The sequence below is a fragment of the Ptychodera flava genome, unplaced genomic scaffold (assembly GCF_041260155.1).
Source record: "Ptychodera flava strain L36383 unplaced genomic scaffold, AS_Pfla_20210202 Scaffold_113__1_contigs__length_234537_pilon, whole genome shotgun sequence".
Lineage (NCBI taxonomy): Eukaryota > Metazoa > Hemichordata > Enteropneusta > Ptychoderidae > Ptychodera > Ptychodera flava.
The window spans coordinates 9,931-82,019 of record NW_027248295.1 but is presented as its reverse complement, the minus strand read 5'-3'; the positions used below and the strand labels follow the sequence as shown (position 1 = coordinate 82,019).

General features: G+C 36.5%; 1 protein-coding gene and 1 long non-coding RNA gene across 2 annotated transcripts; both read right to left on the bottom strand.

Annotated features, from left to right (window-relative positions):
• Window positions 1–20,816: 20,816 nt before the first annotated feature.
• LOC139126645 (uncharacterized) lies at window positions 20,817–32,916 on the bottom strand. Its single transcript, XM_070692706.1, has 13 exons — window positions 32,848–32,916; window positions 31,451–31,487; window positions 30,522–30,911; window positions 28,939–29,169; window positions 27,659–27,898; window positions 26,613–26,674; window positions 26,105–26,195; window positions 24,483–24,808; window positions 23,353–23,449; window positions 22,764–22,891; window positions 22,340–22,571; window positions 21,321–21,412; window positions 20,817–21,136 (listed from the first exon to the last, which is right to left on the bottom strand). The coding sequence occupies exons 1-13, from the start codon at window positions 32,914–32,916 to the stop codon at window positions 21,059–21,061; spliced, it is 2,073 nt and encodes a 690-aa protein (XP_070548807.1). The 3' UTR covers window positions 20,817–21,058.
• A 9,214-nt stretch (window positions 32,917–42,130) lies between these two features.
• On the bottom strand, window positions 42,131–66,596 carry LOC139126648 (uncharacterized). The gene is made up of 3 exons (XR_011550669.1): window positions 66,462–66,596; window positions 42,977–43,081; window positions 42,131–42,505 (listed from the first exon to the last, which is right to left on the bottom strand). It is a non-coding gene; the product is annotated as an uncharacterized lncRNA (long non-coding RNA).
• Window positions 66,597–72,089: the final 5,493 nt, after the last annotated feature.

Below are 72,089 nucleotides of genomic sequence, written 5' to 3'. Positions count from 1 at the left end.
TCACATGACATTTTGTCAATAAAATTGTTTTGCTAAGTTATCCCTATATACCAAAAATCAGACCTCTAGCTCTATTGGCTCGCTCAAAATTAGATATGTGCATAATTAATGAGGTACAATATGTGGCGTCATAAGGGGTCCCATCATACAAAATATGAAGGGTGAAGCACTTGTGGTTTCTGAGTTATGGACAAATATGTATATTTGAGGTCAAAGGTCATTGAGGTCACGTGACACATTGTCAAAAAATTGTATTGCTAAGTTATCCCTACATACTAAAAATCACACCTCTAGCTCTATTGGCTGGCTCAGAATTAGTCAAAGGTCATTGAGGTCATATGACATTTTGTCAAAAAAATGTTTTGCTAAGTTATCCCTATATACCAAAAATCAGACATCTAGCTCTATTGGCTCGCTCAAAATAAGATATGTGCATTATTAATGAGGTAAAAATATGATGCGTCATAAGGGATCCCATCATACCAAATATGAAGGGTGAAGCACTTGTGGTTACTGAGTTATGGACAAATATGTATATTTGAGGTCAAAGGTCATTGAGGTCACGTGACACATTGTCAAAAAATTGTATTGCTAAGTTATCCCTACATACTAAAAATCACACCTCTAGCTCTATTGGCTAGCTCTAAATTAGATATGCGCATAATTAATGAGGTAAAATATGTTGCGTCATGAGGGATCCCATCATACCAAATATGAAGGGTGAAGCACTTTTGGTTACTGAGTTATGGACAATATGTATATTTTAGGTCAAAGGTCACCGAGGTCACGTGAAACTGTCAAAAAATTGTATTGCTAAGTTATCCTATATACCAAAAATCAGACCTCTAGCTCTATTGGCTCGCTCAAAATTAGATATGCGCATAATTAATGAGGTACAATATATGGGGCCATAAGGTTTCCCATCATACCATATATGAAAAGTTTGGCACTTGTGGTTACTGAGTTGTGGACAAATATGTATATTTGAGGTCAAAGGTCACCAAGGTCACATTACATTTTGTCAAAGTGTCTCAGATATCGGATGGACTCACAGATGGACTCACGGACGGACATGTCCGAATCTATAAGCCCCCTGGACCTTATTTGTGGGGTCTAAAAACTGTGTCGCTGCATCCCTTTTGCAATATGAATACGATGAGAAACTAAATTTTTATTTTTCTAGGCCTTATACATTTGAATCTATGGAGAGCTGCCTTATACATGGGAGTCTATTGAGATGTAAACTAAAATGTCCTCTAACACGTCCAAATTTGATCGTATTGTTAAACAAATCGACGTGCATCTGTATGGGGTAGGGTACTATTCTTTAGCAAAATTTGAAAGAAATTGACCAGGGCATCTCTGAGATGTCTGCGTGAACGGACGGACGGACGCACGCAAGGACATAACCAAACCTATAAGTCCCCCGGACGCTGTCCTTAGGGACTAATAAACAAACAAGAAATGCCCGTAAAACCCTTCATAGCTGAGTGATGACGTCATAAGCGTATCGCAATGCATTTTGGGTAACGAAGGTAAAATTGTACATAGCATGTTCTATGGTAGTAATACGAGAGAAAGAAAGAAAGAAAAAAAGAAAGAAAGAAAGAAAGAAAGTAAGAAGGAAGGAAAGTGAGCAAAAACTAACTGTTCCAGAGCTGGTTTCTGGAACTAATAAGGTAATGTACGTAAATGAAATGCGCTGTATCGGTTACAGATGAGAAAAAAACGCAAGAACGAAATAAAGATTGGCATTAGTATGAGTCTCTCATGTAATAGCGTTTACATTTATCATACATTGAGTAATTAGCAAAGCCTGATCTAAATATTCAACTTGGTTCAAGAAATAGCACGAAATAGCCTGAATAAACCTAGAATAAAAGTCTTTAATATACAAAGGATTTCAATTGTCGATTTTTAATGAGGTTTTTAATATGATATTTTTATGCAAATTGAAAATTCAAATAGCTCACTAAATTGCACAAAAGATTTACTTACAATATGATTTTCTTCGCTTCCTTATTTACGTTTTTACGTATTTCATGTCATTAAAATAATTATGTTCGGGTTGTTGTTTCTTAGATAACGAAAATATTTGATTATAAGTTTCATGCTCAAGTTAACTAAATTATATTGTAATGTCTAAGGAAATGCCGTGGTTATATTTGATATGTTTATTAATGGAAAGACAAACAATAAAGCTGCAGCCGAAATCGTATTTTAACAAAACATAAAGTACACACTTATTGTACTGCGTATTAATATGTTTCAATGTCAAAACAAAATAGTTTGAGAGAACGTTTTATTATTCATTGAAATGACTGTGCTATTAGCAAAATTTGGCAATGTTTGAATATAAATTACATGTTAAAAATTATCATTTTCAAGTCTTGCAAATTGTTTATCATATGTCGTATCTGCGACAAATTGTGTTTAGATAGTCAATAATTATTCACAAATCGATAACACGGCACCGACAAACAAACTAAGAAATATCATAAAAAAGACCAATGTGCCATATGACCTTTATAAAAATGATCCACTTTGTCCTTACCTTTTACAGTAACATTAAACCAACACGAAGCCGTGTTACCATAGGGATCTTCAGCTTTATAAGAAATTGTTGTTACGCCGATGGTAAAATTACTCCCTGGTTCATGGCTACCAGAGGTATAGACTGTACCAGAATTATCAGAGGCATTCGGAAGTGTCCATGTCAACAGAACAGTAGGCATATCGTAAAGTACCTCCGTTTCAATATTTGATGGACATATTATATTTGGTTTCTCTGTGTCTGGAAACAGGAATAGGAACTGATAAGGTAATACACTTAAATGAGATATAAGCTGTGTCGGTTATAGAAGACGAAAAGAAAAGGTCTGAACGAAAGATATTAACTAACATAAGTATGAGCCATATATATAATAGCGTTAATATTTATCATATTTGGAGTAAGAAAGAAACCTTGAACAAGAGTTTCAACTTGGTTAAAGAAAGATTTGTTGGAAGACTGGATTTACTTTTCATGAGCGTCTTTTAAATAAAAAGGGTTGTAATTATCCGTTTTGAATTTGATATGATATTAATATGCAAGTTGGAAACCGTATAGTTTATTAAACTGCCCTAAATATATAGTAATGAATATGATTTTTGTTCGCTTTCAAGTGGAACGTTTCACTTATTACATATCATTAATGTATTTAATGTTTGAAGTTCATGAGAAAAAACCTTAGCAGTAACTCTGTTGCTGGACACTCATTAAAATGGCAATACAGAAGTGTAGACAATGTTTGCTATCCAATAAACAGTCTATGTTTTGGTAGATAGACAAGTATGCCTACAAACTTGAACAGGGGGAGTGATAACAGCCAGAGTAACTAATAAGAGTGCATTTAATCGTATGTGGAATTGTGGTTCTGGCTTCTGTTGGTACACATGCCCCTCTGAGTGTCTCTGCACTACAAATATGTGGGGCTTGAAAAAATGACACATGTAGGACTTTAACCCACGTACCCCTACTTCAGTTCGGATGCTCTACCAACTTAGCTAACGGATCAGTTCAGGTTGGTTTGACGTACACTGTCCTGTTTGCCTTTTTTCTTCCCTGAAAGAGACCTTAGATTCACACTGGTTATTCTCGCGAAGGAGTTGTTGTAAGGAAACGTAAATATGTAACCAGAAACGTGTTTTTGAAACATGACAGGCTCCCCAGTGTTGTGTAGCGTGGAAATTTAATGTAGAAACTAATTAGAAAAATCACCTATGGGTCATTTTTTCTAGCCTTAAATATTTGCTGTGCAGAGACACTCAGATGTAGTTGTGTGATTCTTTTAATTAGTTTATAATATATATATATATATATATATATATATATATATATATATATATATATATATATATATATATATATATATATATATATATATATATTATATATATATATATATATATATATATATATATATATATATATATGTATATATATGTGCTTGAACTGTGGATAAAGGTACAGATATCGTTAGTTACAGTTTATTTACAGTTTATATCTTGCGGACGAGGTTAAGGAACCCAGTCATCATGCTTTGATAACCAACCTTCAAGATGAACATGGGTGTTCACGTCATCGGTGATTAAGTAGCCAGCTACCAGATCCTTGGTAGAAAGCTTTGCAAAGTGAGTCGCATGGTGATTTCATTATGGAAAGTGGCCAAAACTGTTGATGTTCCATTTTCAATCCCTATGCCGGCCGGCGGCCGGATCTACCATGTGATTAACACCTTCAGGTGAACGTCAACGAAAACACCGTAGCCTCTGGTCCCATTATAAGGTAAAGTTTTATGTTTTCATCTAGCTGTCAAAAAGTATGTAAATTTATCCGCTGTTTCTTCTGGAGTTCTCACAATCAAGAAATGTCCATATAAACGCTCCGCACCACAGCATGTTACTAAATAAAAACTGAGATCCATTGGCCACGAATATATCCATTGCACCGCCAGAAAAAGAGACGAAAGGCTCGAAAGGCACCATTTCCAAAGCACTGGCTTTGGCCGGGGTCAAACCTGCAAGGGAGACCCACCCTTACCCCGCTGGTTTTATAACTGTGGACGCATTAACTGTATCAATTCTGTTACAAAGTGATAGTACATACCTAAATTGTATAACAGTTTAAAACTGCATGATGACAATTAATAACGTACATTTACTAGGAAATAAAATAATGATGGGCTCGCACAATTATAAAGCACTTCAGTCGCTTGTTTTCCGAAATACGCTGACCGGCCGTGCTGACGAAAACATCGTCTTTACTACACTATGGCCGCAATCCGGCTGACATGTATCACGTAGTTTACTGCAGCATGGCCAGCCAGCGTGTATCGTAAAGCAAGCCACTGAGTAACGCACCAAATATTTCGCCACGCATAACATAACACACAAGGAGCTGACGATGAGCGATAGGTGAATACGGAAAAAGTTGGCATTGACATGGAGCCATGGTATTGAATTGTTTATTCTTTTGGCGGCATTTGGTTGCCACAAAATTGCTATCCATTAACGAGTATCCTTCATCGTTGTGTCGTTTTTCCCTTTATCGACACGCGTAGAACATACCATCATTTTGTGACACGTGCCGCGCATCCGATTAAACATATTGTCACGTAGCGTGGTTGTGATATAGCTATCGTCGGATACGTACACTCTGTGGTGTGGGACGTCAGGCAGTAGAGACGTGTAAGAGACGGCAACGATTCACCAAAATATACTCTAAGTCGTAGCACTTTATTCAGCTGAGTAACACAAGTTACCCGTTAAAACTTCTATGTCTCACACTAGTCTAATAATAGGCGTCGGTCACGGTCAGTGTCGTCTCGAGTGTCACAACAGGTTTTCAACAGCTTCTACTTTAACACACTAAAATGCAGAGTTTATATTGGGTGAATATCTTGCTTTGTCATGACTTTGGTATGCGTCTATCATTATCTAAAGAATTAACTAACGGCAGTCGGCATACGTGCAAAGGACAGGAAGGTCGCTGCCATTAGTACATCTGTTAACATAACGCAGGAGGTCTAGCTTAAGTGTCCGGTCGGTGTTAATGACTTAAGCTGTTGTTAAAACAATACGTTCACTAAAGACGGATGAACGGTTTCATCAAAAGAGTCTCAAAGATAAACAGGGAATCATTCTCACGATGCACCACATGCAGAAGGGGTTACTATAGGTCACAGTCATCGTCAGTCATACAACTAAATTCAAGTCATATCGAATGGCTACTCACACCTCCCAACCAAGATCGAAAGGCGTCCTCGCTCGATCTACAAATCAAAAATTAACAAAACAATAAACAAAACAAAAATCAACAAAGTCCAAAATCATAAGAATACAACAGAAAGCAATCAATGAAAACAAGTGTTACAAAACACTGTGAACTAGAGTTCACTTAAGTTGCAATCATTTCTCAGAGTTCGTAAAAAAATCGATGAATATTGGCTTTTAAATTCGATGCTGTCAATACTCTCAAATGATGATTAAAATTAAATATAACAGAGTCCGTTCGTAAAGATTAATTACAGAGTCATTAATGATGGTTCCAGTGTAATTATATCTCATGTGCACATGGGTTGCACTCGCTGCTAATAGTTCACTGGCAAGCAGGTAGTTACATGATACAGGAGTTGGATTGTCAAGTGGGTTAATTCTCGTATTGTCACTACAATATTACACGTGTCCGTTTTCTTTTATCTTCGTAAATGTCCGTAAAAACGTCGTAATCTACACAGAGGTCATCCAGCTGTCCTGTCTACTCGGCAGACACATATGTCGTCTCACACAGATTCACGCGGCTCCTCGAATTACCTTTCGGGCAACACCTCATCTGGGCCGGTTGCCAGTAATTCGCCTGGGTCGCAATTTCATCTGTTCTCGATAAGGCACGTCTACCTAGAACCAGCATTCATTGGATGATCATCATTATTACACACATCGTCATTTTCAGCACCAAAATTTGATACACAAACAATAACATCATCGTCGTCAGAAACTTCAAAACACATCTCCTCGGCATTACAAATTACCTTCGGGTCAACGCCTCCTGTGGCCGGTTGACAGTAATAAGCCTCTGCCGGAACGTCGGTCTTCGTCCAATGTAGACCGGAACGTGGGCTGATGATCTTCTCCGCACGCTGGAATCATCACCCGGCTACTACAGCTACTGTCGTCTACTGCTACACGCGCCATAGTCGTCGTCGTCGTCGGTGACAATGTGAATTACATCAACAGTTCATTTACAGGTTTACATTCATATGTCTCTCCGTAATAAGCACAGATTCTCAGATCGTTCAAGTCATTCAAAAAGTCGGCTTCAAATTCTCGTAGATAGGCAGGCAATAGGCCAATTTCAACGTCGTCACCAAGTCTTCAATAAAATCTTGATGGAGTTACAACAGTTCGGGCTTTGGTATATCCGGCCATATCAGGATATCTTGAAACAGAGGTGTCGATCGATCGTTGTCTACGGCCTGGCATTATAAGACAAGCAATGTTCGAGCAACACAAATGTACGTACCAATCCTTTGAAAGATGAGCGGCACCAAAATGTCACGTCGAGAAGAAGGCGCTGGCTTGAGTCGATCCAAACCGCTGCACACTAAATATTTCACGTAGCGTGGTTGTGATGTGGCTATTGTCGGGTGTGTACACTCTGTGGCAGGGAACGTCAGGCAGTAGACGTATAAGAGACGGCAACGGTACGCAGAAATATACTCTAAGTCGTAGCACTTTATTCAGCTGAGTAACACAAGTTACCCGTAAAACTTTTATGTCTCACACTAGTCTAATAATAGGCGTCGGTCACGGTCTATAGTGTCCAATCCATGCCAAAATTACTACTTTGATTTTACAACACAACATGCCATTCCGAATTCTATTTTACAATTCAACATGCTATTTCACAACACAACATGCCATTCCAAATCCTATTTTACAACTCAACATGCTATTTCACAACACAACATGCCATTCCAAATCCTATTTTACAACTCAACATGCTATTTCACAACACAACATGCCATTCCAAATCCTATTTTACAACTCAACATGCTATTTCACAACACAACATGCCATTCCAAATCCTATTTTACAACTCAACATGCTCTTCCCAATTTCAATTGACAACACATCATACACTTCCGAATCCTATTTTACAACTCAACATGCTCTTCCCATTTCGTTTGACAACACATCATGCACTTCAAAATCCTATTTTACAACTCAACATGCTGTTCCCAATTTCATTTGACAACACATCATGCACTTCCAAATCCTATTTTACAACTCAACATGCTCTTCTCAATTTCATTTGACAACACATCATGCACTTCCAAATCCTATTTTACAACTCAACATGCTCTTCCCAATTTCATTCATAAGATAATGTAAAATCATATCTGTGATATCGATTGTTAACAACTGTATTGTGGGTCTTTACACTATGATTAATTAGCAAGAATCCAACAATTCAGCAGCTTGCATCGGTACATAAAATGGGAAATATTCACCAGTTAAACATTACAAATCCGTATTTTTCTTTTCAAAATTTCATTTGTGCACTTGTCTTGACGGTTGAATACCGTGAAATGTGAAATGCAATAGTGCAGAAGAATACGGATAGCGACATTACAGCGACCTCTATCGGTTGCTATCCACACAGTCTTTCTCTCGAAGTCCGTTCCAACAGAGCTTTGACCCTTGTCTGGCCCCATATTCGTATTTTACATCTCCGCTTGCTGAGGCTTAGTTGTCAGTTGTCATGGCTGCTCGCTACTTATGATAATCATTGAAATGAATCGATATCACAGATATGATTTTTACATTATCTTATATCTCGAATTAGTTTACGATGCCAAACTTCAGTGAAAGATAAAATATGATAAACAGAACAAAAAGTTATAAAATAAAAAAGTTACTTCATTTACTGGCCACGATTATACCCTTCAGATCTCCCCTCCCCCCCCCCTTGGCCAAAGAATCATAGTATAGGCCTATCTGATGCAGACTAAAATAAAATGTTTCAGAAAGTAACTTTTGACGGATTTTTTTCCTTTCACCTAAGTGCGTCATCTGTTTTTCTCAAGTTTCTTTGGCTGATTATTTTTATTGAAATTTGTGGGGAATTTTTTTTTTCGAAAATTTTTCACTCCCAATGGTCCACCCCTTGCCGGCTAAAGGCCTCCCATCACAGCCCTGCTGACTGCCATAGGCAAAACCAACCACTGGTTGCAACGCGCAGTTTCTCCACCGAAAACAATCGGTTTTTTCACCCAAAATCGTGATCGATCTCCTATTTTGAGCACGCTCAACTTGTCTAGATGCACGATGAGCTAAGCTGTGCTTTTGAACTTACACAAAGCCTATTTTCATCTCTCTATGCGATGGGACCATATCCGTATCAGATGCGCCATATAGTAAATCTCGGTCTTTCACGATAAGCCTCCCACGCACGGTGCACAATAGACAAAACTGCTGATTGCAGCGCGCAGTTTCTTTTCCAAAAACAGCCAATTTTTATCTATAATCGTGATCGATCCTTGTTTTCGAGCACGCTCATTTGTTTAGATACACAATGTGCTAAGCTGCGTTTTTAGACTTGTGCAAAGTTCGCATTTCTCTCTCTGTGCGAGGGGACCATTTCGCGTCCGCCATTTTGAATCTTGTTCGATAGCCAGTAACACTGCCCTGCTCTGCAGAGCTAGCTTTAGAATGGGATGTTGAGTTGTAAAATAGGATTTGGAAGTGCATGATGTGTTGTCAAATGAAATTGGGAAGAGCATGTTGAGTTGTAAAATAGGATTTGGAAGTGCATGATGTGTTGTCAAATGAAATTGGGAAGAGCATGTTGAGTTGTAAAATAGGATTTGGAAGTGCATGATGTGTTGTCAAATGAAATTGGGAAGAGCATGCTGAGTTGTAAAATAGGATTTTGAAGTGCATGATGTGTTGTCAAATGAAATTGGGAAGAGCATGTTGAGTTGTAAAATAGGATTTGGAAGTGCATGATGTGTTGTCAAATGAAATTGGGAAGAGCATGTTGAGTTGTAAAATAGGATTTGGAATGGCATGTTGTGTTGTGAAATAGCATGTTGAATTGTAAGATAGGATTTGGAATGGCATGTTGTGTTGTGAAATAGCATGTTGAATTGTAAAATAGAATTCGGAATGGCATGTTGTGTTGTAAAATCAAAGTAGTAATTTTGGCATGGATTGGACACCATACACGGTCAGTGTTGTCTCGAGCGTCGCAACAGGTTTTCAACAGCTTCTACTTTAACACACTAAAATGCAGAGTTTATATTGGGTGAATATCTGGCTTTGTCATGACTTTGGTATGCGTCTATCATTATCTAAAGAATTAACTAACGGCAGTCGGCATACGTGCAAAGGACAGGAAGGTCGCTGCCATTAGTACATCTGTTAACATAACGCAGGAGGTCTAGCTTAAGTGTCCGGTCGGTGTTAATGACATAAGCTGTTGTTAAAACAATACGTTCACTAAAGACGGATGAACGGTTTCATCAAAAGAGTCTCAAAGATAAACAGGGAATCGTTCTCACGATGCACCACATGCAGAAGGGGTTACTATAGGTCACAGTCATCGTCAGTCATAAACTATACTCAAGTCATATCAAATGGCTACGTCACAATATCAATCATGAAAGGAGATTAAAAACATACCCATGGTCAAGTGTGACCATCTTTTGTTACGTAATTCGGGTGTTCATGAAAAATTTCTCTCCGAAATGTTCATTGAGCTGATCAACTCGTTCTCACATTTGGTTATAATCCGGCAAACGGCGGCTTTTCACCGCCGTTTCGGGGGATAAGGCGACATATGAACCTAAACGTTCGTATCGGTTTGATTTGGCATGTTCCTAAAATAGCCAAAAGGAGTTGATAAAACGCTGGATGCTCAAGTTTACTAAATTAATATGTCAGGTCAAAGGAAATCTCGTCAGCATATTTGACATGTGTCCTAATACGCAAACATAAATGATGAAAGATGCCTCCGACATCATACTTAAACAAAACATAACGAACACACTTATTTTACTGCGTATTGCAATCTTTTAATGTAAAAACAAAATAACTAGTTTGAGGACATTCTATTTATTGTATGAAATGACTGTAGGATAAGTACTCTTTAGTAGTGGTTGATTTCTTATTGCACATTATTATTTTCAAGTGTCATAAATTATTTTTCTTGTGCCAAATAAGAGTCAAAAAGTCTTTAAAGTGTCCATATATGTTTACCAATAAAAATAAGGCATAAATAAAAAAAAATAATTTTAAAATTATATCAAACAAATCCATGTGCCATATGATCTTTGTAATACATGATCCTCTTTGTCCTTACCTTTTACAATAACATTAAACCAACATGAAGCCGTATTACCAGAAGGATCTTCAGCCATATAAGAAATTGTTGTTACGCCGATGGGAAAAGTACTCCCTGGTTCATGGCTACCAGAGGTATAGACTGTACCAGAATTATCTAAGGCATTCGGAAGTGTCCATGTCACTGGAACAGTGGGCAAACCGGAAAGTACCTCCGTTTCAATATTTGATGGACATATTATATTTGGTTTCTCTGTGTCTGAAAAGAGAGATCAGAACTGATAAGGTAATGCACTTAAAAGAGAAATGCGGTGTGTCGGTTACAGCAGACATAAAGAAAAGGTCTGAACGAAATATATTTAATGAATATATTAGTATGAGTCTTTTACATAATAGCGTTTACATTTAGTATATTACGAGTAAGAAGCAAAGCGTAAACAGAATGTTCAACTTCATAAATGAGACTAAGGTTGCAGCCTAAAAGCAACTAGCATAAGTGTCTTTTAAACAAAAGTGATCGTAATTTAATTATTGGATTTGTTTTGTATTTTACACCATATGAAATATATAAGTCTGAAATCCAAAATTTTTGCTAAATTGTTTTTTAAATGTATAATTATCAGTATACTTTTTAGCCAATATGTGCAACTCTTATGTATTTCATGTCTTAAAAATAATGTGTTTCGGGATACTCATCATATAACAAAAATGAGATGAATATGCTTTATGCGCATTTACATTGAATTAAATTTTCGTGTCCAAGGAAAATCTAGTCAGCATATTTGATATGTGTCTTAATAGACAGACATAAAATTGAAAGCTTCCGCCGATATAGTACTTATTATAAACAAAACATAAAGTAGACACTTATTACGTATTGTAATATTTTAATGTCTAAACAAAATACTTTAAAAGAACATTGTATTATATGTCTTGAAATGATTGTATTTTTAGTCAAATTTGGTAGTGTGCAAATGTATTACATATGAGTATCATGTTTAAGTATCGTATATTATTTTTGTGTCCTATTTGAGACAAAATATCTTTATATTGTCCACATTATTTTACATATGAAGAACAAGGCACAAACACGAAAATAATAATTTAAGAAATTATATCCAGCACACCCATGTGCCATATGATCTTTATAACATATGATCCTCTTTGTCCTTACCTTTTACAGTAACATTAAACCAACATGAAGCCGTATTACCAGAAGGATCTTCAGCCATATAAGAAATTGTTGTTACGCCGATGGGAAAAGTACTCCCTGGTTCATGGCTACCAGAGGTATAGACTGTACCAGAATTATCTAAGGCACTCGGAAGAGTCCATGTCACTGCAACAGTGGGCATACCGGAAAGTACCCCCGTTTCAATATTTGATGGACATATTATATTTGGTTTCTCTGTGTCTGAAAAGAGAAATCAGAACTGATAAGGTAATGCACTTAAAAGAGAAATGCGCTGTGTCGCTTACAGCAGACAAAAAGAAATGTCTGAACGAAATATATTTAATGAACATATTAGTATGAGTCTTTTACATAGTAGCGTTTACATTTAGTATATTACGAGTAAGAAGCAAGGCGCAAACAGATTGTTCAACTTTATAAATGAGACTAAGGTTGCAGCCTGAATTGAACTAGCATTAGTGACTTTTAAACAAAAAGGAATGTAATTTAATTATTGGATTTGTTTTGTATGTTACACCATATGAAATATATAGGTCTGAAACCCAAAATTTGTACTTAGATTTCTTTAAATGTATACTTATCAGTATACTTTTTAGGTAATATTTGCAACTTTTATGTATTTCACGTCTTTAAAGTAATGAGTTTCGGGATGCTCATCATATAACCAAAATGAGTTGAAAATATGCTTTATGCGCATTTATTCTGAATTAAATTTCATGTCCGCGGAAAATCTTGTCTGCATATTTTATATGTGTCTTAATAGACATACATAAAATTGAAAGCTGCCGCCGCTTATTATAAACAAAACATAACGTAGATCATGATTCTACTGCGTATTGTAATGTTTTAATGTCTAAACAAAAGTTTGAGAGAACATTTTATTATATGTCTTGAAATGACTGTATTTTAGTCGAATTTGGTGGTGTGCAAAATATATTACTTATGATTATCATGTTTAAGTATCGGTTATTATTTTTGTGTCCTATTTGAGACAAAAAGTCTTTAAATTGTCCACATTGTTTTACATATGAAGAACAAGGCACAAACACGAGAAAAAACAATGTTAAGAAATTATATCCAGCAAACACATGTGCCATATGATCTTTATAACATATGATCCTCTTTGTCCTTACCTTTTACAGTAACATAAAACCAACATGAAGCCGTATTACCAGAAGGATCTTCAGCCATATAAGAAATTGTTGTTACGCCGATGGGAAAAGTACTCCCTGGTTCATGGCTACCAGAGGTATAGACTGTACCAGAATTATCTACGGCATTCGGAAGTGTCCATGTCACTGCCACAGTGGGCATACCGGAAAGTACCTCCGTTTCAATATTTGATGGACATATTATATTTGGTTCCTCTGTGTCTGAAAAGAGAGATCAGAACTGATAAGGTAATGCACTTGAAAGAGAAATGCGCTGTGTCGGTTATAGCAGACAAAAATAAAAAGTCTGAACGAAATATATCTAATGAACATATTAGAATGAGTCTTTTTCATAATAGCGTTTATATTTAGTATATCACGAGTAAGAAGTAAGGCGTAGACAAAATGTTCTACTTTATAAATGAGACTAAGATTGCAACCTGAATTGAACTAGCTTTAGTGTCTTTTAAACAAAAGGGATTGTAATTTGATTATTGGATTTGTTCTGAACGAAATAAATTTGATGAACATATTAATATGAGTCTTTTACATAGTAGTGTTTATATTTAGTATATTACGAGTAAGAAGCAAAGCGTAAACAGAATTTTCAACTTCATAAATGAGACTAAGGTTGCAGCCTTGATTGAACTAGCATAAGGGTCTTTTAAACAAAAGGGATTGTAATTTACTTACTGTTTTTGTTTTGTGTGTTACAGCATATGAAATATTTGTCTAAAATCCAAAATTTGTACTAAGATTTCTTTAAATGTTTACTTATCAGTATACTATTTAGGTAATATTTGCAACTTTTATGAATTTCACGTCTTTAAAATAATGAGTTTCGGGATGCTCATCATATAACCAAAATGAGTTGAAAATATGCTTTATGCGCATTTATTCTGAATTAAATTTTGATGTCCGCGAAAAATCTTGTCAGCATATTTTATATTGTGTCTTAATAGACATACATAAATTGAAAGCTGCCGCCGCTTATTATAAATAAAACATAACGTAGATACTTATTCTACTACGTATTGTTATGTTTTAATGTCTCAACAAAAGTTTGAGAGAACATTTTATTATATGTCTTGAAAAGACTGTATTTCTAGTCGAATTTGGTAGTTTGCAAAATATATTACATATGATTATCATGTTTTAGTATCGGTTATTATTTGTGTGTCCTATTTGAGACAAAATATCTTTATATTGTCCACATTATTTTACATATGATGAACAAGGCACAAACAAGAAAATAATAATTTAAGAAATTATATCCAGCAAACCCATGTGCAATATGATCTTTATAACATATTATCCTCTTTGTCCTTACCTTTTACAATAACATTAAACAAACATGAAGCCGTATTACCAGAAGGATCTTCAGCCATATAAGAAATTGTTGTTACGCCGATGGGAAAAGTACTCCCTGGTTCATGGCTACCAGAGGTATAGACTGTACCAGAATTATCTACGGCATTCGGAAGAGTCCATGTCACTGCCACAGTGGGCATACCGGAAAGTACCTCCGTTTCAATATTTGATGGACATATTATATTTGGTTTCTCTGTGTCTGAAAAAAGAGATAGGAACTGATAAGGTAATGTTCTTGAATGAGGAATGGGCTTTATCAGTTATATGAGGAGGCGTCATGGGCCAGTGGCTAGGGCAGTTGACTCACGATAACAGGATGGTGAGTTAAAGCCACGGCATGGCCATGGTGTTGTGTCTTTGAGCACGGCACTTTATTCCTCGTTGCTTCTCCCCATCCAGGAGTGATGGGTAAGATGATGCGCTTATTTGCTGCACATGTGAGCTGTTGTTTGCTCTCCGGGGAGTTGAGTGGTATCATATTAGTTCCAGTGACCAGGAATAATGGTACTGCTGCATAGCAAAACACTTGTGCATTTTGTGATAAAAAAAACAAAATTGGCTCAGATATGTTTAAATATATATTGAACAGAGTCAGATATCAAGCCACTTAATATATGCCAAAGCATGGCCTTGGCGGCAATTTTTTTTCAAAATTGCCGCTGTGACGGTTAATCTCATCCATGAAATGTCGAATTTAGCACAGGTAGGTAACTTTCGATAGGTATATTTTGCATCAGAAACTACAAGATGAATACATTCAAGGTGTTTACAACATTTTTAAACACTTTACTTGTTTATCGAATAAATACTAAACAAAAATGACATTTTTCTGAATAAAATGTATTGTTTTAGATCCGATAAATGAATGACACAATATTTCGGTCAAGCACTGCATTAGAAATATTACAGTGCACATCAAGTCCAAATATACTTGCTTATTGTCATAAATCAATCAATGTTATTATTACGTTTATGGATGCTTCTTAAGCATTCGATCGAGTTAATCACAGGACACTCTTTAAAAAGCTGATCTCTAGAAATGTACCAATTCTTTTCGTAAGGTTTTTCCTTATCTGGTAGAGTATTCAGAATATTTTCATTTGTTGGGCCAATTGCCTATCTGACACCTTTACAGTAAGTCAATGGTGTTAAGCAGGGAGGAGTTTTATCTTCGAAGCTTTTCAATGTCTATGTTGATCATCTGAGTACAATACTAATTAATTCAAAAGTGGGATGTAACATAGGTGGTGTTTTCATAAATTACTTAACGTACGCTGATGATATCTGTTTGATCAGCCCTTCTGTCAAGGGAACTCAAAAACTGGTTGACATATGTAGCCACTATGGCGACCTGCATGACATTACTTTTAATACGAAGAAAACATAATGCATGTGTGTCATTCCAAAACGCACTCAGATTGCATACAATCCATCTGTTTATCTTAATTGTATGAAAATTACATTTATAGCAAAGAAAAAGCATCTTTGGTATTTGATGAGGGACCAGTTTAGTGATAATGAAGACATTGAGCGTCAAAAGAGAGCATTATATGTATCTGCAAATATGCTCTTGAGAAAATTTTCATTATGTTCTTTGAATGTAAAGTGTAATCTTTTCAAAGCATATTGTTACCAATTATATGGTGGTAATCTGTGGGTTAATGATACTGCTGGTGTCTTGAAAAAAGTGAATGCAGCTCGCATTTTTCTTTGCTATGAGAGACGCAGTAGTGCAAGCTCGATGTTTGTTTCTAATAGGATTGATAGTTTTGATGCTCTTTTACGAAAGCAAATGTATAGTCTGATGAAAAGAATATCTTACAGTGAAAATACAATTGTAAGAATGGTTAATGATGTACTGTTTTACAGTTCTGACTTGAGTAACCTGTGGAGAAAGTCGATCTTTCATGGTTAGTGAATGAATTTATATATGGATAGTGTATCCAACACCATTTTTTTTGTATCACAGTATCTGTATTTCCTTTGTGTAATTTATATGGACGAATGTTGTCCGAAATAAACAAATAATAAATAATAATAAAAGTCAACTTTGCGAACATTCTCCTTCACAGTTACATAGAGCTGTACAGGCAAGTTCAGCCTTTTTACAACTGCATCGCTTGGCACAACCTTTTATGCAATGGCATGACACGAGCTCTGGGCATGTTTTAGCTGCTCCAGGGAGCCTTGTCCAGTGTTGCTCGTGCAATCCGTCATCAGTTCTAAGCCAACCCAAGTTGGTTGGTGGAGGAAGTTCAGGTGCTGGCGGGAGTATTTGACCCCAGACATGGCCTCCTTGATAGACTGCTCTCTTGATATGCTCCTCAAGAGTTGCCTTCATCGTAGGAATAAGCTGCACATTGTTTTTTTTTTCGCGAAAAGTTTCATTTGAGCTCTGTTGATATCTGTACATTGACTTGTTCTATCGAAGAGCAGAGAAACAAATCGCTTTATAGTGTGTTCGATATCTTCTGGTATGTCAGCTGCTGCTGCAGACACCTGAAGCAGTGCTTCTGTCACTACAGGCAGCACTGTCCGCACTGCCCATCCACCTTTATTGCCATGACAAGTAAAACTTCAGACAGTGTCATACCCTGTCAATTCATGAAACATTGGGAATGCTCCTGTTTTCTCAACACCCACACCTTAAACAATTTCGTGAGCTGCGAGGTATCTGAATCTCTTTCCCGTTCCGAATGCCAGCCATAGTTTATCTTCTGGTCGAATCATTGTTGTCATTGACACAGCCAACACAACAACATGTTTATCAACAGTCCGAATGAGCACGTTATGGTTACTATGGCTGACTGCATAATACACATGCAAAAACATTCGGCTATCAGCTTCTTTATGATTACAGGGCATGAGTGAGGCAGTGTCAGATATTGGTGGCTTACTGAGGACACCCTCTTCTTCAGCAATGACAAGTTGCTTATCTTCTTGATCAAATTACCCGAACGCTGTTTCTGAAAGGAACTTGAAAATATCTGTTTTGTTGCTATCCTCACCGAGGAAGTTTTGCCAGTTGCTTTGAATGGTAGCTGTGGCAACAACCCGTCTGGGTATTCCTTCACCACGTTTTGCTATTTGTTACGTGCAGAGAAAACGAACAAAATGGTGAACTCAGCAGTTAACGTTTAAACAAAATTTATTACCTAGCTTATCCATGACTTGTTGAAAAATACCAGACATAAAGTTGGAGCCTTGATCGGACTGGACACATTTAGGGAGGCGAATAAAGTGAAAAATTGACTAAAGCTCTCACTATAGTCTTTGTCTTTATGTTTCTCAGTGGTATGGCTTCTGGGAACCTAGTTGATGAACACCTAATTGTCAACATGTACTCATTTCGCACAGAAGATCACATCAGAAATGGGCAAGAACATCGACAACGTCATATATCAAATGGACAGCGAAATCGTCCTTAGATATATAAACAACAGGTCGAAACGGTTCCACGCGTACGTAGCGAACAGAGTAGAAAAGATACATAACATCTCATCACCACACCAGTGGCAACATGTGTCTACACACGAAAATCAAGCTGACATCACATCACGCAGTATACCAGCCCCGAAACTCAACTCAACTATTTGGCTATCAGGACCAGCATCCCTGTGGTAGCGAGACGAGCAAGACAACCATGAAGAAACAGAACATAATTACATAGTTAATGACGAAGGCTCTGAGGTCCGCAAATAACTTGCTGTCCTTAGCACATCAACGAAGGAAGTAGAACAAGACGACTTCGGTGCTCACCGATTTCAACGATTCTCATCTTTGAGATCCTTGAAGAGAAGTATTACTAACTTAATAGGCAAAATCTGCAAAAACCCACCTGAAAAGACAGACAAAAAGGAGAAAGAAAAGTCTCTAGAACAAGTGAAAATTGAAAAGATGGCACAATCAGGAACCATCATCCTACGCTCAGTACAGAAAAAAAACTGTGTTTCATAAAGAATATAAGATACTATGTGCAGCAAAGTCAGCATGCACTGACAACAACAAATTACAGAAACGGAACCACATCAGCCGGATTAACACATTCATAGATGAAAAACGACTCATCCGTTTACACATACAATCAACAGTAATATCATACATCTTCAAACATTCACAAAAGACAGGACGTCATAAAAGTCTCGACGTGAGATACTTTTATTAACTTGCATCTTGTTCAAACAGATATTCATACAGTCGGAAGTCTACGACTTGAAATAAATTTATTTATGTGTTCGGCCATAATATACTATGGTCAGCTAACCATGCTGAGTGAAGTGGAAGGGATCCTTAAGGTAGTATGCCACCTCGAAAGTGAAAGACTTAAACTTTTGCTCTAACTTTCCTCAAGGAATCTTTCAGTCATTCTCTTTCAAAATCAAGAATAAAAATAGGGGGTCACCGTGCAAATTTTGGTACTAGAGAAACAAATTACCCAAGATTTACCGAGATTAGAAATTCAAAATGGCCGCCACCCCTGTGTTAACTCTATGGAGAAAACATAAAATTTTCAAATTTCGAAAAACTAAGACGGTGAAAAGTTTTCGTTCACCAAGAGCTTTAAAATGACACCCCACATGGGTATATCAGAACAAAATTGTAAAAGTTTGAGAGTCCGAGTGTCTATCCCCGAGGTGCGTTCTACCTTAAGCTATGCTATTTGAAACCATGAAGTATTTGATATCGTTCAGACAGTTTGGTCATCTTCTCCCAATAAGTCAAAGAACATGGTGCAATTTTCTTAAATATGTATATCTGCAACAGTTTGATGGTCACTGTCTTAACAATTTCTTCTTGATACTATACACTGGTACCGTAAGATGTAATGATTCCTAGCAAAACATTAAACAATTTCACACTTGATGACTGGCATTTCCAAACAGAGGACACTTTGTCTCATCAATATACCTTGTACAATAATAAATAAACTTCAATGAATTTTTTTTTTAAATCTGACAAAATTTTAAAAAAACAGAATAAGCTGACCATAAATCTTGGAGAAATTCATTTGAAATATTTTGAACTATTAAAATTGTCATTTAAGTCACTCAGAGATAAAATGGCATAACAATAAGCCAAAAAAAAATAATATCTATATTTAAATAGTAAGTGTTTGCAAAAGTATCCGACTATTGCAAATTATAATTCGTCCTGTTTCATAGAAATATTTGCTATTCAAAGCTGAATTATCTAAATTACTTATTGTACGAGCTGATTAATTTTTTATATCTTGAAGCATTTTATTTAAATTTGAAGTATATGATATAAAATGCACTTATTTATAAATTCAATACAATAAGAATAATTATCATACATACCCATGCCAATATCGTTTCATCTTAGTGACGTTTACCGTAAAATATCAGCCATAAAATATGACGGTATAAACGTCGCGATATGCATGATAAACCAAGTATATCATACCAGTACATTGGTGGTGCAAATACAGCGATCTGATTGGTCGAGACGCAAAAAAGTACCGTGGTGTATTGGTAATATACCACGGCTGGCATACGCGCGAGTTGTCAGCTAGAGAAAAGAACCTGTTTTTGACGTTCCACACCAGAATTTCAATATACTGTTATGATATAATAGCTATAAATCACACCCACCGACGGTATACCTCTCGATTTTGACCAGTTCACTTCAGATATGCACTCGCAATCGCTCGTCCATATATGTCATGTACTGCTCCAAATCTCGTGGTACACCATGGCTGGGTGTGCTTTATTGCTTAAATGTCGCCTGTTCTTTGCGTCGTCATTTGTGCTGCGTCAAGAACGACATATTGGGTAACAACCCCTAATAATAACAATTCGATGCTGCTGCTACAGCTGCTGCTGCTGCTGCTGCTGCTGATGATGATGATGATGATGATGATGATAATTATTATTATTATATAACAGCTAAAACGATTAAACTCGAGAGGAATGTATCTTTGCCTTGTAATAATTTTAGAAACACAAACAAAACAAAAAGAGCTACAGTAACACATCACACTTTAATACATGACAACGCTTATTAATATTAATTAAAGCTTTCGATTCGCTAAGAAGCTAGTTTTGTACATTTTGCAATGACATCGTTTAAAAAATTTATGTACTTGTTAAAACAGCTGCACTGTATTTGCAATACATCTTGACTGACAAATTGAAAATTTAGAAAAGTAGTCTAAAATCTCGTAGGCTAAATTAATAAACAAATGATGCCATTAGGCCTACATAATAAAGCTCTGAAAAGGGTATTACACAATCTATTATTTCATTTTGTCTCTACCTTTTGAGGTTCAACAAAATTCTACACTACGTTAAATGTTGATAAATCACACACTGATCGGCGGATTGTTGACTTAAGTGTTCATTTCTGATGTTATTAATCATGTGTATAAGACTTGCCCGTCCCTTTGATAGTGCTGTGTAAATTACAATGGCCACCAATTGCCGAAATATATATTGTCCTAGTTTGTTCTTGTCGCGAATGCTGTTAGATGATCACAAAGGCATACTGTCGAGGTCAAGTTAGAAGCTGGTGATACCTGCGAATAAATAAAAAATAGACCATAGTTTCAGATATTAAATCGATTAAAGTGCTGCCTGTTCTACATTCACTGAAAAAGTAATACGTGACAGACCTGTGATCTTTTTACCTTTATATCATCGAAAGTGTTATTAGTAAAGGATCCAAAGGTGTTCGTTCAACATTTGATCTTGAATAATTACCTTGCAACCGTCACTGTTCCAGGTGCCAGATATCTCATCCAGGTAACCACACATGATTTGCTTGACGTGCATTGAAAGACGGACATCATGCTCTACATAATATAAAACAAAGTAGAAACAATTGACAAAGCATATTGTTGAATAATCAACAAAAATAGTTCACTATCGTTAGAAGAGGAGATACTATATTTAATTTTCTCAAGTGTTATTCTGCAGGTCGCCATCATGATTGTGTACAATTGTCAAAGCATGTAAAAATTAATAACAGAGTGTGTTACACTTGGCAAAATACTTGATATACAACAGTATATACACATATACTGATTCTGTTGCATGTGTCAAATACGTGCAGTATACACGTACGTATACTAACAAAATGCAAAACTACTGTGTACACTGGATGTGCAAAGATCTGCATTACGTATACTCATGATCTGCATAGATATACGCAACGCATATCAACGTATTGGGATGTTCCATATACAAAGATATACGTTACGTATGCAATTAATATTGTGTTCCATATACGTCAATATATTGAACGTATATTAGGTATTTTGTTAATTGTTATGTAATATTATCAAGTGGTATATTTACAAAAACTAATACCATTTTACACTATGTAAGGGCAAAGCGTCAACTGCGTTATAATTTATTATTATTCCGACCATGATTACTGTATCGGGTTTTTATTATTAGTTATTACTTTCCTTATTTTCGGCCATAGATTAGCATTGCATCTTTTATAGATTTATTATCATATTTGTCATCTGCCACTCCGTAGATGAAACATATTCATATTTTTAATATCACCCACAGCCTTACCTTTTACAAAAAACAAACAAACAACAAACACAACACCAAACGCTCACATGAGAATCTTCCTGTCTGCCCTACGATTTGCACTTCTTTGTGTTTATACTCTACGTCGTTTTCACTACCACTTCCTGTAGGTCTCTCTACATTGATTCTAGATATTTTCCCCTCTCCGTATTAGAAGTAACAAAATTAAAACTTACTTTGTTGTAAGGCAACAGTTATTTTATATGTTCCAGTCAACGGAAACTCGTGTTCAGGGATAAATATACTCGATTGTCCTCTGTGAAGCTGGGAATCAACGGAAAACTGGTAACAACTGTATTCAGTGGAATCAATGACTCCCCAGTCTTTGAAAATGTTAGCCTTGACGTTCACAGAAATTTCCTTGGAGCTCTTCAAATGGATTACTGTGGCATGTTGCACATACGATATCTGTAATAGAGACGCATGATTAGTGCATAATTGAAGTTAATTGATTGGGACAAATATTGGAGAAAAATATACAATGAATATAAAGGTCTATCGAAATCCGGAGTTTCATACCTTTTTCAAATTGTAAAAATATAGACGAGCAAACGTGTGTTTGTGAGAATGGCACACATACACATACAAAAAATCACTTACGTTAGCTTTTGTCCTGTAGTATGTGATGTCATCAGCTTCAATATATACACCGTTTATCAATACCTTTGTGTCTGTTCTTGGAGGGTCAGATGGGAAAATGATGCTGATATCTTCTTTTGTGTCATTCACTAGACGTTGAACATGAAAGTGTAAAGAAGGAAAAAATAGTTGTATTTGAATTTTCAACTTGTTGTATTTCAAAGTATCATTAAAACATTACGGTATTGGCGATATGATGCCCGTGTTGCAGACTTATTCTTATTCTGAGTAGCACTTTCAGAAAGCGACACGGTCCTTCTTATTGACATAAGGTATACACGAGGATGAGATAACGTGAAATCTCATGGCATTAGGCACTATCAATTTGCAAATGAAAACTGAGAAAGTACCAGCCTTTATGAACTCTTTGAATAGCTACTTGCAGGATGTGTGATACATACTTAAACTTTCGAGGAAAAACAATAGAAAGAAACAAAATACACACAATATCGCTGCATTACATTTTTTTTTTCGGCTGAGGCGGAAAAAAGTGAAGATGTTGGCCGTGTTGGTACACGTGGTATTATAAATGGTAAATATTAAAGTTTACCTGGTAGCTCATTGCCTTCTCTGTCTGTGAAAGACAAACTGAGGACATCATTTGCATAATTTCTACGTTGAAATAAGCTTCTTTTCAGCCATATAACCTGTTGAATGAAAAGTAACCTTTAACTTCCAAATATCCGAATGATATCTACTAAATTTGCTGGTGAGCAAGACGTGAAATATGATAATGGGATATAAAAAGCTTTTACAAAGTAAACATTACGAGATTTGAAGTTCTTCACATACATCGCAGAATACAGAGCTCTGTTTCCTAAAACAACAACACTTTGCCATGAGTAAGTTTGATCCCAAAATCAAAACACCTTAATATAAAACGTTCACAAAAGGCATTAATGACAACAATAATCGCAAAAGGAAAGTGTGATTCAACAAGAGACACGGCAATCAACGAATCAGCGACTCAAAACATGCTGAAAATGTAAACCGAAATCAGACATAATTACAAACACGTACGAAAACCCCGGGAGCAATACAATAAACAATATCTGATATTCTAACTAATAGAACTAAAACCTAAAATTATACGAATAAAGAGGGGGCCATTAAACATAATCAAAAAATTTCAAGAAAGGCAATTGAATAGTAATAAGGAAAGAACAGACATATTATAAAGTTTAATACAACTGACAACGGAGCTTCAGGAAGAAGTACTACTAAAAATTGGCAGAACTGACACGAATGTAACAATCAACAATGTAGGCAAAGTCGTCACTGTAATGTACCACAGGAAGCTTGGCGCAAATAGAAAAAAAGGCAAGTTTAATTATATGTATCCTCCAAACGCACACTCAAGTGTACTTACTACTGAAGATACGCTAAGCGAGATAAAAGCTGAAGCTTTTGAAACCACAGCGAATATATACATTACAATTTGTAGACTCACGCAGAATACAAAATAAAACCTACAGAAACACAGAAATGAAATGACTTATCTGATAAGTTAAGCACAACAACAACAAAAACATTGACATTAGAGAAAACAAAAATAAAAATTCAACAACGTAATGAAACAAACCGAAACAATCAATACGTCAAAACCAGATCTTGCCACTTACTTACACCACACACACAAACACTCATTCGCTTACTGATGATGTGTTGTTTTCTACTTACAATTCTGTAAACAGTAGTTTGTAGTGACAAATTCGGAAATAGTGCCTCTGCTGGAGGCAATGTAAATCCGTTTCCATCCCCCATCATTACTGACGTGTCTGAGAGTTTCTCCACAGAGTCACTCTCTAAGTTCAAACGGATGGAAAGCGTTTCCACTAATAGGGGACCGCTGGAAGGCTCAGTGTTCCGTAGTACAAATTGTGCCAGACTATCTGCTGCGTTGAGAACAGATTCTATCAAAACATCACTGTCATGGTAGGTCTCTTCGCTTCCTGTGGTAGCATTCTGTAGTACTTCAATGCCTCCATTCATTGACTGCAAGATGTCTGTGTGGGTTTTAATGTATATTTCAGCAGAAAAAAAGACATTTTAATTAACAATTTGTATTATTGACACGGAATAAGGGATATAAATCGCACTAATAAAATACATATAGTATTCGTGCGATTCGCTGGAAAAAAACACACCACAAAAAAGATGGTCAACGCCTTTATCAGTTCCAAACTTGCTTTTTGCAACACTCTTTTGTATGCTGTTCGGAGATTTTAGTTGGACGCCTTAATCACTTCAGAATGCTGCATTTCGCCTTGTCTTGAGGACTCGCAAATTCGATCACACAATGGTATCAGGACAGTTACCACGCGGACATCATTTCGACAAAGCAATATTTTCGTTAATAATAGTGTTAGGGGTAAATATCCGGGGTGTAAAATGTCTTGGGTGGTAATTTTCTCGGTAGTAAATGGTTGGTGGTAATTAGCTCGGGGAAATGTATGGTGGTGATTGTCAAGGGAGTATTTGTCTTGGTGGTAACTGTCCTACAAGCAACACAACACCTGTTCTCATTGATCTAAACTGGCTGCCGGTTGAAGTTCGAATTAAATTAACGATCTTGTTGACGACCTTTCAAACAATTAATCGTGCTGCACCTCTTTATCTCCTGATCTGATCGAGATGTACACCTCTGCCACAGATCTCAGACCGAGTGATTTATTAACTTCTTTTCCATAGCAATGGAAATTTCAATAACGCTTACGAACACAATGCATTCTCTTTTTTAGTACTTTCTCTGTGGAAAGCATTGCCTCCTGCAATTAATAATACTAGCACTGTCGACTTTTACAGCGCGATTTAATAAAGACTCACCTTTTAATTTAGTACTATTTTACTTAATTTTACTTAATTTTACTGTTTTACACCGTAAGGTTCTTTTTTCTTGCTTTTCTGGTATTTTATCTATTTAAATGTGTACAGTGCCTTGCGATGTACAAGTAGTTAATTTTAAAGAAATAATTACATAAACACTTGTACTTGAAATGATGAATATATATAAGTTCTATAATAGGCGTATAGACTTTCTAGTCAACTGTAAATCTAAAACAGAGTGCTTTAAAAATATCCGAACGAAGACAATCAATAGCAACGCTTAGTTGTAACATATCTGTCTGCTGATAATGTTAAAATAAGAGAAATTAACAAGTTTCGATGGGAACAATAGATGATTAACTTGGAACGCTAATTGAACAACATGATCGGGTACGAGTATTGTATAAAGCAAAAACGATTGAATATCTTTTTTACGGTACAATTTTTCTGTTGTTGAGTCGAAAACAAAGACTTACCTTGAGCCATGAGCTGGATTTCCTCTGCGGAAACATTTACAACAGAAAGATCATCGATCGCTTTGGATAATTTACCAAACCTTTTAATAGCCTTTTAAGCAAGAAAGAAAAGGGACAACTTATTGGTTTAGGACAATCCTATAATAGAACTTTATAAAAAGAAATAGTCATTTTTCATGAATTTATTCATGTTATAATATTAACAATCAAGAGGCTCTTTTTGCATCATTGACTCTTTTGCTTGATAGAATACTACATGACATATTTAATGGTTAGCTTTTCGCATAGTTATGATTGACAATTTTAATAATAAAATAGTTCACTTATCCTTATCCCAAATATAATATGACAGTACTGAGAATACATAGCACAGTCTTCAGTATTTCATCTGTACAGACTAGGGCTTTAAATGCTATTTTCTTCGTGACATTTGCTATTAATACATGCTTTGAAGCAAGTGTATACTTTTAGGCCTCTTAGCAAATGTAATAAATGTTATTTTACTGACCTCTGATGAAGATGCGATCGCCTGAATTCCATTTGCATCTTCAAATAAAGGTCGTACCACAGCTTTGTTCATGTTGCACATAATGTTAAGCAAAGAAACGGAAATAACCAATTACATAAAAAAATTACTGTCGTGTCAGACCGAAATTCGAACCGCAATTGAACGAAAATGTTTGGTTCGAAAGAACATTGATCTGACAGTATTACAAATTCAAATGTGTGAGCAAAGAGACTATAATTTACAAACTGACATAATGACTGAAGTGAGTAAGAGAGATAAATTGTTGTTAGGTAAACTAAACACCTGAGTGCGGTTTTCGGTGAATTTCACTAGGCAAAATGCTTTATATACAACAATATACACATATACTGATTTTGTACATGTGTCAAATATATCTAGTATATACGTACATATACTAGTTAAATGCAAAACTACAGTGTACTTGGTGTGCAAAGATCTGCACAATATATACTCATGATCTACATAGAAACACGCTACGCATATCAACGTATTGGAATGTTCCATATACAAAGACACACGTTACGTATGCAATTAATACTGTGTTCCATATACGTCAATATACGTAAATATACTGGACGTATATCAATAATGTTGTCCTGTGTTTACTTTAGTAAGTAATGTTAGGTAAATATGTAAGCGAAATCTAAGATAAAGTCCATTGAAATTGATGACCAATGGACCTTAATGTTTCAACGGTCGTAAACTTGAGCAAACTGTGTTTAAGATGTAAATTGTCTAGATCCGATTGCATACACAAAAGAAAAAAAACACGATTGGAACTAATTTGGGATAATTGGATGGTAAGGTTTTTAATTTGCAAGTATAAGTTCATCTGCTTTTGTTTTTAAGTTTCACGCTTGTTTCATGAATAACTTGTAATATTGCAACATTCAACAATATTGTAACTAACACTTTTGAGAAATTCGAAAAATATGAAGATCCAATTATCCCTAATTTGTTCCAATCGAGTTAAAAGTAAAAATCGTAGATTAACATTCAAACACAAACTGTCCTTTTAATCTTACCTTTCACAGTAACATTAAAACAACAGTAAGCAGTATTGCCTGAAGGATCTTTAGCCTCATAGAAAATCGTTGCTACGCCGACGGAGAAATTACTCCCTGGTTCATGGCTTCCAAATACATGGACAGAACCCGAATTGTCAGACGCATTCGGAAGTCTCCATGTCACAGAAGTAGTTGGCATATCGAGGTATACCTTTGTTTCAATATTAGATGGGCAAACAACATCAGGTCTCCTGGCATCTGAATACAGAAATTGGACCAAAATAGGAAATGAAATCATAAAAGTAACATTTATCAGGGAAGTCAATAACAAATAGCAAGAGCAAAATATCATTATTATTATTACTATGAAGCACACATGTTAAAGTGTTGATGTTTGGCCTCTTGAGGAATGAAAATGTCTACACAAAATGTGCAGCCTTGTTTAAAGAAGAGCTAGCACCTGCCTGATATATCAAATATTATTTTTTTTCTAAATCATAAGAACAGTAATTTTTTTGCTTTGTAGAAACGTCATACTACATGAAAGAATGTTGACGTTCTAAATATCCTTTAACATGCTACAGTACTTCTGTCCTCTTTGGTTGAAAATAACAGTCCCCCCTTTTTTATTTTAAGCGTTGGCAAATTTGTAAACAGTGACAATGTTACATGACATTAACATATGACTTTCGTTGTCTATTTTCCAGTACCATGTTTGCGACAACTCGGTCGTACATATTATGAGCAAAAGCTGTTAACACTGCATGAAAACCCTTTTATTATTTACTGTATTAGCATGGATAATTGTTTGTATTTTAGCCGAATAATGCATGTACTGATGATACAGTCAATAATCCATTGTTTGTAATTAGCAAGTATGTTTTCATGTGGACCCAAGTGAATTCATCTGTATCCTTCTGTAACACTGGCAACTCATAAGTGTGAGTTTATCTGTATAATTGCGTTTTGATGCAGTGTAAACGTCAATACTTATGACGCGAACTCCAGAAATGTTCTGGTAACAGTGTCTGACATGAAAGGGTATTGCAACCCTGATTACGCCGAGGGTAGATTTGACAACATATGGATAAAATCAATACGTTTAAGTTTTTCCTGCAATGAGTGAATCAAGTCGTCGACATAATGTATAATTAAAGAATCAAAATAAGAATAAGTGAGAATATAACTACGATGTGGCCGTGATGTGTGGAATAAGCGAACAAAGTGGAAAGGTACTCTGACAAGATACTTGCGGATCATAGTTTTTGTCATCTTTTCACATATAATACTTTATGTACCTTGCACCAAGCCCGGTATTACATTAGGATCAAAATATTTTGATCGAACACCTTTCTTCAACCGGCACATGCCGCTAATTTGATCGGTTACAGTATACGTCCAGGCAATACATCTAAATGATTCATAGCAGGCATTACAGCAATCCTTAGCTGATGATTTCTGGATCGGCATGCCAACAATGTCAGATGTAGGAAAGGGAAAATTGTCTACGTGAGAACATAATGGCCGATCTGAAAAATACACAATCATACATGTAAATCAGTCTCATTAGAGTGGATACACCCATCAGAAAAATATTATATTAGCCTTACAAAGTGTGAAAAACCGTAACCACACCGAAAAATATGTAATGAAATAGTATAAGGCTTCAATCAGCCTTGATCATTGGTTTTCCTATTACAATAGAAAAGTGGGAAAGGATAAGTGTTTTTTTATTTAAACTCCGTCGCCATATTCCCTCGCCATATCAAATACAGGAACTATGACTTCTGCAGAATGGGTATTGTTCAGACTCTTGCAGTTCATCTGCAATAGCAGGGAAGAAACGTTAGACAGTTACATTAAATTATATTACCATGCCCTATCCATAGCGTTTTAATTGGTCGAGCTGAACCTCGTGACTGCCAACAAATTCAGAGTAATGGTTTGTTTTCATGCCCGTGCATATGAATAATATCGTAAACATAGTAACTTTACGGCTAAAACGAAATTTTTGATTTGTACAAAGACCATAATCAACCACAAAAAATAGAGCATTTGTGAGCCAAGTTTTGACGCTTTTTTCCAACAACTCTCCGGATTTGCAATTTTTTGGTAGCGTGCACTACTCACTGACAGGTTCTGGGGCCAATTGTCGTTCTCACGTGAAATTTTCGTAAATTTTGACGGTTTTCCGGGGTTCGTTGATAATATAATTGAAACAACAGACTCCGCGCTGACCATTAACGTTTATTTATCGGCTGTCGAGAGGAAAGCCAAATAAACGGGCTCGGCAAGCCTTGTCTGTTAATTTTTGGCTTTTCCCTCGCCCTTGCCCATAAATTAACGTTCATGGTCAGCGCGTCGCCCGATATTTCTATATTTTTTAAATGTCCTGGGACGAGTTTATAAATTTTCCCTCCTCTTGTCATAGCCATTCATCAAATGTACTTTTCGGAGGCACCGGTAATGCCTTAATTCACGAAAACCCCATACTTGTGAAACCATCGATCTAAGCAATTAAAACAACAATGACAATCAAAATTAGCTCGTTGTTGCTACAAGTATAAGCAAAATTACAATCTAGAATACGAAAGTGCCAAATACAGAAAGATATATACACACAACATTGTTTCACTCTTGCTTCGAACATTTTAACCTTTCACTACTGTTACAAACAAACCCTGCTTAAATATAAAGAAAAATCTATATTACGAGTTACGGTAAGTGAGTACGTGAATTTCCACCAACACATAAAATTAAATACTTTTAACGTTTTTGAATCGACGAACTAGTGTTATTAACTGCAAAAGGTGTAAGAAATTATATCCTTTGATATTTGAACGCAAAGAGTCTGAAAGAGTTAACATGTCTTTGATTTTACCTCGCATACAAATGAACCGTCTCTCCAACGTACCATTCCTTCCTTCGACTTTGTATCGGGGACAACTACCATTTGGTCTGATAAATAACTTTTTATCTAGGTCTCCATCCGGTAAATCAATATTCAAATCGATCACAGAATCATTTATCACCCAGTACCATGAAGAGTTCTTCCATTCACCACCAACATATAATCCATCGTATGAAAAATTAGGACACAGTTGGCTGTAGACTTTATCCAGGTCTGCCTTCGAGTGAAACGTTGCCAGATGCCAGCCGTGATATTCGCAAGTATTGTTGGCTGTATCAAATTGTTCTCTTAGGCTAACCCGAATGTAATCAATACTTTTGCCAGACGTTGATCCTATGGTAGCGAAATTGTTACCAATCACTACGAATAGAAAGGTCTTATCGAGTTAACGTCCATTAACATTCAGGGCATCTAAAAAGTTTACAATATTTAAATTTATATTCATAATGAATAGAAATCTTCTTCAGCTTCATTCATATACTCAATTTCCATACAGACAATATCCAAGTTAAAGTAATTCAACAAAACATTAGAGCGATTGTGTTCTCTATGATCATAAAACGAAACAATATATTCCTACGTTTTTAAGACAATTCTCTTTTAAAACAATCTCAAAAAGTATTATTTTGGAACCTTGCAATGGCTGTTAGCCGTCCACTTACAGAGGGGACGATTTAATAAATATCTTGGCTTCGTATAGTATGCCGGAAAAATTGCATTATCACTTGCTGAATCATAAGAGATATTCAGTTGTATTTTCTTCCAAGTGTGAGCTGGTCATCGTGCAAGTTATCTTAAGTACATTGACGGGCACTGAAGATTGCAATTCTTTACAGAAAATAAGGGTGGTCTTTTTGTAGGCGAATCTACTTCTTGTACTATGTTTTATACAAACTTACCTGTCGGTGCCCGAAATGTCAATATTGTGGCAGTAGCCTTCAAAAAAAACACAAAATGCATATGATAATCTTGAAGTATAATATACTGTTTCATTGATTTGTTAGTCGAGAGGTAGTACTATTTCTTAACATGTTCCTTCACATATACCGGAGAATGTATACCTCGGAAATATGAAGAACCAATTCTTTACAAAGGGAACTAAAAGTAAGCGAATCTTTATTTTTTCAACTAATAATAAATATTTAAATACAGAAAAAAGTGCCGAGGATAAAGAACTACCATACATGGCAAATGACAAACGGCAAAAAGCAAAACTTTGCAAGGTTTGATGTCAGCAACAGCTATATTGCTATCATGACATATATGATAAATTGTTATGGCAACTTAACCATCTAAAACCCATCTTCGCTTGCCAAGGTCTGCTGTTCGGGCAGCTGGATGCTTCCCGAAACAGGCCTTGGCCGATCGAGCCCACAGATGATGTTTTTTAAAGCGCCACCATGCGACCGTGCGAGACCTGTAACTAGCCAATCAGCGATCGCTGTCGTTGTTTACATATCATTTCTAATTCTTCCCGTACGCCAGGCCCGTACGCATTCAAATCGAGAGTGTAAATTTGTAACACTGTCTTGATGCTTAGCTAAAGAATTTACTTTGGCGAAACATGGTTTACAAAAGTACCTCGATCCATCACGATCGTAAAGTCCTTCGCAAATTTCGTTTAGAATGCCAAGTAAGTGACTGGGAAACGTTGATGTGAAGATTGTTCGTCCATCTTATCGCAGTTGCACACTCTGTTTGCCGGCGCCATCTCGGATTTCTCTGTTTATGTAACGCGTGCTGTGATTGGTCCGCCTGATCACGCACGGCGTAGTTAGTGGAAGATTCCTGTCTGGCTAACGAGCCGTGCGGGCGGACGATGTCTAGAACCAGACATAACATTATGATTCCTCTAGCCGACCAAGCAGTTGTTGATCCAGTCGCTATAAATGACAGCATAGTGAGCATTGACGTCACCTCTTTGTTGTTTCTCTTTAAAGAGGAAAACTAAATCCATGTCCTGTAAGTTTATAAGCACTGCTCAGTTCTTAGACAAATAAAGCGTGCTCGAAAACGATCCGTAACGATTTCGGATTCAAAATAAACTGTTTTAGCTGAGAACTCGCACACTGCAAATCGGAGGGGCTAGGCGCCACCAACGGTTTTGACTCAGGCAATCATCAGGGTTGTTGTGGGAGGCCGGGGAACACACGTACACATCAATGCCACGCAGAGCTATTTTCCATTAGCAAACCGCTGTGCGATGTTCCCAAGACCAATTCTTTTCGGTATATGGTCCGTCATATACTGGAGAAAATCGGTCTTGGGAGCTTGTCCAGGTACACGATGTTCTTACCTGCGCTTTTAAACTTACTCGAAGCTCTCTTTTCTCTCTTCTTGCAAAAGGACCGTTTGTATAAGCCATTGTGAATCTCTTTCTTTGTGAAACAGCGCCGCCACGCAACAACTACATATTACCTTGTCATATAAAAAACCGTGTTTGGGTATTTGTATGTGTGTGCGTGTATACTCGCACACACACACACACACATACACGTGTACTATGACTTGTGAGACGCCAGTTATAATGACACTTATGGGACCCCTATGTTGCTTTAGTGTTAGAACCACAAAAACAAAATAATTCTAAAGTATTCCAGTCAGACTACACATAAATCATAAAAGTTTTTAGAAATAAGCATAAATGACATTTCTGTAGCAGTGTAGACTTATGAAGCCATCCTGGGCTGACCTGAATTATGGATCCGATGGTGTTGATTTATTATGCACCCCATAAGCAGTAAAAGTGTGGCCATTTTACAATATAGTACATAGTAAGGCCTTTGAGAGTTTATTTTTCTGCATATGTCAAATTTGACAAGAACCACATCAACTTCCATTGTTGTTGCTATTTCCTTGGCAAAATATTTAGGAACTTGATTGGTGGTCATCCACTCTCTTACTTATCATTTTCCTGGAGTCTCTTAGTACCGCCTTTCTCTATATAGTCAGAAGAGTGAACATAGGGACGTAGATGAAAAGAAAGCACTGCAGCAATGACTAGTCAATGTACATCACCAATTTCACCAATCTACTTTCTGAGAATCCTTGCCTCACTAACTTTTGTGCTAACAGTCCGTGTCTCACTCAAAAGTCTTCATATGCATTGAATGCTCTACTGTATCTAAGATGTTATGAAATATATATATCATAAGCTGGAGATGATGGTATATTGGTTGACAAAAAGGAAAAGTTTATAATTTCAAAATTGAATGTGATATGCAACGAATTTAAGAGGAAAAGTGGGGACATTTATACACTCATGGTATTTATAGTACGCAGTAAGACCATATGTGTGTATTGGAAGAGAAAAGTAGGGCCATTTATACACTCATGGTATTTATAGTACACAGTAAGACCATGTGTGTGTATCTGTAAGAGGAAAGGTGGGGCCATTTATACACTCATGGTATTTATAGTACACAGTAAGACCACGTGTGTGTATCTGTAAGAGGAAAGGTGGGGCCATTTATACACTCATGGTATTTATAGTACACAGTAAGACCATGTGTGTGTATCTGTAAGAGGAAAGGTGGGGCCATTTATACACTCATGGTATTTATAGTACACAGTAAGACCATGTGTGTGTATCTGTAAGAGGAAAGGTGGGGCCATTTATACACTCATGGTATTTATAGTACAAAGTAAGATCTTGTTGTGTGTTTTAACAAGAACATACCAGATTAAGAATAAAATGTAACTTCAACTTAGACAGCAACCAACTACACACATGATGAATGATTTGTTGGTCTTATTTTTGATATCAGTTGATATGTTATCTTTGGCAGAAAAAAGGTGTTTCATCCTTGACATCTTTCAACCAGATATGAACTGAAAATGCTCACGTTTGATCACAAATACAAAATATCAAATTTGTTGATAGGAAACTTTGGAGAGTCTCTTCATACAGTTTTAGATAGGTACAAACAATATTCTGGCGTTTTCTTGATTTGCAATGTGAAAGGTCTCTCATATAGTTAACTATGTACACAAACAATATCGACAGGAAGTTCATGGCGTCAGAAGCAAGGGTTTTGATTAAAACTGTGAAAAGTCTATTGATACAGTTTAATAAGTACACAAATAATATCTCAAACAAGTTAAATGGAGTTCGGAGTAAAGGTTCTTGGTTTTAAGTGGTAATTGCTTAAACCCATTTAATATGCAAATTAGCTTGTAGTTGATAAAAACCTGTAACAAAGTCTCTAGCTACAGTTTAATATTTACACAAATAATATCTCTAACAAACTTCATGGAGTTCAGAGGTTTTTGATTTTGAGTGCTAATTACATAATCCCATTAAATATGAAATTAGCTTGAGGTTAATTATAAACTATGAAATGTACACAAACAATAGCACCAGCAAGTTTCGTGGAGTTTAGAGTACAAGTTCCTGATTTACAGTGCTAATTTGTTAAATTGATTAAATATGCAAATTAGCTTGTTATTAACATGATACTGCCCAATGTCTCACTTCTCAATAAGAATTTATTGGCATGATGCTTCTTGAGCTATATTGCTATTCAGATAATAGCTGGCATGGTAAGTTTCAAGGTGATTGGTGCAGTAAATCATGCTGTATAACACTATAGTCATCATGCTTCCCATACACAACCACGTATCAGAAAAATTAAAACTGTGATAGCTTCATTAACATGAAAACCACGCCCATCAAAACCTTTTAAGTTTTAGCCATTTTGGTTCTGAACATGTGTACCAAGTTTGGTTGAAATCTTTTCAGCCGTTCTTGAGATATCATGTATACACACAGACAGACATAGCTAAACCATATGCTCACGTGTGAACACGTGAGCAAAAAATGATGCAGCAACATAGTTTTCTAACTTTTTTTATTTTTCAACCAACAAGAACGTACAAAAGGCATGAAAACAACATAGGAATGAATGCAGAAATATATGCACAGCAGTGATGCCTGAGGGGATTTTGTTGCACAGCAACAGTTCTGTGGTTTGATTTTTTGTGCACTAATGCATAATTTTGACAGCTTAATATAACAGTGAGATATCTGTACAGCTTTTTTTCACTTAAATTTTCCTCTTGAGATGAAGAAATAAAAGGTTCACTTGGCAGATCTATATTGACATGAATGAGGATGAGAAACAAACTTTTCTTTTGGCTGTACTTGAAAAACAATAACGGATATACTGGTATAAACATGAATAACTATTAATCATATATTTTTACTGCAAATTGCCGACGAAGAAAGAAATTTTCACAGCCGTAATTTTTCTGTTTTGGAACAAGTCATCGTTGATGACACAGTCCCCACTTGTTAATGGGTACTTTGATTACAGGTCCTGTGATAAAAATACTTTGATACAGATGGCACTCAATGGCCAAGAATGAGTTCCATGGTAATGAAAAAACATAAAACCAATGAAGACCACTATCCAAAGGTCATTAAAGGAGTCAACCGGGAATTAGTTGACAGGATGTTGCAAAACATTTTTTCATACTATTCTAACACTAATAGATTATCACCGGTACCATATTTCATAAAAGTTTAATGCAGTATTTACAACACTATGAGATCAACATCTGTATCAAGTTTCATCTAATTTGAGGTTGTATCTGTGGATATATCACTCTAATTAGGAAAGTTCATTACATATGCAATTACAAACTAATTAAAATGACACTGATAAATGTCTTTTTCACTGTTAAAGCAATGTGACCTTAACATCTGTACAAAGTTTCATGAACTTTAATGCAGTATTTCTTGACATATCAGCCTAATTATGAAACTTCAATAATTGACATGATACTGCTACATGATGTGAAACAAATTGACGAGCATGTATGAAATATGTCAATGTCCTTGTACCAACTTTGAATGATACTGGTGAAATATGTCTGAGTTATGGCTCACTACATGAGAAAATCGTAACCACCGCCACGCAGCGATATTTGATCTTACTGTTTAAAAAATCAACACGTATATGTATGACATAAGTCAATGTCCAGGTAGAAACTTTGAATAAAATCAGTTGAGACTTGCCAAAGTCATGGCTCTCGACATGAAAAAAACCATAACAAAATTGCCACCATGTGGCCATATCGGACCATATCGAGAAACAAATCAAAGTACATATTTATATCGAAGTACATATGTATACTATAAGTCAATGTCCTTGTACCTACTTTGAATAAATTTGCTTGATACATGTCTAGTTTAGTTCAGGACATGGAAAATCGTAAATAAAATGGCCGCCTGGCAGCCATATTGGATCGTATCACAAAACAAATTGATGTGCATATCTATGACATTGGTTAATGTCCTTGTACCAACTTTGAATAAAATCCGTTGAAACATGTGTGAGTTATGGCTTTGTACATGAAAAAATTCTAATAAAATGGCCGTCTGGTGGCCATATTGGATTGTATCGCAAAATAAATCAATGTGCATCTGTAGGTCATAGTGCTATGCCTTTGTGCCAAGTTTGAACAAAATTGGTTAAGCAGTGTCTGAGAAACTGTTGATGACGGACGGACGCACACATGGACGGGACCCAATCTATAAGTCCCAGCCGGACTTAGTCCGCGGGGACTAAAAAATAGTGTCAGGGACACTGTGCTCACATGTTTTGAATTGGTACATTTGAGAGTGATATAAACCAGCAACCTAGCTTTTGTATCCTGAAAAGTTCTTGCAGACATATCAAAGTGTGGGTACTATGAACGTTCACTATTTGATTTGAACTATTCATAAATATCTATAATAAGATAAAGATGACATCTGGCCTAGAAGCTTAATATCTTTTATCCTTGGCACTGGGCGTGGGAGGCACGTCACATTGGAAGGTGTTATCAACTATCAGTGTACATACTTAAGTGGACAAGCGGCCTTGGGACCAATATAGACCCTTTGTGATATATAGAAATTGAAATGATGACACCCCTAGGAACCTCCATACTAAGTTTCAAATGAATTGGACCAGTGGTTTCAAAGAAGACTTTTAAAACCACAAATTGGAAAGTTGCCCAAACATACAATTATGCAAATTTCATCACACTTCAAACAAATATGACAGAGGTTACCCCTACGAACCTACATACAAAGCTTAAAACCAATTAGAGTGCAGTTTCAGAGGAGATGATTTTTTTTTACCAACAATGGGAAAAATTGCCCCAAAACTACAAATATGCAAATTTCATCACAATGTCATCAATTCCGACTTAAGATCACCCGAAGAAACCTCCATACCAAGTTTCAAATAAATTGGAATTATGGTTTCAGTAAGAAGATTTTTTTAACAAAAATGGGAAACATTGCCCAAAAATACAATTATGCAATTTAATCACAATATTTGAACAAGTCTGACTGATGTAACCCCTAGGGACCTCAATACCAAGTTTCAAATGAGTCAGACTTGCGATAACAGAGAAGAATCTTTTTTACCAAAAATGGCATTTTTAAAATCTAATTTGCATATTTTTGAAGAAATCACCAAAACGAAAATATCATCCGGGCATTTACACATCTTGCATTCACACTCCAAATATCAAGTCTATAGGTACTACGGTTCTCAAATTATTTGAGTGGACAGACATGACATACATACATACTGATGCCAACTTCAGCCTATACAATAAGCTCACATTGGTAAAGCAAAAGTAAGCTATAAAATCTTCATCAACTCCATGAACTCTAATACATAAAAATGAAGGAACAAGAATTCGATAAGGCTAAATGTAACTCTCAAAACTGTTTTACATGTGAAAGACAACCTATTTGAAAAAAAAAGTGAAGAGTATGGTACATCATATATTTTTTGTCTATGTTATCAATTGCGAGTTACCACATGAGGGTTCATCACATGCTAAATTCCTGAAAACGTTGGTTTTACTGTGTTAAAAGACAAAGCGTTTGAACAATTTTGAGCGAAAAAATTGAAGAGTACAGTACTTATTTAAACATTTAATCAGAATTCAAATTTTGGAGTTACCTAATTTGTTCATCACATGGTTAATTCCTAACTCTGTTGGTTTTGCTTTGTGGAAGAAGAACTGTTCAGACAGTTTGAAAGATAATAAATGTAGAATATGAAGAAGATGGTATTCACATATTTGTTTTCAAACTTAGGATGTGGAGTTACCTCATGAGGTATATCAGATGGTAAATTCCTAACTCTATTGGTTTTGATGTGTTCAAAGACAAACTGTTTGTAATTTTTTGGAAGATAACAAGTGAAGACTATAGTGCCGCTGGTAAACATTTTCTTTTCAAAGTTAAAATTTCGAATAACCTCATGAGGTTCAACACGTTGTAAATTACTAACACTGTTGGTTTTGCAGTGTTCAATGACAAATCATTTGAACTTCTGAAATTTGAAAGATAAGTTGGTTTTGATGTTTTCAACGACAAACTTTTACAACATTTAAAAAAAAACGAGTGAAAAGTATGGTACTTCATGTAAACATTTTAGTTCAGAGTTAAAATTATTGAGTTACCTAATAAGGTTATCACATGGTAAATTCCTAACTCAGTTGTTTTGCTGTGTTCAAAGACAAAGTGGTGGGATTTTGAAATTTGGAAAAATAACAGGTGAAGTGTATGGTATCTGCTGTAAACATTTTGTCAAGAATTAATATTATGGCGTTACCTCATGAGGTTAATCACATGGTAAATTATGAACTCTTTTGATGTGTTTAAAGACAAACTGTGGACATTTTTGAAAGCTAACAAATGTAGTATACGAAGAATATGGTACTTCATGTATTTTTACCCGAAAAATAATAATTTTTGAGTTACACCATGAGATAATCACATTATGAATTCCTATCTCCTGTTGGTTTTGATATGTTCAAAGTCAAACTGTTTGGGCATGTTTAAAAGATAGCAAGTGAAAAGTTAACATATTTTTCCAAATAAAAATTATTGAGTTACCTCAAGAGGTTCACCACATGGTAAATCTCAACTCTATTGGTTTTGCTGTGTTTAAAGACAACCTGTTTGGACATTATTGAAAGATAACAAGTGAAGAGTATGGCACTTCACATACTTTTTTTTTCAAAGTTACAGTTTTGTCATTACCTCATTAGGTTCATCACATATAAAATTTCTAACTTTGTTGGTTTTGCTGTGTTCAAAGAGAAAGTGTTGGGAATATTTGGAAGATAACAAGTTGAAGACTAATAGTGATTCATGTTGACATTTTTTTCAAAATTAAAATTTTGGAGTTGCTGTAAGATATTCATCACATGGTAAATTCCTAACACTATTTGTCTTGATGTGTTCAAAGAAACCTGTTTGCATATTTTTGAAAGAAAAGAAGTGAAGAATATGGTATTTCATATCCTTTTTTTCAAAGTTACCACTTTTGGAGTTACCTTATGAGAGTCATCGCATGTCAAATTCCAAATTTTGTTGGGTTCTTGATATGGCCAAAAAGAATCCTCATGAGGAAACTCAAAAAGGTCTAATTTTGAAAAAAAATGTGGTACCATAACTTCACTTTTTATATCTCAAAAATATCCAGTTTGTCTTCGAACACACCAAACGCAACAGACCAAGTAGGAATTTACCATGTGTTGAACGTCAGGGGGTAACTTCACAATTACATTAATTCTGAAAACATTGTACACACAGAAACTCAGAGTCAAGGTAATCTAACAATCTGAATGCAAAACAGCTATCATTATACATCTCCTACAACTGTTTCTTTGCTCTCCTCTCATATGCTATTGCCCTGCTTTTAACATGTGCCATTTCAGCAATTTCAAGTTGCTCAAACATTTTTTTATTTGCTAAGCATTTTTCAGCTTCGGCCTTTGTGACTATTTTATTCTTTCTAATGTGTGACATGAAATGGCTGTCAATGGCGGCTTCTTCTGCTTCAGTTAAAATTTTGGAATTACCTCATGAGGTTCATCACGTTGTAAATTACTAACACTGTTGGTTTTGCAGTGTTCAATGACAAACCATTTGGAACTTCTGAAATTATGAAAGATAAGTGGTTTTGATGTTTTCAAAGACAAACTTTTTGTAACATTTTAGAAAAACGACAAGTAAAAAGTATGGTACTTCATGTAAACATTTTAGTTCAGAGTTAAAATTATTGAGTTACCTAATGAGGCTAACACTTGGTAATTAATTCCCAGCCCTGTTGTTTTGCTGTGTTCAAGGGCTAAGTGGTGGGATTTTGAAATTTTGAAAAATAACAGTTGAAAAGAATGGTACCTGTTGTAAACATTTTGTCAAGAATTAATATTATGGCATTACCTCATGAGGTTCTTCACATGGTAAATTCTGAATTCTGTTGCTTTTGATGTGTTTAAATACAAACAGTGGACATTTTTCAAAGCCAACAAATGTAGTATATGAAGAATATGGTACTTCATGTATTTTTACCCCCAAAAATTATAATTTTGGAGTTACAACATGAGATAATCACATTATGAATTCCTATGTCTGCTGGTTTTGATGTGTTCAAATACACACTGTTTGGACATGTTAAATTAAAAGATAGAAAAAAAAATAACAGTTTTCCAAGTTAAAATTATGGGAGTTACCTCAAGAGGTTCATCACATGGTAAATTCTCACATTTCTGGCCGCTGGGAGTGCGGGATCGACAGTGTGGGAAAAATTGATCCCACACTCTCAGAAACCGTCCCACACTCTGCAGTAAATACTACACGAGCTCTGATTGGATGATAAACAGTCTGTTTTGTTCCACGCGCAAATGTTATCCAATGGCACGACGAGTAACACACAGACAGAACTACAAAGTAAGCAGGTCAAAGTACAGTGGCAAATGACAGACTTGTCACGATTTTGGAAAATGTTGTACATGTCCAATGTGAATTTAACGCATTTTGTGGTCATGTGAGAAAAAGAATCTCACACACACAAGGACCTGGGATCAGATTTCTCACACCAGTTGGGGATATTTTGTCTCACACGAGCCTGCGGCTCGTGTGAGACAAAATCTGATCCAAGGTCCTTGGGGGTGTGAGATTCTATCATTCCCAACTCTATTGGTTTTGCTGTGTTCAAAGACAACCTGTTTGGACATTATTGAAAGATAACAAGTGAAGAGTATGGCACTTCAGATACTTTTTTTTCAAAGTTACAGTTTTTTCATTACCTCATTAGGTTCATCACATATAAATTTCTAACTTTGTTGGTTTTGCTGTGTTCAAAGAGAACTGTTGGGAATATTTGGAAGATAACAAGTTTAAGACTAATGGTGCTTCATGTTGACATTTTTTTCAAAGTTAAAATTTTGGAGTTGCTGTAAGATATTCATCAGATGATAAATTCCTAACACTGTTTGTTTTGATGTGCTTAAAACAACCATTTGCATATTTTTGAAAGAAAAGAAGTGAAGAATATGGTATTTAATATATTTTTTTTCAAAGTTACACTTTTGGAGTTACCTTATGAGAGTCATTGCATGTCAAATTCCAAATTTTGTTGGGTTCTTGATAAGGCCAAAAAGAACCTTCATGAGGAAACTCCAAAAAGGCTAATTTCGAAAAGAAAAATATATATGGTACCATATCTTCACTTTTTATATCAGAAAAATGTCTCGTTTGTCTTCGAACACAACCGAAAGCAACTGAGCTAGGAATTTACCATGTGGTTAACCTCATGGGGTAACTCCACAATATTAACTCTGAAAAACATTTTACATACAGAAACTCAGTGTCAAGGTAATCTAACAATCTGAAAGCAAAACAGCTATCATTATACGTCTTCTACAATTTTTTCTTTGCTTTCCTCTCATATGCTATTGCTCTGCTTTTTACATGCCGTTGCAGCAATTTCAAATTTCTGTTGCTGAGAACTTTCTCATTTGCTAAGCATACTGTTCAGCTTCGGCCTTTGTGACTGTTTAATTATCTCTGATGTGAGACATGAAATAGCTGTCAATGGCGGCTCCTTCTGCTTCAGTTCACGGTACTTACTGGCCAACAGGCTTTTTTCGAACTATAGTGAGGAAATATAGAGAAAATGGTTCATAAAATCAGGCCTTAACAAAATTCAAATATCTGTATTTCTCTGAAGAATGGGACCCTTCCTCACTAAAAAGTTGTAGGGGTCCTAGTGCGAAATAGGGAGTCTGTAAAGCAAAATTTGGGGTTAACGCAATCCCTACATAAATACAAACAAACCCCACAAGGCAGCTCAATATGCTGCACACCAGTATCTGTTTGTCTTTAGCTGATTTAACAGTTGTGGGGTCACAGGTTCATGTGGAAAGCTATTTTCCCCCTAGGTATTACACAAGGAAGACAATCAAATAATATTAAACTCTATGCTATGCACATGATGTTCTGTTGATCTACTGTTACATGCTCAAGGAACAGATTTGTGATGTCACCTTCATGGCAAGTCATCCAATAGATGTTTACTGGTTACAGGTACATATATGTCAGTATATCATTGACTATCACTGACCTTCAGAAGTTTCATCATGTTCACATTGCTTCTTGTTCTTTTCTGCAGAGGACTCCATATGACTCCCTGGGTGGATAGTGTTCCTTTGCATATTCTCACTCGCAACTAATAATCATAGGAAAGAGCACCATCATGTAAGACCATGCAACACATAATACTGAACTTGCTTTTTGCAGATATTTGCACTAGCGAGCGGCTCTCTCTGTGGCCTCTCTGCTAGGTGACTGATGCCGTATGTTGTTGGTTCGGACCCGATTGAAAACTAGCCGTATACAAAGGATATTCAAGATGAAATCTTAATTTCTTATTGCCATCTTTCCGACAGTAATCATAAATATGTGAGAGAGATAAATCATGCTGTCACAAATTAATTTCCAATTATATGACTGCCACAGATTCTGTATATCCCTGTATTTTATGGAAGTATTTAGCTGTCAATTGATATGTCAATCAATCAATCAATCTATCAATCAACCAATCAATCAATCAAAGCAATTTATAAGTGCTAGAATCAATTACACTGTTATTTTTGAAGGCACTGAAGTTAAAATACGTGAATTCTGTTACCATTGGAAGCAGATGGCACCTAGTCCTCACAAAGTAGAGCACAGGGCAGCACTTATTTTTTTTATCAAAGTTAACAGGCAGGCCACTACCTTTAATTGCTTGGTATTTTCAGTTTTTGTGGTGTGTGTGGCAATGCCATTTTCTTGCTCTCCATAGTGAATTCCAACATACCCAGTTTTTTACAAGTCAACATATGTTGTGTCAATATATTAGTTTCGTTGTTCTCATTTACAAATGCCATCAAATCTGGAATGATAATTTTTCAGACCTGATCTGTGTCAAGAAGATTAAAGCCCCAGTAACTCTTGAAAAACTTTCAAGGTGTATTGTCTCAGTTTTGTGTGTATTATAACAGTGGCCCTCGTTGTATTCTGCAAACAATTGCTTGATGTAATTTATCAACACACCCATTCTGTAGTAATCACCATTGTTATTGTTGAAGTCATTGTCAATGACATAGTCCCCATTCAGAATTGTGACATCAGTCTCATAGAGCATTCAATGAAGTCTGTATAATATACGGATAGTTTTCAATCGGATGCGAACCCACAACATACGGCATCAGTCGCCTAGCTGAGAGGCCTGAGACAGAACCAGTCGGCTAAATCTCCACTCCCAAAAAAGAGTGGTTCAATAGCCGGCTAAGTTGTTACATTTTTCTGACTGAGACCTTTCAACACGTTGTAGAGTTCGTGAAGCACTCACGCTCGCATGCTCACTATCATACATCGCACATACACACTTTATCGAAGCGAAGAAACAAATTTCATCGCTTTAACTGGGCGAACAATAACCTCGGGGACAATTCTGTCCACCAGCAGTGTTACCGACCCAGGATAGAAAATACGGATAGTTTTCAATCGGATGCGAACCCACAACATACGGCATCAGTCGCCTAGCTGAGAGGCCTGAGACAGAACCAGTCGGCTAAATCTCCACTCCCAAAAAAGAGTGGTTCAATAGCCGGCTATTGTACTGTGAATCCAGTGATTGTTTTCATGTCGAGGCATCAATAAATAAGTGTGATTGGATTGTATCATAAAATGTATGACACAGGTTAATATCCTTGTACCAATTTTGAAAGAAATCAGTTGAGACGTATTGAGTTTGGCTAAAGGCATAAACAAATCATAACAAATGGCCAGCTGGCAGCTATCAATTGCATCATATGACAACAAAATTGAGAGGTACATGTATTACAAAGGTTTATGTCTTGTACCATATTTGGAAGAAATCAGTTGAGGCATGTCTGAGTTATGGCTTAACCTTTTCCTGCCAGACAGTATTAAGACTAAATATTACTTCCCCATCAGCCAAGTCAGTAAAAAGCGGTATTGAGCCAAAAACATGAAGTATTTTCACACACTTGGCTTGGTCTGTTATAGCATCTTTAGTAAAAAAAATAAAGTTTATAGTATTGATGTTTTCAACAGCTTTCAATTGATGTACAGTATTATGTTAAAATACGCCATATGTTGTGTTTCATTAATTTTAACCATCTTGACCTGATGGTGAAATATGGACTTGGCAGGAAAAGGGTTGTGACATGAAAAAATCGTAACAAAATGGCTGCCTGGTAACTCTATTGGGTCGTATCACAATAAATATCAACATGAACATGTATAACATAGGTCTATGTCGTTGTACCAACTTCAAAAGAAATCAGTTGAGACATGTTTGGGTTACGCTGTGGGTTACGGCTGGAAACATGAAAAAATCGTAACAAAATGGCTGCCTGGAGGGCATATTGGATTGTATTTTAACAAAATAGAGATGCATATGTATGACATACATGTAGGTCCATGTCCCTGTACCAATTTTGAAAGATATCAGTTGAGACACACTGGGTTATGGCTCAAGACATGAAAAATTGTAATGAAATGGCCACTGGGCGGCCATATTGGATTGTATCAGAAGAAAAATCTACAAGCATATGTACGACATAGGTTAATGTCCTTGCACCAAATTTGAAAGACATCAGTTGACACATGTCTTGGTTACGGCTCAAGACATGAAAAACTTGTAAAAAACTAGCTGCTAGGTGGCCATCTTGGGTCATATTGTGAAACTATTAAATCAACGTACATCTGTATGGAGTCTGGTGCTATACTTGTGCAAAGTTTGAAAGAAATTGACCAAGCCTTGTCTGAGATATCTGCGTGAACAGGGGAAGGCATGCATGTGCGCGGACTTACAGACGGAACTCAATCTATAAGTCCCTGGAGTTCGTTTGTGGGGACTAATTAATGAGGTATATGATAGTGTGCCATTAGGTGCCTTAACCTGCCATACCGGTATATGAACCATTTAGTCCTTTTAGTTATTTAATTATTCACATTTATGTGATATTAAGGGTAATGACCTTTGACCCCAGCATAATTGATGAGGTGTATGACAGTTCATCATAAGGTGCTATAACCTACCAAATATGAACCATCTAGCCGTTTAAATTACCTAGTAATTCATATTTATGTGATATTTACGGTCAATGACCTTCAACCCCAGTTGACATATTGGCGAAATGGTTTGATCCAACGTTTCCGCACTCTCGAAGTTGGGTCCTTCATTCATGCATAATAAGGGATTTCCTTCAAATGAAGGGCGCCCTCTCTTTAGTTTCGATGACCGTTACACCATGTTTCACGGCTAGAAAAATCGGCGAAAAACACTGCAAAAGGTTAGTATTTATGGAAATTTTCCATATCCTTGCCATTTATATTGCCTCCAGTCGTGACCTATGTAAATTTTTTCAACAATCAGGGCAAATCTTTTGTAGAAATCACCAGATACGATTTTTGTAGACATGTTGACCTCGCCTTATACAGCACTGCGTCGCTTGCGTTGGCAAGACATTTAATTTAATTTGCAACCAGGTTTGGTCGGATTTGAATCTCATGACTATGATTTTCTGCAAAGTTTTGGTGTTCAAAACGGACAAATATGAATTTAACACGCCTTTGAAATGAGGTCTGTTCGGTGTTGAATACCGTTAAATCCAATAAATATGGTGGCCATGCACACGCAAACAGCTTGAGACGCGTTGGTATCACATATCATTGCGTATTTTCAGTATCCCAGTTGTTGTAATCTTTTATTTTTTGAGCAAAATTTGTGATCAAGAATATATATAATGATGGTTTTGTTTGTTTAAGTATGATCCAGTTACCGAAATACATGTGTCTTTACATTTTGTTGCAGATATACTGTGGCTGATAACCTACCACAGCCCGTTCTGGCAATGGCACATGGCTTACAATATTCACCGGTATTTTGTACCTGTATCTATGTTTACTAACAGTTTGAGTTTATGGTAACGTTTGGCCACAAGAAATTCACGTACTTTGAAATCATTTGTCATAGTTTTGAAAAATAAGAATTAAATGTTTGAAAGAAATCTATTTTGTTGGAAAAAGGAGAGTGTTTGGATCCTTAGCCATATCAAGCAGTGCAAGTAAGGATGCTTTATTGAGAAGTTGCATAAACTACGGTATGCCATATGCCACAGAGCATGGAAGGTTGCCCCTGACAGAAGTAAAACTTGCGGCAGCAAGTCTTCTTAAATGGAGGGCAACTTAATAATATTACAGGCCAATCGCAAAAGTGGCATATTAAATTTTTTGCCAATTTTGTGACTCAAAGACTGCAATATGCAACAGCACAAAGGTTGAACCATGTGAATATTTCTTTGTCCCTGAAAAAACATCTAAACAGTGTACACAGAGCCTGGGAAATCTAAACAGTGTACACAGAGCCTGGGTCAAGATTTCAAAAGCTGTTTCACATTGTCAGAAACTCCATAGTCGAGGGGTTTTAAGTTTGAAACAGGATGCTCAGTGCACAAAAAACACATTCATTGTCAAAGAAATGATACTGTTGAAAAGGATTGATGCAGTTATGTCATGGAAAGTAAAAGTAACATTGGCCTGCTCTCTGATATTGAAATACGGTTGTCCAGACTTGGCCAGTATGTGCTAAAAAGATATGCCACAAATTTGAAAAGCACCATGTAACTGTTGTGCTAGAAGGCAAAGAATTTATTCTTCCTTTAAAATCATCGCTTTCATGTGATATTCAGAAAGAGGTGGCCCACAGTCTCGGTTTACAGGAGACTACCATAGTTTTAAGTTATTCTCAGAAGACCAGCCATTGTATTGCTGTTTCAAGTCACACACATTGCACAAGAAAGTGCTTTTGATCAATATCTCTGGACTTGGAGATGTGAGGTCACATAAAGCAAAAACTCATCCAGATAAGAATAAGTGTGGTCCATGTGGTAAATGTGGGATAAAAAAAACAAACAGATGGTACCATGTTGTGGGAAAACCAGAGGAATATGTCCGAGCTGGTTAAAATCTAGGGGCATGAATGAACAGTATTGTTTCTGCAATGCGTGTCGCCTAGCTTTATATAGATAAAGAATTTTCTGGAAGAGATGGAGGGGATGATGAGAAAGCACCAATAATTGATGTCACAGAGGCCAATGGTTCTACTCCGGAATAAAAAGGACGCGATGCATACACCGTTCTACATACTCAAACGCCCAAATAATCACGTGATGCCGGTACAAACAAACCCACATGTGTACTGAACGCGTATAGAAATACACGTACGTCTGTGCGCGTTTGCGCACATGGCTTTGTTTGTACCGTGGTCGATTCGAATTCCGGGTTTGGCCTATTGTTTAATCTGTACTTTAACTGGCCCAGGTTTACACTCCACTGATGTTGATGACAAAAAACCTCTTTCTCACACAGTTTAATCTCTACTCCAGTGATATCGATACTTCCGTTCCTGACATAGTGTGTCTTTGTCCAGAACACTTCAATACATGGATGGAAAAAAACTGAAAATACTGCAGCATGCCAGATTGTAGAAAGCGCATTACATCGAATGTGCGGTTTCCGTCAAATGTTGACTTAATCAATGGCTTCTCCCATGATCATGGTGACTACATGAATTTTAGTTTTGATGGAAAAAGTCAACTGTGTGGAAAATGTTACATGCAACTTTACCATATTGTTGAAAAAATGAAAAAAAACATCAAGTGCAATCTCTCAAGACTTATAATGACCTTTAGCAAGTCATTGAAGACATTGCCTCCAGTATCAAAAATACAACTGATATCACTGATATAGCCCTGAACAAAATGTCCTTTTTATTGCGCTAAAATTATTAGAAAAGAGTCTGTCCTTCTTCAAGAGGCTAGAGGCTATGTTTTTCTTATAACCTCGGTGGTCTTTAATGCTCATACAGAGACTAAATAGAATTTAAACCAGCAACCTAAGGCGTCGGTGTTTTTCAATGTATTTTGGAAGCTGAATTTGTCGATGTCAATCTCGCTCCCATTGCTTCTTGACAGTCATTTTAGAATGGGAAAATTCACAAACAGAGAGGTTACAATGGTCGCCACGGACAAGTAACTTTTGGCTTATTGACCTGAAAATTAAGTCAGTGTTCATTGAAAATTCAAAGACTGGACCCGTTGACATCTAAGCTTGCTCATGACTTTCATTGCATGCGGTCTTGCCACGATGCCATCCACTGTCACTCACAAGTTAACATTGAAGAGTACGTCTTAGTAAAAGTCCCATTTTTGTGGTGATTTTTCACCACTGCACTTTATTTTTACCTTATTATAAACGCTCATACAAAGCACAAAACTGCTGTGTGTTTCTTTTTTTTACCGTATCGACACATTGTGAGACACCGTAACTCACAGTCAATGCAATGAACTTTGGTGAACGTACGCTCCACCAGCTGAACAGCTTTTTCATATGCAAAATCAGCGTACGGTATTTAACCGGTGGTATTGTTTGAATTGCATTTTATTGGAAGTGATTATATGATTCTTTTCATCAATTCTTCATGCAATTTTACGAAAAAATCTTATGGAAATGTTCACAATGACATAATATGATACCGTGTTCCCTCGCTAGAAAATCGCTCTCGTGAATTCGATTTCTAGGTAATTACTTTTTTCCACTTGTCCCGTAGGGCAATTGGCATCGGAGGTTCAATTGCCCGAACGTGACTTTCCCTTGCCCTGGGCAATCGGACAACCCTTAGTGTCTTTCCCTACCCTTGTAACTTACGATTTTTTGAGTGAACCCATCTCAGATTCCTCCGACCTCCCCCCCCGGCCATAAATAATGACGGCTCCCTAATTACCCTACGCAACTCTTTTGGCATGATTGTTCAAAGTCTAAGGCCAGAGATACCATGAATAGGACAGTTTTGAGTACCCCACAAGGAAAACTTTGCCGGTTGCTTCACCCCAGATAGTTTTGTCATAACAAGTCTTGAAAATATTGATGTAGGTCAACCCAATGTCAGTCCACTTCACTGTTTTAGTGTTTTGCAATAGCTGCACATCCTGTACTCAGAAAACTAGCCCATCAGGGCAGTTTAAAGCAAGATCCTACAAGTCTAGCTGTGTTGAAATAGCTAGAACTTGTGATAAGAAATTATACTGCTGTCTTGCTTGGCAGCTAGTGATGAGACACGTATTTTGAGAAAATATTGCCAAGCGATGAACAAAACATCTTGTTGACCATTGATTTTTTTTACTTTTTTGAAAGGTCACAAAAGGTCAAACTCAGTACAGTACCTGGTGATTACGCAGAGCTGCTCTGTCTATGCTATGCCCTGAAATGTCCTGTTCAGATATATATACCCATGACAAAATGCTATTGTACACATTTGGCTCAAAGTATCAGAATGTTGAACCTTTTCGAATCATTTGACAAGGGGATGGTCTGTATTCATTGCTTTTACACACAGAATGGCTTGATAGTGACTAGGACCTCTGTGACCTTGACAATGAAAATATGCCCTTAAATCCATGGTATCAGGCTAATGCCAGATGGCTGGACTGCAGGTGATACAAAGTAAATGAATGAGATCTTTTTGTGTGAGATATTGTTTCCCTGAGCACAGAGGTTGTTTTGCTTATATCTCTCTTTACATGGCTTTCCGTAGCAGTAATTGGCAACTGAGAATGGCATCAATCAAGCAGCTAGCCCCTTTGTATCATGCTTTTGATTGGTCAACCTAGTATCTTCGTCTCCTACCAAGGCATCTCCATGATTTGCTGCAAGCACCATCTTGCATCCTAGATCACCTGCAGTCTGGGGGATTTACAACAAGCATAACTGGCTTCAGCTGGAGAGAGCTTGCACTTGATGAAGCCCATGAACAACTTATCAATTTAAGTGTCAAAACTGCAGTTCATAAGCCCTCTCCTGAATTGCTTGACAACATGGCAAAGTATTTACCTTTCAGGGCTTCATGCCTTAAAATCTGCATTCTGAAATAACCCCCGAAAAGAGTGGCAAAAGTGTACAGATACAGATAAATGCAGAAGGGAATGAGGGAGACTGATGAAGGGTTGTGCCGAGTGTATTATAAACAAGCGACCTAGCGGCCGATATAGCTCCGCTGTGTTTATGTAGAGAATAACTATTTTTACACATGTTGATGAGGAAGGTGGAAATCTTTGATAGCTCAATGCAGAGGCCAGAAAAAAGTGGCTAAAATAAGCTGCAAAAATATACAATTGAAGATTTAATCATACTTTGAATATATCACATCGGATCATCCCTAAGAACATGTCAACCAAAGCTATCTGATGAGTAGTTTTTTGAGAATAAAATTTTCTGACCAAAAATGGCAACAATTGCCCCAAAAAATGAAATTGCAGATTTCATCATAATTTCAAGAGATCAAATTTAGTTCATAACTTTATCTATAGAAACCTGTATACCAAATTTCAAAGCTGTTAGACCAGTACTTTTTGTGAGAAACACATTTTTTTGACCAAAAACGGAAAAAATTGCCCCAAAAAATCAAAATTGCAGATTTCATCATTATTTTTTAATAAATATCATTTAGTTCATCTATAGAAACCTGTATACCAAATTTCAAAGCTATCGGATGAGTAGTTTTGGAAATACACGTTTTGACCAAAAATGGCAAAAATTGCCCAATACAAAATTACAGATTTCATCAGAAATTCATTATATATTACTGAACTCATCTGTAGAAACCTGTATGCCAATTTCAAAGCTATCAGACCAGTAATTTTTGAGAAACACATTTTTTGACCAAAAATGGCAAAAATTGCCCCAAAATTACAAAATTGCAGATTTCATCATAATTTCAACAAATATCATTAAGGTGATCTGTAAAAACCTGTATACCAAATTGCAAAGCTATCAGATGAGTAGTTTTTGGAAATACACATTTTTTGACCAAAAATGGCAAAAATTGCCCCAAAAATACAAAATTGCAGATTTCATCACAATTTCAATAAATATCATGTAGTTTATCTGTAGGAACCTGTATACCAAATTTCAAAGCTATCAAATAAATAGTTTTGGAAATACACATTTTTTGACCAAAAATTGCAAAAATTGCCCCAAAAATACAAAATTTCAGATTTCATCAGAAATTCAATATATATTACTCAGTTCATCTATACAAAAGTGTATACCAAATTTCAAAAGTATTAGACCAGTACTTTTTGAGAAATACATTTTTTGACCAAAAATGGCAAAAATTGCCTTAAAATGCAATTTTGCATATTTCTGCACATTTGAACAAATCTGAAATAGATCATCCCTAGGGACATATGTACCAAATATCAAAGCTATCTGACTGGTAGTTTTGAAGAAGAAGATTTTTAAAGATATTTTTACCAAAAATGACAAAAATTGCCTTAAAAATACAAATATGCAAATTTCACCATAATTTGAACAAATCTGACTGAAGTTACCCTAAGTAAACTGCATATCAAATTTCAAAGCAATCGGACAAGCGTGTTCAGAGAAGAAGATTTTTTTACCAAAAACACCAAAAATTGCCCCAAAAATACAAATATGCAAATTTCACCACGATTTGAACAAACTTAAGTGTGGTCACCCCAAGTGAACTGCATATAAAATTTCAAGCGATTGGACTTGCAGTTTCAGAGGAGAAGGCAATTGTTGACGGACGACGACGACGGACGACGACGATGGACGACGGACGACGACGGAAAATCAACCTATTGATAAGCTCTGCGTCGCTGACAGCGGAGCTAAAAATCTGTGAGAGCTCTGTTTTTGCTGCAACCCCTGAAAAAATCTTTGGAAAAGTTGTTCAGGAAGACTTGATGACATTTTATGAAGTAGGTCAAAGAGCTCTAGCAGACTACATCTCTACTAGGCTTTTACATAAACCTAGTACAGAAGCTCCTGTGAGGAGGAGAAAATTAAAAACATTTTCAGGGAAGGTTGTAGTAAAAAGGAGAACACGTACAGCTGATGCTGACAAAAAAAATAGTTGACGCCTGTTTAAAAAGGCAAATTGCTCACTCAATAAAATCTGGTGTGCCATAGAAGGCTTTGTGCAATTTATTCCCCTCCCACGTGCAATCTGTGATGCAGATGGGTCTATGCACCATCAAAGCTCAAAATCAAACACAACTTAAGTATTACAAAAAAGATATGACACATGCAGCATCATAAGTGAGGCACTGCCTGAGAATTGGACAGCTGAAATGGTAATACTTGAAGGTATGTTTGATTCAGTGTGCGCCAATAAGACAGTGTTTTTGCTAAGGTTGGGGAAAAGAGGTAAATGATTTGGGAACCCCGGTAGCAATTCTGTGTCCCCTGATCTGATTGCATTGATACCAAGAGGAACCCTGGTAAAATGGCTGGGGAACCCCGGTAACATTTACTGGGGTACCAGCCTTAACAAAACACTGAAGATCCCATCATCAAACATTCAAAGACTACTTAATCTATACCATAAGGGACTGGACGTAAATTAGCAGGGAGGAGGGCCAGGGGATTTGGGGGAGGGTCACAAATTTTTGAGCCTGGGGGAGGGTCACAATTTTTTGAATCCTCTAAGGGGGGGACACAAATTTTTGGGCTTGTTGTCGGTGCACTAAAAGAAGAAAAAAAATGTTTGTGTAGGCAATTATGGTCACATGACATCACTCACACACTGCCTCTTACTTTTATTAAGTGTCATTCCCAACTCGCTGTGTATCTCTTCCCCACCATTATCTTAAACAGGATTGTCTCTCTTGTTGCCATTCTTATCGCCATTAAGTTTATAGCAAATCCAATCTATTGTTTCACAGCTGACCCCACATATTAAAAGGATATTATGATTCATGGCATTCTGGCTGCACATTGTACCATGTAGTGGGTTTTGTTAATAAACACTGGACAGTGTTTTTGCTAAGGTTGGGGAACAATGGGAACCCTGGATAAATTTCTGTTGTCCTCTAGTAAGACTGCACAGATATACCAAGGCTAACCCTGGTAAAATGACTGGGGAACCCTGGTAACATTTACCTATAGGTACCCGCCCTTAACAAAAACACTGCTGGATATTACCACAATATCTTACATTGTTCTACTGATGTAGTCAATCTTGAACCTCTATTTGACAATATTATTTCTCATTCCACTTTTTGTTGATCAACAAAAGTTCCCTCTCTTGCATAAGTCACTTCCCTTTAAAGTTTAAGGCCAAGCTCCACCCTGCATCAGTCACTTTTTAGGCATGAATTTTAGTTTTTAGAGATACTATCGTTTGAAATTAAGAGCAAGCTTTGGTGTGATAATTGATAATTTTGATTCTAGAAAAATGATTTTAGTATACTTAAATATTTAGGTACAGTCATCTGATTGGTATGGCTACTTGTGGCATTTTTCAAGTTTATATTGGCTTTACTACGTGGGTACTATCTTTGGAATGGATAGTGTTTCATTTGTGTTGTTGATGGCAGGATATATGACATTTGTTGAAATTTAATGTGGGTAATTTATACAGTGAATTAGCCATGTTGATCACTATTCAGATTGAACTTGGTTAAATATGGTGAAATCCCAATGTCATTTCAGAATATGGAGACTTGATTGATCATGAATAGTGTTTGCCACTTCTGTGTCAAATCAGGATCAGTCTAATCCCTCTCTTATCTAGGCTGCTCTCTGTGATATGTTTAAAATGCAAAGAAACGAGGCACAAAAAATTGACAAAAGAAGACTTGATTATCATGAAATAGTGTTTGCCACTTCTGTGTCAAATCAGGATCAGTCTATCCTCTCTTATCTAGGCTGTGCTTTCTGTGATATGTTTAAAATGCAAAGAAATGAGGCACAAAAAATTGACAAAGTATTTCAATGTTAAAACATCATAATTTCACACTATAGCATTCAATCTATTACGATACTTTGAATTGTTTGCTTAAAATATTGCATGAATAGGAATAGCCTTTCTGTTGACCTTTCCCACAAACAGGGCAACATGAACAAAACTTTCATTGTCTACTCGAACACATAGTACATTTTGTAAAATTGGATTTGATATGAGTGCAATGAGCACATGTACATGTATTTTCAGTTCTCTGACTACACAGGTCTATTGGAAATATAATAAATTCAGTGAATAATGGGGTCATGCACACACATGTAGTTGTATATCTGTACCAGGAATACATTTTAAACATACTTTCCATTATTTCCTCCCCACGTAGAGATTAAACTGCTCAATATATTGTACATTGAACAAATTATATTGCTGTGGAGATCAATATGTCACATCGTGTTTCTGCAGTATTCCCTCAATGGTCAACGTGATACATTCCAAAATTATGAATTTCACTAATATTTTGATAAATGTTAAATTATAATTCATAAGAAAAAATGGCAGGCACAATTGTGCATTAATATAAAAGAAAACATTTGAAGAACATTATTTATTACAATCATTCTTAGTGGAGTATAAGTGTGCTCTACTCCATTATAAGCCAATTTGGGCATTCATTATATGAATTGTTGGACAGCCTATTGAATCACAGCATTCCACATCTGCACTTCAAAGCCAAAGTGAAAGGGCACATATTTACTGCCTACTTTACATGATATATGCCATTGACTTGGTGTAGCAGTCTAAGCCCTAGGAGAATGGTTAGAGTATTCAGCTATTGGCTGCTTTGATTGCCTCCAACAATGGCATACTCATCACACACAGGTGCAACCACAATCGCAACGTAAAGGCCTATGCACCCAGTAGGGAGAGCTCTTCTGGGTAAGTACATGTAGCCTTCGCGTAGCGACAGTGGTGCACATACGGTACAACTGTATCCTCCTAGCATAGGGCAATATTGCTGTTGTACCTCAATATTTGGACTGGTGTTTAGGTAGGACGTCACTTGATCAAATCCTAAAAACTAAAAGCTTAAATTTGAAAAAAGGCAAAACCTTCAGCTTCGAAACTGCAGCTACGTAAGGCAAGATATGATACCACGGTACTACCAAAAGAGTGTGGTAGCTCCTAGCTTTGCTTGGCAGGGCTGTGCGTTAATTACCAGCGTTATACTTTACTTTATTGCTCAACAACACACTTAAGGAGTGTGGTAAAGCAGAAATTGCAAAACTCACCAAACACTGGATGAAGCTGCTGCTGGGAGAGGAAATAAAGTCCAAATATACGGCCTGTGGTAGGAGGCTGTATAACGCCGAACACACAACTTGATCCTTAATATATTTTTCATAAACCAAGAAGTCAATCATTTAAACATACAGACCTTTATTTCCTGAAAATGATAGGCTAAAATGTACAGTGTACGTCCAGAGAACTTCTTGGTACAGCGCGACACTTGTAAACAAACTTGAATGCGTTGAAGTTATTTGTATATATATACAGAATGATGTTCACAGTCACACTTGGAAGTTGTGACAATTTAGTCCAGTTGTAAGTGAAACATATTTATGAAAATCATCATTAAATTAAGTACTTTCAATACTTAGACCCTCAATCAATTTTGACAGTCAGGAAGAACAGACAGAAATAATTGAGTGAAATTAATGACTTGTATGACGAATCTCTGACTTAAAATAATGTAAAAGTTACTGGCATTTCCAGAATACAATGTACGTACCAAGCTTGCAGGTCAAGTCCAGAGGGTCAAGTATGATATCAAATAGGCCCAGAAGAAAGCTTTTAAATAGCTTTGAAACAAGCAGACTGCCAATCTTGTTAAGCAGTCATGATCTAGTACAAAGACTTTAAATTTTTTCACATAATGCTATGCTTGGTGTCTGCCTCCATGGTGTACAACATACTGGTACATGATTCGGCGTCACTCATCAGAGGACTGCACTTTCATTGAAAATATTGTGAGTTCACATGGTGGTGTAATCTTACATCCTGTTCAGAATTGGCTAATATTATGATACTTTGGACAAAGCTATTTTTGTCAACATTTTACAGTACTGTCTGTCAATGCACCAATTTTAAAAAAATATTCATTGCCACCATTTTAATACTTCAATAGTGTAATGGTCATGCTGCTTGACACTTGAATTACAAGAATCTGTACTAGATATGTTCCAAGTTAAGGGGACAAAGTTGCTCATTTTTGACATTATTTTGCCATTTAAATTTCTTTTGATGGATTATTCTCACTGAAATATGCTCACTCTCTGGTTATTGCAATTCAATTTTCATCTTTAATAAGACACATTAACATGTGAAATTAACTATGTTAAAATTTTTGGTAAATACCTTCCATGCATGCATATGAGTTGAGCTGTGACAACCAGAGATTGCAGTTTAGCCTATTTCAGTGAGCAGCAGAAAAGCATATATACAACAGAAATTAAAAGGACCAAAATTTGGTCAAAAATGAGTGACTTTGTCCCTTTAATGGCCAATATGAAAATGGATAAAATTCCATGTTTGCTGTTTTGTTATTTTTGCCTGTCAGTCACTGTTATTTTTAACAATGGTGTGGACAAGATGTTGGTTTTGTTGTTTACTTTGCAGTTCTGAGTTACATAAATGCATAAGATTTCAGAATTTTTCAGTATTAGCTGCTGTATTTTAGCATGATATGCTCTGTATTGATTCAGTTTGTCAGCCTAGCCTGATGACACTTGAGCAGTGGTGTCATTATTTGTGTCCAGTGAAGTCTTAAACTGTTTTTTTTTTGTGGTTTGTTCCACATTTACAAGTGTGCTGACAACATGGAAAATTGAGAATTTCATCAAACTTGTGCAGTAAATCAAACAATGAATTAATTTAATCATAGAGTGTTTCCTATGGTGTTCCCCAGAACAATCCGCCCCTACCAAAATGGAAATAAGAATACCAGTACTCATTTATCTGGTGATTGGTTTACTAAGTTTAAACAGTGTAAGAGTTAAACAGTATATTAAACCATTATCATAACAATCAAAATGCATATTGTGTAGGCAGAGAAATCAGGGTTTCCCTTTATTAAAAGTACTTATCTATAGCATAGAATTATCCAGATTTTTGTCTACAAGATTAGTTTTACCCATGCTGGTCAAATGTGACTGACACATCATTGAAAGTATTCTTAGGTAAGGCTGACATCCATATCTAGACTTGTTCTTGTCACAAGCAGAAGCAAATAAAAAAATTTGCTGACATCCCTTGCTGGTGTCCATCTATTTTGCCGTGTGTTGTAATCCCCAACTAAATTTTTGAACGTTGAAGATCCGATCAATTTGTAATATTATATTTTTTGAAACTTTACCAAGTCCTAAAGACTTGGAAAGAGCGCGTAGAGATGGTAAAGCAAAAAAATGTACAGCATATATGAATCAATTGACCTGCAAACAGTACTTCCAAAAGAAAATTGGATGTTTTTTTTGGTGACGAAAAACTAAGCGGTTATTGGTGAATTTTCTGTGTGAAGAAATTCCAGACTTTCTGAAGCCCTACCTTGGAGTTGACAAGGAGTTTGTCATTGCAGGGGGTTTTGATGGGCAAAAGAAAGACAAAGCAATAATTGTGAGTGGAAATTACCCTTCTCATGAATACCCTGCATATTTTTCAAATCATGAAGAAACTGATACACGTATATGGCGCCATGTCCCTGTTTCAGTAAAAAAGAACATACTTATATACTCGCCAGATACAGATGTTTACCACATCGGATTACCTCTGATGGCATCTGAGCTATCAGACAGAAACATCTTTATACAGCTCAGTGCATGTGCAGATGATCAGTCATATGTACATTTAAATAAATTAATTAAAGCCTTAGCAAATGATCCAGATCTTGCTTAAATTGATCAAGACATAAGAGCAAAATGTCTCCAAACTCTCTATATCACATCTGGTTGTGACTTTTTTGTCATTTTTGTTGGCTGTGGAAAAGCAGCATTTCAGAAAGAATTTTTCCAATATTCAGAATTTGTTTCTGGTGGAATTGCCACCGCGACCTCAGGCACTCTTGCAGACACAGAGAGTGGCATCTGGGAGAAAGGCCTATCTCTCTTTCTTTTAATTGGAACTATTTACTACCAGAAACATCACAGTGAGTTTGAATCACACATGACAGCCCATATGACCAGTTTAAAGCCATGAAATGAGATGAAACATTTGACACTGAATTGGAATTACATATTCAGTGGCTTGAAAAAATCAGAAATACCATCCAAGTTAGAATTCAGAGGGAGGAGGATCTAATTCCAAACCCAACAGCTTTAAAATACCATTGGCTCAGAACTTGTTTCATCTCTGATTCATGGTCACAGTCAGAAAGGGGCCAGATTGTCTTACGTGGATATGACAACTCTGGCTATGTTGTCAATGGTAACAAGTTATCACCCATATGGGATTCACCAGAAAATTTGTCCCAAGTACAGAAAGGATGGCATTCTATACCAAAGGGTGTAATGTTAAAAATCTGGGTGCAAAAATAAATTTTGCAAATGTACAAAGTCAAATAATGCTTGTGGCCCAGGGTGCATGCAATTGTTTAAATTGTGCCAATACTGGAGATCAGAGTGACAGCTTAATTGATGACATTGTTTTTGACAAACCAACAAAGGGCAACCACAGAAGCATTGGAAATCAAAGAAATTGATGAGATCAATATCAAATGATCTTGCTGAAGAAAACATGGTTGAAGTAGTAGAATACACAGATGAAGATGACGAAGAAGAAGATGGAGACAGTTCCGATGACTGATGTATATCCTGATCAATTTTCTGTCATTCACAAACTGTTGTCTGTACAATTACTACCATGGATGTACATCCATGTTACTACTAACACCAAGGTGGCTGATCATTAAAACAAATGATACACATGTGTATATACATAAAGTTCAACTGCGTTCTCATTGAATTTAAACAATTTTAATTTAGACTGAAAAATGACTGCTTCTAAGCTTAATAAATTCATATGTCTAATAGGTATGTCATCACGTATTCACGCATGGAGCCGATAGTCCGGTACGGTATACCAACCAGTGTGAAACCCACACAGTACATGCTGTACGGCGTACACTTCCCTCGGCGATGTTGCCGTGCACAAATGGTATAAAAATGGGTTTCATGACATAAATTCACTAATACTTCCTACCAAGGAAGTAAATAGCAAAACAAGTATCATTGTGAAGAATGATAGCCTGGTATCTTCAAATAAACAGTCGCTAGAGCAAAATACTCGTAGACAAGTTACTTCCGCATTTGCCCCTACTCAGTGCTGCACGCCAGCATTAAACACTGCGTCGTTTTCGTTGGCAAGGTCAGAAAGCATTCAAACTTCCAATCAGAATGCAGATATACACTATGAATATGTATACAAACTATGAACTCTGCACAAGACGATTTACTTGGGGATAAAACCAAATTTACATACCCGAGTATGTAGCCGAGTTCAGCTGAGGCAGCAGCGAGAGACCGTACGCAAAATTCACAAGATAGTTGGATAGTTAGGTGGGGAGCCTCTTTCACAGTTTTACATAAAAATGAGACTCAGTAACGTTTGGTCGCTTTACTTTTGATCAAAAACCTACCAAACCCATCAGACAAGGCCCTACTCTTACGCAGAAAACCAAAGCTCTCAAGCGTCGACTTTCTCTTCCGCGTTTGAGACTCGTTCTTCTCTTTCGCATTTGAGAGAAACAAATGTCGACTTTATTCGGCAATGGTCCGCTATTCGTGGGCGTAAATTGCTAGACTACATATAGCCACATCGGCACTTCTGAAATGTATCTCCGGCTTGCAAGACAACAAAAATATCAAAATATTATCATCAAAACCAGAATTTCGGGGCTAGAGAGCGAAACATCGCTGAAAAGTAGCTGGCCAAAATACGGAAGTAGCCGGTCAATTTGGCCGGCATCTGGCTAAAAGTGAACACGCTGCAAACAGAGGGGCTTGTTGCGATGGACAAGTAGCCTTTGGCTCTTTGACCAGAAAAATAAGTGAGTGTTCATTGATAATTCAAAGACTGGATCCGTTGACACCAAAGTTTGCTCGTGACTTTCATTGCATTGCATGCACCTTTCCGCAATACCACTCATTGAGTCTGAACTGAAATTGAAAGAGTACGTTTTAGTAAAAGTCCTGTTTTGTTGTGCTGATTTTCGCTACCGTACTTTCTTTTATAGGGTAATAAACATTCATACAAAGCAAAAAATCTTCAGTTGTCTCCTTTCGATCGTACAGAGATATTGTGCGACAGGAAAACTTTAGCTCAAGGGCAATGATCTTTGTGAACGTACCCTCAACCAGCTAAAATAGCTTTCTATATGCAAAATCAGCGTACATTAATTAACAGCATTTTATTGAAAGGGATTCTATAGTACCATTGTTTTTGTAAACTCTTCATGCAATTTTATGAACTAAATGATGACCTCAAAGTAACAGCAAGTGCTAGACGGCACTTTTAACGCTGGTCGGAAATCCAGAATGCCGGACAAGGGAGCCATCATCAAGTCAGGCGCCGACTGGCATTGGCCATGCTAAAAGTAGTTCAGGCAGTGCTAATGTTTTGTTTACACTAAAAGGTAATCTGTTCGCATATGTTGACATAGAGATTAATCCTCTGATAACAAGCTCGGGTTAGTCGGGTACTTCTAAGTTAATGGAGCGTTCCCCTAATGCTTGGATTGTACCTGCGGATGACCAAACCTCATTAACATATTATTTGCATAGTTTAGAAATATGCAAATTTCGGACCCAGATTCGAGAGTGTCTGCATGTGCACCAAAAATTAGTGCACTAGCCTTATTGGTTAGCCTAGAATTAGGTATGTACATAATCTATGAGGTATATGTTAATTTGCAATAGGTGCTGTAACCTTTGAAATATTAACCATCTAGCCCTTTAAAGGTATACAACCACCTGTAATCTAAATATCCCCATGTATGGTCAGGGCATTCCTTGGTATTCAAAATGCCCATGTGAGGGCGCTGTTTTTAAAAAGTGGCCACCCGCTTAAACTCTGTGGTTGGTTAGATTTTCTCTTTGCATAGTAACTATTGCACAATTGGAACAGGTGACAGTATATCTTTAAGTTACCTAGTAATTCGCATTTTTGTGATATTTAGGGTCATTGACCTTTGACCCCAGTTGACATGTCGGCGAAATGGTTTGATCCCGTGCTTCGCACTGTGTACCAAAATAAGCACTGTAGCCTTATTGGTTAGCCTAGAATTAGATATATGCATAATAATTAAAGGGACATTATTTGTATCTTTTGACTTTTTTTTCATTTTTCGATGACTGATCATTTTTTCGATGACTGAAATCAACTGTCAAATCAATGGAAGACCTAAATTGTGACTATGGATGGCTTCAAGGATATGTAAAACCACATTCTTGCTCTTTACGGCAAGGTTCAATGTTGGTAAGGGTGTCAGCACGATTTGAACCAACCGCCATGATTGAACCCCTGCACATAACCAATATTACTACGCATACGTCAACCATCAAAGTACAGCTGGAACATAAAAGGCCTGTGACCTACATACTAACTTCAGCACAATGGATATCGAGGAGCACACGGTGCATAAACAAATGCACGTATCACAAACTACTGTCAAATAGTGAAACTAAGCAGGGCATTTGCTTTTAAGTTTCATTTTAGTATCGATGACACGGACTGTGGAACAAATGAAACCATAGACGCAATTGGGTCAATGGTAAAACTAAAACGATCGATGTCAGATTGCTGTGGTATAGTGAAACAGGTACAATGTAATGCATTCCTGTGCATGTGCATTTGATCATTAGCAAAACTTCGTCAATTTTTAAGATTTTTAGGACATTTTCTTGTCAATACGTTGGTTCGTTTACAAACACGACATGATCACTTGTTGAACCTGGAAACATCACACTCGGACTGAACACTGCACGGTGTGTAGCATCGGTGACATTGTGACACCGCGCCGGGCGAGTACTGTCATTGATACTGCTCGCGATTGGAGTCACCTCTCGACACACAAGATCTGTTTGAAAGTTGTTATTCTCTGTGCATCGTGTAATTATTTGTATCAGTTGAATCGCATTTCGAACCAAAAGTGAGTACATCACAGTTACAGTTGCCTAGACCCATTCGCTTACGGCCTCTGTGCCTCCGACCCACTCCCAAAAGTGGACTTTACGTAAGAAGCGCAGCTGAGCACATCATGTACCTACATGAGTAAAGCCCTCCGTACGGCCTCCACGCCCTATAACGCTGGGAACACACAGACCTGTACGCAGGGCTAATCGTGCACCCAGGCGAGGTGGGTGTGCTTGAAAACAAAACTCAATGCAAGTTTTGGATTAAAATGGGTTGTTTTTGGTGGAGAAAACTGCACGCCGCAACCGAGGTGCTGCCAGCGGTTTGGCACAGCCCTGCCACGCAGAGTTAGCTTTCACCCAACAATGTACCGGTACATAATGTAAGTGTCAGTCGCCAAAGTACCGGTACATTGCTCAATTTCGCAATCACCTCGACAATAACATGACTGTCTACTGAAGTTAAATATCCCGTCATTTTACTCTGTTTTCACATTTCTATGCACAAAGGCTTTGGGCAAGTCTACATATGCATATGGAGGAACAAACGAGATGAAAAAGATCCGCAATTATAGACCTTGTCGTTGTCAGCTGGTACTGGTAGGCATTTGAAATGCCCATTCTGAAATGTGCTCTGTAGCAGTAAAGAATGGTGTATCTAAGAGCAGGATTGGCCGTCAAGATCTCCATCAAAAACTGACCGTCAAAATGTAACTGAGCAAACTGGATTAGTAATAGGGAATCCCGAAACTGCAATACTGCACTTTTGACTTTCACTTCGTGTGGTTTATTTTTTTACACGCGGATGCTTACAGTGGCCCAGATAGCAGTTTGCAGTGTGGTTACTGATCGCAGGTCAACCTGCCAACTCTGAGGTTAACAGTAACCTCCATAAACCTCAGACCCAAGGTTTTTTTTAAAGGTGTACGCAAATGGGATGGAAGTTGTCTGTGGTCGGCTACTGCTTGTTTGCAACAATATGAGGTCAAAGATGCAAATAATGTCCCTTTAATAAGGTATGAGATAGTTAACCATTAGGTGCTGTAACCTACCAAATATGAACTATCTGGCCCTTTAAGTTATCTGCTAATTCACATTTGTGTGATATTTAAGGCCAATGACCTTTGACCTCAGTTGACATGGTGGCGAAATGTTTTGACACCATGCTTCGCAATGTGTACCAAAAATTAGCACTCTAGCCTTATTTGCTCTAAAAATTGAGGTAATAAAACTGTGTCACTGCATCATTTTTCCAATATGAATACGATGAGAAAGTAAATTTTTTTTTTTGTGGCCCTTATACAAGGAAGTCTACGGAGAACTGTCTTATACATAGGAGTCTATGGAGAACTGCCTGATAAATGGAAGTCTATGGAGAGTGAAACTAAAGAGTCCTCTAACACGGCCAAATTTAATTCCATTGTGAAACAAATTAATTGACGTGCATCTGTATGGGGTAGGGTAATATCCTTGTGCAAAGTTTGAAAGAAATTGACCATGGCATGTCTGAGATATCTGTGTGAACGGACGGACGCATGACATTACAAGATCTAAAATGAATTAAAGTCTATAGACTAAAATTCATTTGTCAATAATAATAGTGGCCATTACTCATGTACAGGCTTTCTTAAGAAACTTATGATTGAAGCTTTTGTAAGGTATCAATAGTAGAACAAGAAAATGGAGTTGAGACATGTAAGAAAAATACTGAGAAAATAGCAAAAAGTTGGCATTGCTTGGGCTTGAAGACTAATATGCCTTCAAGTCTGCTTCAGGGAGCAGAACAAGAAACTGGTTTATGCTACGTACAGAAAAAAATATACCGCCAAGGGCATGCAGTGTGATGCTCTCATCAACAAAAAAGGTATTATATGAAAGGTATTAGCTGTTCAAAATCCCGATAATCCTCACTAGAAACCAAGTCAAAAGTGCTACAATGTTAGCAGAGATTAGGTAGCTTTTGAATTTTAAATTGTTACAGTTGAATCTGAACACCAAAATACCCTGAAACTTGGCTGAGCACTTAGCAATATGCAGCAGAGTTCCCTAAACCAAAGTCTGTTTTACTGCTTCAGAGTTTTAGACAACTCAGCAGGTAGCCCTACTGAGTCAACTGATAAGCGGCTGTTGCTATAAACCATTTACCACTTACACAGTCCAAACACAGTTTGAGCATTGAATGATGTATTCTCAAAGTAACCACAAATTATTGTTTTACTCACAGTATTTACTTCCCCCTTCAAAAATTCTTCCATTTACATTTGTAATATTGCCAGTCAAAAATGGTTTGACCAACATAAATAGATCAGTTTACTCAGAGGGGCTGCCTACTGAGTTGTATCAGACTTCCCACACCCACACACTAGACTTTGTTTTTGGCAAATGTCTTGGTATAAAGCTGAATGCTCTGCCAGTTGCTAAGTAATTACTAACTTTGGTGTTCAGATAACAAGGGCAAATGCTGCAAGCCGCGAGTTCAGATAGAACACAATCTTTCAACTTGCTGGTGAAATTTTTTGCATCGAAAGCTGAAGCTTTAGAGTAATTTTAAAGTGTATTTTTAAAAAATAGCGTCATGGACACTGTTCCCACATTTGTTTTGAACATTTTTTCACGAGTGTTATGAATTAGAAATGTAAGATGCGAATAGCAAACAAGATCTTGAATGAAAATTCATGAAATTATGTACATTTGCCATTATGTTATTGTGTAACTTTATAATTTATATAAATTTCACTACAATTTTGACAAATCCTACTGAGATCACCCCTAGGTCCACATTACCAAGTTTTAAATGAATTGGACTTGCACTTTCAGAGAAAAAGACTTTTTACCAAAATCAAGAAAAAACCATTTCACCATAATTTCAGGCAATCTGACTGATATCACACCTGGGAACCTCTATACCTAGCTTCAAATGAACTGGACTTGTGGTTTAAGGGAAAACAATTTTTGACCAAAAGTGGCAAAAATTGCCTCAAAACACAATTATGTAAATTTCACAACAATGTTGACAAATCAGACTGAGATCACCCCTATGAACTGTGATACCACATTTCAAATGAATTGGAATTTGGACTTGCGGTTTCAGAGAAAAAGGCTTTTTACCAAAAAACAGGGAAAATTGAGCAAAAATTACAATTATACAAATTTCAACAACATTTCCTCTTATCTGACTGCATTATCTTTAGATACCTCCATAGCAAGTTTTAAATGAATAAGACTTTTGGCTTGGGGCCTGAGATGAGCAACTGATAAACAGTGTGACCATACAGTACTGAACATCACCACCAGGCCTACATATACACATTTAATTAACCCTACATGGTGTTTTTATACACATAACTGTTAGTTGTTTAATTACATGATGAAACTCCAGTGAGATAGAAATATTATTTATGTGTCGCTGTAGTTGTCACTACTATTTATACACAACAATGACATAAATTATACCTTTTAACAAACATGTGTTATTCAAAAAATTTTGATCTAACAAAATCATGCGAGTTTTTGAAAGATATCACTTTACCTTCATTTCATTGTACTCATTAATTAACACAATCAAATTAAACATTTATACATACCTTAATTCTGAACGGAGTATTGGGATGACAAATTGTAATAACCGGATGATAACTACACTGGATTCAGACAAGGAGACATCATCCAATACAGTATCTACACTGTCAACCTTCACAGGAAAGGTTGCGAATAGCCTTCCCGAGAACAAAGCAAAATCAGTGAGAATGTACTGGCCTAAGTGGGTAGCTGTAATTTCACAACAATTTTGACAAATCAGACTGAGATCACCCCTATGAACTGTGATACCACATTTCAAATGAATTGGAATTTGGACTTGCGGTTTCAGAGAAAAAGGCTTTTTTACCAAAAAACAGGGAAAATTGAGCAAAAATTACAATTATCCAAATTTCAACAATATTTCCTCTTATCTGACTGACATTATCTTTAGATACCTCCATAGCAAGTTTTAAATGAATGGGACTTTGGCTTGGGGCCTGAGATGAGCAACTGATAAACAGTGTGACCATACAGTACTGAACATCACACCAGGCCTACATATACACATTTAATTAACCCTACATGGTGTTTTTATACACATAACTGTTAGTTGTTTAATTACATGATGAAACTCCAGTGAGATAGAAATATTATTTATGTGTCGCTGTAGTTGTCACTACTATTTATACACAACAATGACATAAAATTATACCTTTTAACAAACATGTGTTATTCCAAAAATTTTGATCTAACAAATCATGTGATTTTTTGAAAGATATCACTTTACCTTCATTTCATTGTACTCATTAATTAAACAATCAAATTAAACATTTATACATACCTTAATTCTGACGGAGTATTGGGATGACAAATTGTAATAACCGGATGATAACTACACTGGATTCAGACAAGGAGACATCATCCAATACAGTATCTACACTGTCAACCTGCACTGGAAAGCTTGCGAATAGCCTTCCCGAGAACAAAGCAAAATCAGTGAGAATGTACTGGCCTAAGTGGGTAGCTGTAAATTTCACAACAATTTTGACAAATCAGACTGAGATCACCCCTATGAACTGTGATACCACATTTCAAATGAATTGGAATTTGGACTTGCGGTTTCAGAGAAAAAAGGCTTTTTTACCAAAAAACAGGGAAAATTGAGCAAAAATTACAATTATCCAAATTTCAACAACATTTCCTCTTATCGGACTGACATTATCTTTAGATACCTATATAGCAAGTTTTAAATGAATGGTACTTTTGGCTTGGGGCCTAAGATGAGCAACTGATAAACAGTGTAACTTGCCAATTTATGCATGAACAAATGGCTCTGACTTTTTGCCTGATGAATGGAACAATACCTATCTAAAAAATCAAGTCTCACTTAACCGATAATGTTGATAAAACAAAATAAATCACTGCATGAGTAAAGCAAATACTGTACTACAATCACTCCAACTATCCTGTACTTTGAATGTACAGTCATGGTCTCTTATCTACACTTATTGACATAACTATAGATCTACATGCACACTACAATCACTCCACTATCCCATATTTTGAATGTGCAGTTATGGTCTCTCATCTATACTTATTGAAATAACTATCTACATGCACACTACAATCTATCCAAATATCTAATATTTTGAATGTGCAGTCATGGTCTCTCATCTACATATTGATTTAACTATCCACATACACTCTACAATCCATCCAACTATCTGATATTTTGAATGTACAGTCATGGTCCCTCATCTAAACTTATTGACATAACTACATGTATCTACATGCACACGACAATCACTCCACTATCCCATATTTTGAATGTACAGTCATGGTCTCTCATCTACACTTATTGAAAAGTATCTACATGCACACTACAATCAATCTAACTATCCAATATTTTGAATGTACAGTCATGGTCTCTCATCTACACTTATTGACATAACTATCTACATGCACACTACAATCACTCCACCATCCCATATTTTGAATGTGCAGTCATGGTCTCTCAACTACACTTATGAGACATAACTATCTACATACACACTACAATCTAACCAACTATCTAATAGCTATCTAATATTGTGAATGTACAGTCATGGTCCCTCATCTACACTTATTGACATAACTGTCTACATGCACACAACAATCACTCCACTATCCCATATTTTGAATGAACAGTCATGGTCTCTCATCTACACTTATTAAATAACTATCTACATGCACACGACAATCACTCCACTATCCCATATTTTGAATTTACAGCCATGGTCTCTCATCTACACTTATTGACATAACTATCTACATACACACTACAATCTATCCAACTATCTAATATTTTGAAAGTACAGTCATGGTCCCTTATATAAACTTATTGACATAACTGTCTACATCACACAACAATCAGACTATCCCATATTTTGAATGTACAGTCATTGTCTCTCATCTACACTTATTAAATAACTATCTACATGCACACTACAATCATTCCACAATCAGATATTTTGCATGTGCTGATATGGACTCATCTACACTTATTGAAATAACTATCCACATACACGCTACAATCTCTCCACTATCCCATATTTTGAATGTACAGTCATGGTCTCTCATCTACAATTATTGACAAAACTATATACATACAAACTACCGGTACATCACTCCAACGTTCCCATATTTTGTATGTACAGTCATGGTCTCTCATCTACACTTATTGACACAACTATCTACATCTACACAACAATCACTCCACTATCCCATATTTTGAATGTACAGTAATGGTCTCTCAACTACACTTATTGACATAACTATCTACATGCACACAACAATCACTCCACTATCCAATATTTTAAATGTGCAGTCATGGTCTCTCATCTACACTTATTGACATAACTATCTACATGCACACAACAATCACTCCATAATCCAATATTTTGAATGTGCAGTCATGGTCTCTCCATCTACACTTATTGACATAATTATCCACCTACACACGACAATCACTCCAACTATCCCATAGTTTGAATGTGCAGTCATGGTCCCTCATCTACACTTATTGACATAACTATCAACATACTGGCTACAATCTATCCAACTATCTAATATTTTGAATGTACAGTCACGGTCTCTCATCTAGTAGATCTACACTTATTGACATGACTATCCACATGCACGTTACAATCTATCCAACTATCTAATATTTTGAATGTACAGTCATGGTCCCTTATCTAAACTTATTGAAATAACTGTCTACATGCACACAACAATCACTCGGCTATCCCATATTTTGAATGTACAGTCATGGTCTCTCATCTACACTTATTGACATAACTATCTACATGCACACAACAATCACTCCACTATCCAATATTTTGAATGTGCAGTCATGGTCTCTCATCTACACTTATTGACATAACTATCTACATGCACCCAACAATCACTCCATAATCCAATAGTTTGAATGTGCAGTCATGGTCTCTCCATCTACACTTATTGACATAATTATCCACCTACACACGACAATCACTCCAATATCCCATAGTTAGAATGTGCAGTCATGGTCCCTCATCTACACTTATTGACATAACTATCCACATACTGGCTACAATCTATCCAACTATCGAATATTTTGAATGTACAGTCACGGTCTCTCATCTAGTAGATCTACATTTATTGACAGGACTATCCACATGCACGTTACAATCTATCCAACTATCTAATATTTTGAATGTACAGTCATGGTCCCTTATCTAAACTTATTGAAATAACTGTCTACATGCACACAACAATCACTCGGCTATCCCATATTTTGAATGTACAGTCATGGTCTCTCATCTACACTTATTGACCTAACTATCTACATGCACACAACAATCACTCCACTATCCCATATTTTGAATGTACAGTCATGGTCTCTCATCTACACTTATTGACATAACTATCTACATGCACACGACAATCACTCCACTATCCCATATTTTAAATGTGCAGTCATGGTCTCTCATCTACACTTGTTGACATAACTATCTACATGCACACGACAATCACTCCACTATCCCATATTTTGAATGTGCAGTCATGGTCTCTCATCTACACTTATTGACATAACTATCTACATGCACACAACAATCACTCCACTATCCAATATTTGAATGTGCAGTCATGGTCTCTCATCTACACTTATTGACATAACTATCTACATGCACCCAACAATCACTCCATAATCCAATAGTTTGAATGTGCAGTCATGGTCTCTCCATCTACACTTATTGACATAATTATCCACCTACACACGACAATCACTCCAACTATCCCATAGTTAGAATGTGCAGTCATGGTCCCTCATCTACACTTATTGACATAACTATCCACATACTGGCTACAATCTATCCAACTATCGAATATTTTGAATGTACAGTCACGGTCTCTCATCTAGTAGATCTACATTTATTTGACAGGACTATCCACATGCACGTTACAATCTATCCAACTATCTAATATTTTGAATGTACAGTCATGGTCCCTTATCTAAACTTATTGAAATAACTGTCTACATGCACACAACAATCACTCAACTATCCCATATTTTGAATGTGCAGTCATGGTCTCCCAACTACACTTATGAGATATAACTATCTACATACACACTATAATTTATCCAACTATCTTATATTTTGAATGTACAGTCATGGTCCCTCATCTACACTTATTGACATAACTGTCTACATGCACACAACAATCACTCCACTATCCAATATTTTGAATGTGCAGTCATGGTCTCTCATCTACACTTATTGACATAACCATCTACATGCACACAACAATCACTCCACTATCCAATATTTTGAATGTGCAGTCATGGTCTCTCATCTACACTTATTGACATAACTATCTACATGCACCCAACAATCACTCCATAATCCAATAGTTTGAATGTGCAGTCATGGTCTCTCCATCTACACTTATTGACATAATTATCCACCTACACACGACAATCACTCCAACTATCCCATAGTTAGAATGTGCAGTCATGGTCCCTCATCTACACTTATTGACATAACTATCCACATACTGGCTACAATCTATCCAACTATCGAATATTTTGAATGTACAGTCACGGTCTCTCATCTAGTAGATCTACATTTATTGACAGGACTATCCACATGCACGTTACAATCTATCCAACTATCTAATATTTTGAATGTACAGTCATGGTCCCTTATCTAAACTTATTGAAATAACTGTCTACATGCACACAACAATCACTCCACTATCCCATATTTTGAATGTGCAGTCATGGTCTCCCAACTACACTTATGAGATATAACTATCTACATACACACTATAATTTATCCAACTATCTTATATTTTGAATGTACAGTCATGGTCCCTCATCTACACTTATTGACATAACTGTCTACATGCACCCAACAATCACTCCACTATCCCATATTTTGAATGAACAGTCATGGTCTCTCATCTACACTTATTAAATAACTATCTACATGCACACGACAATCACTCCACTATCCTATATAGTCCATGAGCCAGATAGGTTATTGGTACCATTTGGGTGGGCAAATTCCACCATACATTTTCTGAAAGCCCAAAATCTGAACTTTCTGAAAATCTTTGGTGGACAGGTCGCAGAAGTAGCTTTCTGTCTCAAAGTCGTTGTCATGGCAACA

Coding starts and splice junctions, on each gene's coding strand:
- LOC139126645 (XM_070692706.1), bottom strand. CDS start 32,916: ATGGCTTATACAAACGGTCCTTTTGCAAGAAGAGAGAAAAGAGAGCTT. Junction 30,912..31,450: donor GACATTTCGGGCACCGACAG/GTAAGTTTGTAT, acceptor TTCTATTCGTAG/TGATTGGTAACAATTTCGCT. Junction 23,450..24,482: donor AAACTACTGTTTACAGAATT/GTAAGTAGAAAA, acceptor TTCATTCAACAG/GTTATATGGCTGAAAAGAAG.